Genomic DNA, 72,089 nt, shown 5'->3' on the forward strand with positions numbered 1-72,089 from the left:
CCTCATCTCTTTGGGCTGTGCAGATAAAGACACCTAGGGGACATTTTGCCACGTGTTGTATTTACAAACCTCTTTCCCAAGAGCATCTTCCTTTTTAAGCCTTTTTGTTATTTGGGTTACAATAAAGGGCAAACTGGGTGCACTGTGCATTAAACCTCTATTTTCCCCAGAAGCTTTGTCATGTTCCTGCAGCCAGACTGTTTTTGTTTTGGCACCAGAGGAGATCCCTTAATGCAAACAAGGAGCCTGTGTATCTTCTGAATCCCTGCTGACGGAAGGTACCGTGTGCTGGTGACATGTCATGGGCTGCTGAAGGTGCTACTTCTATTAAAGTCCATAAAATATTACAGGACTGGTGTTCAGAGGAACCAGCAGGATATTTCCTCAGAATATAGCCAGCAGTGCAAAGAAACTGGGCTGTTTCCTTGACCTGTTTTGTTGCCAGGGTTTTTATCTTCTGTGTAGTGTGACCTTCTGAAATAGCCTGAATTTTCTCTACTAAATAAAAGAGAGGCTATCATTGCAAATGTTACAGACAACAGATTCAGTGCTATATTCAACTAGTAAAACTCCTACATTAGATCTTGGTTTTACTACAGCAGAATGACTAAATAAAAAATGAACACAATGGCTTGTGTATAACTGATGACAGTGGGATTATATTTATTGTTATCTCCAAACATAATGAAGTCCAAGTCAATAAAGGATATTAATTGTGCTTTAAAGAAAAAAAAAATTAGCTAAAACAATGCTGGGAGAAATTCAACAGGGAGAAAGACTTTATTAACAGAAAAATGTGAATGATGATTGAGAATCATTGGATAATACTTAAGGAGATGCCCAAAAAAGCCCCACCCAGCAAAAGAATCTGCATTCATTAAATGGCCTGCTGCAGAAGGGAAGTAAAACTTATGCATATGTGCACTTGGATCCCAGGAGAAAATGCAAAACGCTCTCAATGTCAATACATGTAAATTAGCAAGTAGATTTTGAAGAAAATTGACATAAGGGGAAACAGGTAACAAGGAGAACCATGACAAGCAGCACTGAGGAAAATTGCTTGTTGAGGAGTATTTTCTTGTATTTTGGGGGTTTTATCTTATTATTTCCAGAATAAAGAACACAAAAAGTGACATGTGTCCATTACAAGATGAAAATAATAAAACTGCCACTAGGAAAATATGTTAAAAAGAGGCTTATTCTGTTGTATTTTTGTCTTCTGTCCAGGGAAAAAAACCCCAAACCCTAATAACTTATTCATGCCAGCCAACAGTAATCACATAGTTTTGTTCTAGTTGTAACTAAAGAGGAGGTTAAACAGCAGATAATAAAGCCAGGCAAGGATCCGAGTAACCTGTATCCAGCAGTCTAAAATAAAGAGCAAGCCAAAGAAAATAAATCTTAGCACACTGGGGAAGTTCCAGATGCCTGGGAGAAAGCTAGCATGATAAATGGCACGAACGAGACAATTTGTAGACCTGTCAGCCTTATGGGGATCCTGGAAAGTGGAGTTGGTACTGCAGAAGATTTTTATCAGGCAGGAAGGGTGATGCAGCATCAATGAGGAATGTGCCAGATGCACCAAAAATAGGTCAACCTCTGGTCTCAAAATACTCTTCTGCAGGGGTATGTTCATCATCTAAAGATGTTTCTGTATACATGTGCTTTTGTGAATCATGGGAGAGAGAATCGTGGCAGAAAGGAAGCAGGTGGGAGTTAGAGATCTCACACTGGTGTTGATGCTCTTCAGACTCTTCACAAACAAAGCACAGAAACATGCTGGACTGAAAACACGTACCTGGGAGAGGTCCAAAGGGACCATCAAACCAGAAGGTGGTCTGATTACAACCTAGAGCAACCTATATGTTAACAGACAACTCGAGAGACTTTCAGTCTGGCAGACAAAGATACAAAACAAGATCCAGTGGCTGGAGTGGGAAATACATTTTTAATTAAAAGTAATTTACTGTAAGAAAGTACTTCATCATCAGAACAAATCACAATGGATAAAAAAAATGTTTATACTGGAAGTTTTTCCAGAAAAATCTGTTTTATTCCAACCATTGTCTTTGGATCTGAAGCTTGAACTGATCTCAGTAAGTCCTGTGGTCCATGGAAAAAGAACATTGGCTTGAGGGTCCTTGGTGAGTCTTGTCCTTAAAGTCTATGACCTGCAGAGAAATAAAAGTAATTCTGCATGCTGAGTGATCTATTCTGAGTCAGGTGACTGACAGAGGAGGACCCACTCCTTGTGAAATAAATGATTTCTGAATCAAGGCCATGTTTCATTCAGAAGAGTGTAGTCATTTAGAGGGAATGTAACAGCTTGGCCATTCAAAAAACCACAGAGCAGTAATCTAATGATAAAACCAGCAAACAGTGCAGTGGGAGAAGGGTGGTTATTCACCCTCTTCAATGTCTTCTATAGCATATCACATTCAAATATTTCCTTGGACTGGAAGAGATACTCTTTATTACAGAGATTAGATTTGTCCTTTTGGGATAATGGGGTGGAGGAGGAAATCTTACAGTGTTTTTGCTTTGTTCCTTTTCAAGCCATTATATCTGTATGTGAAAATACCACTGAGCAAGTTGGCAGTATCACTAATTCCCAACAGCACAATTTTATCCATTTTTGCTCAAATATAAAATGAAAAAAAAAATTAAAGCTTTGAAAAGGAAGAAGAATTATGTAAGGTAAAAACCAGTTCAGAGAAAGGCCATCAGAGCTGCTGCTTCCAATGTGTCTTTGCTAAGGCAGTTCAAACTTGAAATTAAGCAGCAGTGGGGAACATCTGCAAACTATCAAAGATGGTGCAAAGGTTGGTGAAAATCTTTGTGGCCTCTGTGATTCATAGATACCAGCCAAATACAAACAAAAGCTTTTTTCTTTTGTGACAGACATAGTATTGTGGATTGAATCACACAGAGCCCTATTGTTGGGTTATTTTATCTTATTTCTTTTGCAGATTCAAGTGGAGAAACAGGCTTAAAGAGCTGTTGGGGCAGAGCCTGTCTTGCATGAAGGCAAGTGAGGTGGCTCTCTCATCTCAGGCTCTTCTCTCACAGCTTTCTGTCAGTGGCTCTTTCTTCCCTCTTATTATCTGTCATGCAGAGATGTGACTGAAGATGTGGCCAGACCTCGGTGGGCTGCAGGTTTTCAGGACATCATCAGTACAGATTTTAAGAACCTTTAAAGGTTCTTGGTGAGGCCTGTCCTTAAAACCTATGACCTGCAGAGAAATAAAAACAATACTGTATGCTGAGTGATGCTCTCTGTGTCAGATGTCTGACAGAGGAGGCCAGGAGGCTTGGGTAATTGTTTGGGTGTTTAAAGTACACTTAAGTCTAAGCTAAACCACCAAGATTAATAGACAGCTGATCTGGGATCTTAAACCTAGCTGTACAGTCCAGACACACCTTCTGTTTTTAGGGAAACCCAATCAGCCAAATGGCCTTTTTTAGAAGGACTTTATTCCATGTACTCCCAGCAAAACTGATTAATGGACATTAATTGAAATCAAGCCTTGCCTCTGCAAAGCAATCTATTGTAAGGCTGCCAAACCCAGCAGCCTGATGGAGGCAGGGTGGCCACAAGTTTGTGCCCCCAGGACTGTCCCACGGAGGGGCTGAGCACACAGCCACCACAGGAGCACAACCACACTCACACAAGATGCACATACACACACTGCTTGCAGAAATACACATACACAGGTGGCTCAAATGGGCCAACCCTGTCCCTGGCAGTTCTAGGAGTGGGAAATGTACACATACATATAATGTGGGTGCATCCATGCAGGGGGTTGGATTGTCAGCCTGCCTAGCAGCTGCCCCTGCATCCCAGTCTCTGCAAGCACTGGCACCTGGGCAGGCAAAGTCCTGTGGCTGTGGCCCCACTCCAGGTCCCTTAGGTACAATCCCTCTTGCTCAGCCTGGAGAAGAGAAGACTCCAGGGAAGCATTATTGCAGCCTTTCAGTACTTAAAGAGGGCTTATACAAAAGATGAAAAAAATTTAGCAATGCCTTTTGTGATAGGACAAAGGGCAATGGTTTTAAAGTAAAAGAAGGTAGATTTAGACTAGATGCAAGGAAGATTTTTTTTTTTTTTTTTACAGTGACATTGTTGAAACACTGGAATAGGTTGCACAGAGAGACAGTGGATGTAGACATTCAAAGCCAGGCTTGATGGGACTCTGAGCACCATCATCTAGTTGAAGATGCCCCTGTTCATTGCAGGTGGGTTGGATTAGATGACCTGTAAAGATCCCTTCAATTAAAAAAATTTATATGATTCTATCTATGACCAAGACTAAGCCATTTTGAAAATCAAAATTCCATCAAAAATGAAGTCATATCTGACAGAAACAGCAATAAAATCTCTGGCCATGCTAAGGTCAAAGGGGACTTTAAGGCCTTTTGTTTGGCTTGAGAAATTGATTTAGCATCCATCTCCCTGCAGAACATGTTGTGCATGAAGCCCTGTAAGGACTCTGCTACCTTGCTACTGTCCTCTGTAGTCCGTTGTTGCCACAACTGATGATGAAAGGTGATGCCAGGAGAACATTATCTGCACCAGTGGGCTTCCCTTCAGTACTGGCCCCTCTTACCTTGGGCTCCAGCACTTCTGTGAGTCTAGCTGAGACTGATCTAAGCACCCCCACTTTGATTTTTGATAAACTAGCAGAAATACTCCTGGCTTCAACACTAGGACTGTGCAGAAAGGTCAGAGACCTGGCTTTGACTCAGTCTGACATAGCAAGCATCCCAAAAATGTGTGTGTGTCCTTCGCTGAGATGGTCCCTGAGCCAGTCTTTGATACAGCCCATAAACCTCCACCATAAACATCCAGTGCTGAAAGAGATCACATGGAACCCTACTGATCTTACCTTTTTGGCACCCTCAACAGCTGCTTTCTCAAGCAAAACAGGGGGAATAAAAGAGAGCAAGAAAGGTTTCATGGGGTTGATTAATCAGAGGCATTTCCCTCCTCCACTTTTCCATATCAGTCATAGATACAGTATTTAGCAATTTCCTTGGGATTCAGATTCTCAGTGGCTAACAGTTCCCAAAAAGAAAAACGAATGGACATTCTTAGCTGAAGTAGAATTGTCCAACAAGTCAACCAAGCGATGTCTACAAGTCCAAATCAAAAGACAAACAACTATTGTTTTGTTTGAACTGCTAATATTTCAGGGATTAAATTCAGTGTTTGGAATTGGCTTCGTTTTCCTCATTTCTTAGCCCTTCTCTCTCCAGTTCTTTCCAACTTTGGTCACAGTAGGAATTGTTGAGATGGTCTTAGACACCAGCCATCACCCAGAAGAAATCCCAGTTTACTCTTTCTGGATGTTAGCAGCAGTTATTAATACCTACTTTCCTGTAGTGGTTTTGGAGGGCTGTCAGATGGGTTTGGAGTACTGTATTTACAGATCTTCCAAGGGTGGAGTACTTGTGCTTGTTTGGTAATGTTCTTGGCCCCTCGTGTGGCATCTTTAGTGCTCCTAATCTGCAGGTGAAACGGGATCCAAGAGCATAATTGTACAAGATAGTTCCACTATACTTTAGGAGCTGGACTTTGCTACAAGCCATTTAAGAACTACATTCTTATCATCTTTTTCACATATTTCCCCTTCTGATGAAGGCAATATGTTGGAATCCTTTGTAAAAACATGTCATTTATACTTATGTAAGTATTTGCTATTGTAGACAACTTGCTTAGAGTTACCTGGCACCAGCAAGAGCAGAGCATACAATGGTAAATGGAAACTCATTTCTTGAGTCAGCTTAGAGCTGAGGGACTTTGTGTTTGCTGTTTCCTAACTGTGAAAATTGCATGGAAAGTTCTGCAGGTATCAGCATTTTGCGATAATCATTTCCATATAGCCAAATAGAGAAATTCATAATTTTGGTTTCTACACTAGATTTTGCAGGCTTTTAGAGCAAACTGAGAGACCTCTGAACAATATCCTCCTACATTTACATCTCAAAGTGTAAAGCTCTTGAGGGTGATGACTCATAAAGCATTTCTTCCTTCCTCAGAGATCCAAGCTTGCAAATGGAAACAAGGTCTGCAACTCCAGTGAGGAGGCTGGCATGAGGGGTGGGAGGAGGTGTCAGGGCCCACACCACATTACATGATGATGGATTGATGGGACCACATCAATGGGCCCTGAGAGCTGTGTGGCTCTCTGGGTAAGAGGAGGTGGCAGGAACAGAGGAATGTCATTAGTTAACCCACCCAGGAGGCAAGAAAGGCCTCAAAGTCAATAAGCAACAGCCTGGAGGTGCCTGGAGGCTCACAGCTGAAGCCAGCAGGTGAACTTGGCTTCCTGATGGGAAATCTCCAGCCAGTGGAAAGTCACCAAAGCCCTCACCTGCTCCCCTGCTTAAATCAAAGTCACAAGGTGTCATGCCACAACACAAACAGAAATGAAGTCTGGCTCAACCTGCAAGCTATATATTTAGAAAACAAGGCTGGCCTTGCTAATACCATGTAGTTCCCTTTGCAGCTTCTGATATTTTAAGTCTGGAAAAAATTACCTGAATCTAGTTGTGATTATAAGCTGAAGCCAGAGCACCTGCTTCTGTCTCTTTTGTCACTAGCCCTGTGGTAACTCGAGTGGTAAAAATCAGTCAAAGGAGTAAGAGGGAACAGTTAGCATCTCCTCACAAATCCTAAAAGCAGCACCAAATGACGTGTATGAATCATCCCATCTACTCTTATACAAGCTAGGATAAAAATGTAGCAGTCACACAATCTGCAATAAACTGTCATGCTCTGGGACATAATGCATGCCTTAAAGTTAAGCAGAAGCCATTCCATGGGCAAGTCATTGCATAGTGGTACATTGTGTTTGCACCTTTCTTCAAAGCACCTGTGCTAACAGCAGTCAGGCAGAAAAAAAGATTGCAGAAGGCATTTGACTGATCTGAATGGCAGGTTATATTCTCTTCACCTTTCAGTTTTGGTTTTATTTTCATAATGCAGTCAGGGAGTACTTATGTCCTTGCTAAGAGAATGTGTCAAGAATATTGCTCAAAGTGAATATGGTTCCATCCACTGTTAGGTTTGCCAGGTAATTAAATTGCACATTTAAGGCTCACTTAATCAGAGTGACTTCTCTGCTGCTCTATGTGAAGAAATGATGATGTCTTACTTTCAGAGATTATACAAGTGCTTTTATGTTTGATATACTCAGTTTAGGAAGCTACTGCTCGTTTGGTTTTGCCTCCTGCAACAGTATTCAGAAGACTGTATTTTTAAACGTAGTATTTAACACACTGCAATGGTACAAACGTCACCTAATCCACAGGGTGACCAGATCTCAAAGGCAAAGCAAGTGACAATGACCGGAACAATGTCAGGGCATGTATCTGGGCACTGAGACTCAGCCATTTATACTGTTAATGTGTCACTGCTCTTCCTGGCAGATTTTCAGTGCTCCCCAAACACCATTATCTCAAACACTCCATATTTTGGGAGTTAGCATAGAACATTGAGCACTCCCCTCAAACTGTTTGGGTGTGGTCACCCTACTCTGAAGATCTGTGCAGTGTAAGTGAAGTGAAGCCCACCCTTTGTTCACTGTCCTCATTTTGATGATAGCAATGGACACAATTTATTAGTGTTGATAGCAGAATTTCTCCCATCTCATGCTCTTATTTTCATCCCCTGTATTCCTGCAATATCTATTCTCATCAGTCCTCTGTTCTGCTCTGTCACATTAACATAGCACATTGCCAACAAGTCGAGCAAGGAGACCCCATTATTATGTGCTTCCACAGGCAAGGATTTTAGGGCTGAAGTGCTGGCAGAAGGTCCTGGGTGCTGCATTTTTTTAATGTTTTGGGTCCTTTTCACTCAGACAGGCCCTACTTCTGCTGAGCAAAGAGTGGGATCTTCAATGGCCAGTAAGCTGACACGTACCAAAGACAGCCGATGGGGAAAGTCCTAGAGAAGAGCAGAGTGACCCTCCTTCACAGAGCCAGAGTTTTGTATCTACAGATGTTCCCTCCAGTGCAAGTAGATTATTCTGTGATGTTCTGGGATTACAGTCTTAAACCAGACCTTTTTTAGGAGGTACTAGGTGCAGAGGAGACTTTCCAGGCAGACTAGTAAATGCTTTCTGGGTTCAGACAGAACAGGGGGATTAGGAAACATATATGTGTTTACAGCCTTGCAATGGAAGTAGGTTGCCCTTGTCTGCCTGAATGATTTGTGGATGAAGCCACAAATTAGCCATGGCTGAGATTTACGTGGTTTCCTCTGGCTAAGCCTCATCCGCCCCATATGCCTCACCACAGCTCCCCTGAGCAAGTGCTCCATAGGGCCCCCAGGACAGAAGGCCAGACCAAGGTCAGGATACCTCCAAATTCATCAAAATGAGGCCTAAATGAACCCCACACAACATGGGGGCACTGTAGTGTCCCCACAGAGCTGTCCCTCTCTCCCAGAAGCTCCTGTGTGTTGTCTGGAGCTGGCTGAGGGGCAGTGCTGTCAGCACAGGCTTGCTCCATCTGTGCACACACCATCTGGGTGCCTTCCTCCCTTTACATGCAGCTGCAGGTTTCCTGCTGCATATGTTCAGCCTCCCACAGCTGGAAGCAGTAAGAGGTAGTTTGATCTACACGTTATACACAGGAAGGATTGAAGTTTGCAAATTTTTAGCACTCTGCATGCTAGCAGGCCCACAATAATCTTTATTGGCTGGTTTGCTCACTTTGTGGTTGCCATTTTCCTCCTCCTATAAGCAGATGCTGTGGCTCCTTTAGGAAGAAAATGCTCTTGTCACTTTATCACCTCACTGTCATGAACCTCTGTCCACCACTTGCTATTTTGTGGGAAGAAAAAACATCCCCAGCATTGCTTCTGTCCATCAAGAGAAAGGGCTGAGCTGGCACTTTGCCATACTTGGTGAGTGTAGGTTGGTACAAAGTGTCTGAGGTTTTTTATAGTGCCTATCACCAGGGTATCAAAGCACCGAAATACTGTTAGTCATGTTTGCCTCCCCACTGATCTTATCACCAAAGGCCAATCCTACTGGAGAGCATTGGTCTTCCATGTGGTATTGCTTAGAGGGTTTGTTTTGCTAGATGGACTGATCTGTAGCCAGCATTGGGATAGTCTCTAACTCTGGGGTCAGATTCCAGGCTTTAATTAATACTGATGATAAACACACTGCTCGTAAGGGCTTTTTGTAAGGTGACTTTATCGCAGCTTATAGATGTGTTTTCTGAAATTAATCTGTTTCATGTTGTGAAACTTCCAGTGCTTCAAGAGGTCTATGGACACTGTAAGTCTTGAAATCGAGGTTAAAAAATCCTGTGACAAGTGCCACTCATGTAGGAAACGTCACAAAAATAGATTTGTAAGAGGTCTGTGACATTTAGAAATAGCTGACTGTACTATTCCAAGTTGACTTGCAGTTTTTTCAAGGAGCTATATAATAATTACATTAGACCTTTTAAATTTCAATATATTTTCATGCTTTGGCACTCCCCAGACACATTGAAATAAATCTTGTGGGTTACTGCATGTTGCAACAACTGGGTGCATGTTACTGTGGTCAGTTTTAATAGGTATTAATACAGTGAGTAGCAAGCAAATTATAACTGTTTCACATTAGACATAATTTTACAGCAGACAATTTTATAAGGAGAATGGAATGAATCAAATTCGGTAATTTGTATTAAAATATCTTTTACATTCCCTGTGTTCCAGTGGAACTGATGACAAGCCTAGAGAAGCATGCTAGGACAAACAGACCAGAAAATTAAATTCTTCTAGTTTTCATATGCCACAGCAGGAATAATTTGCTTCTTTTTTTTTTTTTTTTCCTCAGCTTTTCATTTTTTCTTTTTGAGAGGATTACAATGTAATCTTACATTTCTAAATCCTATCACAAATATTTTTTTTAGCTTCATAGAACTGTGATCTGTTCCAGTATTTTTGGGGTAGACTCTGATGTGCTATGCATGATAGATTGCATTTACTAGGATGTGAAGAAAGCCAAAAGGTTAAAGTCAAGGTTGCAATCTCAGGACTCTGAATTTTGAGGAATGTTTATTCTCTCAATTAAGCACATACATATACTTGCCAGATGTCCAAGATCATATCACATTTTCGACATACAACCCATGTTTAAAGAGGTTGTGCTTAAGCTCTGGATGCTCCTGAAAACAGAGCACTTAAAGACATGGGCTGTCTTTGTGCAGAAGCTTTGAGCTCATTGTGCCCCATTGGTCAGGAGGTGCCTCCAAAGGCTCTGAAGGGCTCCATGGTTGCTGTCAACTGTGGGGAATCCAAGGTCAAAACTTGCTTAGTAAGAACAGAAACTCCTTCAGCTTGGTTTTAGCTGCTCTTCGGTTTAATGTCCTTTCTGAGTCACTCACCCAGTTATAATCAATGCAGAGAGAGATAACACCTGTAAGGCTGTCTCTTGTCCCAAGCTTAGGCATTCCAGTCCAGCAGGAAGGCTGCTGAGTGTCTGCTCATCGCCTACAAGGAGAACCCAAACAACAGCCTTGGCTAGATATCTAGCATTTAGATAGTTTCATTGTAGGCTGGAGCACCATCAGCCAGCTAATTGAGAAGCAAAGACTGATGGAAGGTTTGTCAGGTTTTATTTGTTTGTTTTTGTTTGTTTTGTTTTGTTTTGTTTTGTTTCAAAGCCCTTTCCTTACCTTGGAGCAGACACAGCCGCTTCACTTCTCTGAGCCAGTCATAAATCAGAATAATTACTGTATTCTCCACTGAATCTTTACCACTTGTAAAGTAAGGACTATGAAAATATTTGTGAGGGTTGTTACACAAGGCTGATGCCTGGTTGTTAGTGAATGCAAAGGGCTGTGTAATTCATGGATCAAAGGTGTGGACACTTGTCTCTTTGGTTTAGGGATTTCCATTGCACTCATCATGTGCTCTGAAACCCTGACCCCATAAACACTTCTGTATGTCCTTAATTTTTTTATGTGAGGAGTTTCCTTGATGAGATAATGGTATTACTCACTACAGAGCTACTTATTCCAACTCACTGTATTTACAAACCAGGACTGTTTCTCAGAAGTTCCAAAGGTCAAAGCCATGTATATGTTTACATGTAAAAACTCAGGTATTTTCCATTTGAAATGTCTTTATTTCTTGGCACTAGAAATAAAAAAAAAAAAATTTACTTTCAAAATATAGAAGATTTGTAAATATATAATAATAAAAATCCTTGGTTGAAACTAGGAGAGAACATAATAACCTGGTACTGACCACAAAACAACAGGCTCAGCTCTTTAACTACAGGCAAGGACCCCTAGGGATAACAACTGGGTGGAAAGGAAGCCAGAGGTTTTCGAAAGCTGGATGTAGCAAGGCTGTGTCCAGGTCTCAACCATGTTGAAGCACTCTTCCTGGGCAATACATTTCCTTCTCCACACTGCATTTGTTAATAAGGTGTAAAAACTTCTGCACGTCTGTCTTCCCCATGCAGAATAGTGGACTGTCATCTCTACATAGCATTATTAATATGTCAAGATCCATATGAATAAATGACAGGCAGCACTACTCCGGGACTTTTCTTGCAAGCCAGGTGAGTACAGTATGGCTTTGAGGCTTTTCCCTGTGTTGTTTTGTGAGACGCTCTGCTTTTCTAAAGTAGGAAAATTTGATTATTTCTTTTAACATTCTTCCCTTTCTGACAGTCACAGCTCAGTTTGGTCTGTTCATGCTCTGACTATAAGCCTGCAGCCAGGTCCTGACTGTCTCCTGTACTGAAAAAGTGCTGTGCATCACAAATATGCCATTTACAATACAGATTGTATTACTTGTACATATGCCATAACTAAGAGTTAGTAATAGCTGATAATTACATATAGATTTCACATGAGTGAAAAACAGATGCCCTGCAGGATTTGAGTGCTAAGAGTGCTCACCTCCATCAATTGTACAAAAAACAGGAAGAGCTATAGAAAAGTCAGTACTCTTCTACAAATGCCTTCCAGTGCCACCAGTGAGGGAGTTATCAGCCTTTCAAGGTCATCCCAGTCTACGACTAGCTGAAAGACCAAGCAGAAGCATCATAGAGGTTATGTAGAGTTGCCTCACCCACCTCTTGGCAGCATTCAGGAAAGAGGCAATTCACCTTCGGCAGGATTCTCCCCGCTTCTGACGCAGTAATCTTTCTGGATCTGCTTATTTTAAGTCTAGGCAGATGCTGAGGAGGAATCTGTGATGAATTCACACTCTTCATCTAGCTGAATATTCCGGGTATGTTCCCTTTGATGTTCATGCAGAGGGTGAGACTCTCATGGCTGGAAAAATACCACTACATTTTCTGTGTATATAGTGCATCTGTCAAAATGTGTGAAGATCCTCTATCTAGTCAAGACACTTCTTGTGTTTGCCATTCACCTGGCACAGTACTCAGGAAGATCATCACAGGTTTCCCTTTTACTGTAATAAGTGTTATTGACTAGCAGACGTTGAAATGCTGGTAGAGTACACTGACTAGAGTAGAAAAGCAACATAGACCTATCTGCATCTGTGAGAACTGCATATAAACAGACTCCAAGTCATTCCAGTCATTCTGGAAAACAAAACAAATGCACAATGTGTAACACTATTCAAAATCACAGCCGTAAAGCTCTGTGCCATAAAGATGATAGCAGTGAATATCATACATAAATTTAAAAAGTTGGAAAGAATAATCAACCCGTGCTTACATAACACTTACATGAAAACTTCCTTAAAAAATTGCCATCATGGCTATAGCCCTCCTTTGTCTAGAAAGGTAGCCATGTCCCAGCAGCCCAAATCAGTGAGGGGTGAAATGACCCTCATTCCCACCAAAGTAGCTGGTGAAATAACTGAACTGCATAACACCAACTGGCAGCCTGTAGAAAGCTGTCTGAATCTGATCCCAAGGTCTGCTGCTCCAAAACAAGGTCTTAGGAGTTTGTCTTTCAGAGTCCTGGTGTGCAGAGAAGACGAAAACAGTTACAGACAGAGCTGGCTTAATAGGTTAGAACTCCAAGCAGTTGTCCAAGACCCCAAGAAAGCAGGGCCCTGCTTGGTTCAGTTTAGCAAAGAGGCACCCAGCAAAGGGCCTGAGCCCTTTGCCCAGGCTCTCTACTGCTCTGACACCACCTGTACAGCAAAACTGCTGTGCTTCCTAACAAGCCCAGCAGCAGAAATGCCAGAAAAGATGAATCTAATATTTGCTGACCATCCCAGACACTGCACTGGACATGCTCATCATCAGGTCTCTCACGTGGATGTTTTTACGTCATGAATGTAGACATTGCACCATGGCATACCACCATGCAGATATCCTTACAACACCAGAGCTGTCCAAGCCAAGGTTCTGGGTGAAATCCGGAGCTCTCCAGATGGCCAGTGCTATCTGCTTGTGTGGCATCTTCACTTGAATCTTTTCACAAGTATTTTGGAGAACATGGAATGTGATGCGGCTATCTGGATTGTCAACACCCCTGCAGTTGTGGGCAGCACACCGCTCAGTTTAGTCAGAAACACCCAGGATGTTTTCCTTCTTATAACCCCTCAGAACATTCCTCATTCCCCAACTCACACCTGAGCCAAGTCCAAGAAAAGTAAGTCTGGAAATGTCACCTATCTCTTACAACTGATGCCAGCCCAGAAGAACCTGATGCTGCACATAGTCATGCAGAGCTCTGGACGGAGAAGATTGTGCAGCACCCAGTGTACAACGCTGCACTGGACAGTGCTGGGGTGGAGAAGAGGGGCTCACACCTGCCATCACAGCACTCCTAACTATTCCAGAATTAATTTGCATTTGCTCCTTTCTGGCTTGCTGAGATAATTTCTCAATACAAGCAACATGCTGCACTTTCATCTCTGCATTTTAAAGGCGCCCAATTGGTTGTATCTGGAAATAAAAGATTATAGTGTCTTTGGATACTTACTTCATGTTTCCTCCTTTACAATGGAGATTCTGCTGTTGGGGATCTTTTCTGAGTTCTGAATTCCTCCCTGTACATCTCCCCCTTGACATGGACCCATGCTCTCTTTTTTTCCCAAAACCCAAGCGCCACTGAAATCTCACACAGTATACCAACAAGACCTGACTGCAATCCTGGTAGTCCGGCTGCACAGAGGAATATTTTCTCCACATGCACTGATACTTCTTTGCAACTTTCTAAATGGTGTGAGAGTTGAAACAGAATGATGCTATACCGGACATGCTGACAGGCTCACATGTCCCATTTATTACTTTGCTAAGAGCTTCCCCTTTTCAGGATGTTAGAGAGCCCCCACCCTCAGCCTGTGAGTACCTTTGGTTCCCTGCATCTCCAAGGTGCTCTCTGGATTGCTGTGGGTTGCTGCAGCTGCTGTGGTAAGTGCTCACATAAAACCTCTGCTGGACTGAGTGCAAGTCAAAGCAGCCCTTGAGTAGGCTTCACTCATTCAGCAGCCTCCTGGGGAATATCTCTCAATGTTTCATTTTACAGCCTGTCTTTTCCTGCACTCAGCCTGTACAGTCTGTAATTTTCCCTCATTCCCTCCAGCTCCATGTGGACCATGATCTGAGTGACCATTGATCCACACAGATCTCCTGGAAATATCCTTAAATCCTATGTGCTTAGGGAGGAAGATGCCTAAAAGAAGCCATGTGTACTCAGTGCCAGACTCCTGGGCTTTGAGAGAACATACAGGGAAAAGGACTCCACCTCCAAAAAAGCCCATCCTTGTGCAGGAGCCTGCCCCATTGCCCCCATAGCCAGGGATGAAGGAGGAGACACCAGGTGGACACCCCTGCCCCTGGCTCTGCACATCTCCACATGTCCCTGCACACAGCCATGTGTGTCACCAGTGGCAGAGGATCCTCCAGCCTCTGTTATGCTTTGGAAATACATTTGTTAATTGTTTCTCAAGTTCAGTTTAGGCAAATGCCATTTTAGCATAATTTTATTTGCACAGGGGACAGATTAAACCAGTAATAATAATGACACATATTAGGTGCAGCTGTTCTATTTTTCCCCCCCAAGCAGGCCTGCAGCACTGTTTCCTAATTTAAGTCCTGGTGCTACAAATCTGAGAAAATTGTACACATGGGAATATTTCCTCTAGACTTGGTGGAGGCTGCTCAGATGTAAAAAGCTGGATTTTCTCACAAGTATTCTCAGGACTGAACCCATCATTTAAGTGGCCCAGTTCAACCTAATTTTTGCCTGTATTAAAAAAAAAATCACCAAACAGGGCCAAGGAATCCTCTGTTACTTTTCTGACCAAGTTTTGCTTAATTATTTAATCATAGTCATGCCAGTAAAACGTTTCACTTTGGAAACAGTCTTGCAAAAGTCTGATGATGATTGTCTGTATCTCATCTTAAAGACTTTATCTCTTAAAAAGTAAAAGGAATTAAGTTATGTAGGTGATGAGTTTTGTTTTTTTTTCTGTTTGGTTGGTTGATTGGTTTTTCTCCTCTAAACCAAGAGCAGAAGATGATTTCCCAAGATAATGAAACAAAAAAGAGATAAATTCACAGTCAACTTCCTTAATGTGTACCCAAAGATGGTTAATATATATGCTGTGGAGTGACAGATTCACAGATTCTGTGTAACTTTACATTTTTTAAAAATTTGTATCCATAACATATTAAAAAAAAGAACAGAAATTAAGAGAAATTGAGGACTAACTTGGGTAACTATAGAAAATATTTTATATCCTTTTTACTTAATTTATTTCCATTTATAATTATTGTATAACTTACAGTATAAAAATTATTTTAGAATAGCCTGAATTTCTGCACACCCAAATGCATTTTTCCATACAATAGGAATATTTTTTTTTCAGAGCAGCCACAACATTGGACTTTATAAATTGTGGAGTGATCCTCACACAGCAGGTATAATATAAAACATTCTGCCATGATTAATCTTTTCTTTAATAAGGACTGAAGACTAAATAGTTTAAGTTTCTAATAGCTCAGGAAATTTTCAGGATGTTCCATAGACGTTTCAGGACATGACCCTCAGTTGGGTAACAGAGTTGTAGCTCATTGAGTTTCTTGTCTAGTTGTTGATAATGACTTCTATTATTTTTTTTCCCATTTGTGTTTTTTTAAATTCAATTTTCCTATTTTCCTGTCATTGCCTTTTTTTTTTTTTTTTTAAGTTTCTGCCTTCTCTGACTATGATAGAAAAAAAGCATTGTGAGCAGTGGCAGATGGGGGCAGGGACAGGCAAATTAATTCTGCACAGGGCATTTGGCACTCTTTTAATTTTGCAGATTTGTCTTTTCTACTTAACAACATTCCCACTTAGCAACATAAAAACATATTTGCGTTTAATAAAGGGGAAACCAAATGAGAAAGTAAAGCAGATCTTGCTGTGACCTTAATAGATTATGAAAAAGAAAAGGAAAAAACCCCATATTTCAGTGCTTCTTGTAGCTAAAGGCCAAAGCCTCTGGCTGTTGTTACAAGAACACTGTTATCACTACTAATAATGGGAGATCAGAGAGGATGCAACTGGAAGGAACAGTTTATGGAAAAAATGACCATCCCTCTATTAGACTCAATCACATACAGGCACAGAATGGTTCGTGTCACAATTCTACAGTTGAACAGCAAGAAACGAGTTGTTGTTGGATCACTGTGAGTACATCAACAGCAAAACAAAAAAAAGTGGCTAAATAGCGCAAAATATACTGTGAAAACAGGAAGGAAGAACATGTAGGTGGGACCATATGGCGCAAGCTTCTTCAGTAACTATAGAACACTCCTCTTCAGAGAATGAAGAAATAAGAGCTTGATATAGAAATGTTTTCCCATGCAAAGTACTTGCTTATTATAGAACATGGAGGGAATCAAACTTGAGGTTCCTGCTGGATCTGTATCTTTGCTGGGGGTTTTTGGGCCACATGGATTGAGGAGCACTAGCAGACATGCAAAATCGATGATAAGCACAAGAATTATGTATGTCCCTGGCAAGAACAAATGCAAAGGGAATTCATCTTGTGGTTGGATGAAGTTTTATTCCTAAGGTTAGGAATACCTGCTTTTTGTCCTTATTGTTTTCCCTAAACATAGCATCACTTTTTAGAAGAGAAATTGTGTAAAAATTGATTTATTTTCTTCCTTCTTTATCAGAAAGATAGAAATTCCATGCCATTTTATTTGTGGAGAATTCCTGGAACATTCAGGCACAATAGAGAGGATGGAAGAACCATCTTAACAAGATGGTCCTTGTTAAGAAGTATGAGCCATATGAAACCTCTGAAGGTACAGTGTGAGGTTTGTTGGAGTATTGGGGTTGCAAAGCCCGAGATGTGGCCCTAAGAAAACATGGAGCAGGAATTGTTTTCTGCTGTTGTGAGGGGTTTCAGCATTTAGCGCCTGAATTAGAGTGTTAGTCAAAGACAAGCAAATTGAATTCCCATATGACTGTAAGAAAACACATGGGAACCTCACCTCGGGCAGGAGAGAGGGCTTTGGATTCATAGAGGACACATGGCAAGGAGGAGGGGGAGAGAACAGTTTAAAAAAGCAAGAACCTGGATAGTGCAAAAGGAAAAAAGGGAATTATAAGAAATATGATAACATCGTTATTCTCATTTGATTTTGAACTTCCATATTCTGGAAGGGACAGAGGAACTGATTGACACTGAATTACTTCAGTAGTGGGTAACGGGGACACCGGCCTCAGGCTTGAAATGCATTAAGAGACTGAACAGCTTTAGCTGAGAATGCCAACTTTGTTATAAGTGACATGTGGGCCAGAACGCGGACTGAAGTAGCAGAATACAAAAAGCTGCATAAATCTAGGCTTCAGTTATGGAAAAGGAAGCTAATTACACTTAATAATGCTGGTGTTGGAATAGAGAACTGCAGGAGAAGGGAAAGTCACCAGTCCAGGGAGAGACTATTCCAAGGACATGTTGAGAGCATCATCCTGCTTAAGTGATTCAGTCATTTGACTCAGGAAAGGGAAACTTTGCAGATGTATTATCTCCAGACACATCTTCTCCTAGCTCTTTCCTCAAGGATGTCTGGATAATGGTATCATGTGGTTAGCTGGACAACCTGTGCTGTGTTGTCTGGATGCAACCCCAGCTCTCAGTCTCTGATGGCAATCTTCCCAGCTAAAACATGGTCTTTTACATGTACCAGTGATGCAGACCCAGCAAATATATCAAAACATAAGTGGACTTTTTTGTTAGGTTTTTTGTTGTTGTTGTTTTGTGTGTGTGTGTGTGTGTGTGTGCGTGCACGTGTGTGTTAATCACCAGCCAGTGATTTTATTTTAAACAAACATGACAAAGCAAGGGGCCATGACAGCAGGAGCACATTGTAGGAGTCCTGGCACAAATCCATTTGAGCTGTACCAGACATTCACGTTCTTTGTAATGCTGGCTATTCCCGCACTAGCAATGAGAGGCTATCTAAAGGTAACCCCTGTATTTACTTTAGCAAGCCTTTCAGCTGGCTAGTTTTATGGAACTGCTGCCTTCAGCAAGACCAGAAAACTCTGGAAAAGCAAACATTTCTTATCTTCTAGTATTTCTTGGACCTGAATCTCTCCTACCTTTCCCTAAATTACTGTTTTCTTCTTGATAGATCAAGACCCAGAGTAGGATTTTCCATCCCTCTGCCTGGCCACAAGGACTGCTCACTGAGTTTGGAAAAAAAGATAGAGATGATTGGAACAAACTAAGCCTGTCTGCTTTTTTGATACTGTTGGCTCAAGGGAGGCTGTTTCTCTGAACAATTATAATATTGCTAAGCAAGTTCAAAAAGGGAAGAATTCCCTGACTGACTGCAAAGAAAAAAAAAAAATCCAACTCCCTACAAATAATTTTTTTTCATTCTAATGGTAGAAATAGTGCTGTTTCCAATAGATGGGAGCAATTTGTCCTCAGCGTACCATGATGAGGCTGTGGAGATATCCTTGTCCTCAGAGTACAAGGGAAATGCTGAGCTCAGAACACCAGGAGACAGGATGCTTCAGTGAGCACCTCATGGCACAGCACCATTAAAGACTGTGTAATGTCTAAGCAGATTTTTTTTGCCAGAGACATTGTTTTCGTTTTCCAATGAAGGCCAAGGGAGTTGTTCACTCATCCCCTCTGTTAAATCAAATTACTCCTAAGCAGTGCAGCTCCATGCAAGGCTGAACCCTGGGCAGAAAAGCAGACACAAGCCTAAAGACAGCTGTGGGCCAGCCTGGGAGTCAGGGGCTGCTTGCACCAGGGCTCATTTTGGGTCCCTGCCTGCAAAGTACAGCTCCGTGAATCACTGCAAGCAGGAGAAAGCAGAAGTGTGTGGGAGGTTTGTACCAGCAAAGAATGAAACTTCCTATTTTCAAAACCTGGTTGCCATAGAACAAAAAGCAGTTACTGCAAGTGTTTGGAAAGGGGAGTTTCTTCCTAGTAAACACTTAGGGCAGTGTTTGTTCCTTGCTTAATAAAGCCACTGTAAGAGAGCAGAATTAATTGTAATAGTAGTCTTTTGAAATTACATATTTTCCTGCTCCAAGATTCTTAACATCTATTGAGACTGTCAGAGAATTAGAACATCACTAAATACAGCTGAAATTTTCAGTTTAGTGGAAACTGAAAATGTCTAATGATTTGAAAAAGTTAATTTCAGAGGTTTTTTTCAAAATTTATTTTCCTTTATTTAATGTAATGTGGTTTTAACTTTTATTCTACTTTTTCACAGTATTATATAATGTGTAATTAATGACAGCATGCAACTACTTCTCTAAAGTACTCTTATTTAAATTACCTTTAAAAATCACAGAAGCAAGAGAGGCAAGTGTAATTTAGCAAGTTTAAATTTTTATCTTCTTTTTTATTTCAAAGTGTCTTCTGCTTTAATTTTGACACTGTCATAAATGCCAGAACATTGCATAAAAAGAAAAAAAATTTAAACTTAAACATTAAGTCCCTTCCAAACTGAATAAAGAAGTTCTAGAAGCTCTAAAAATATTATTTTTGTTGTAAAAGTGATAAACTGGTAACTTATATCAGATATTATGAAAATCTAGGTTTTTACAACTAAGTTTAGATTTTTATGAAAATCATACCTTCAGACAGTACAAAAAGCAAGAGTGAGAATAAATTCACACTGGTCTATTACAGACTACTCTTCTGCAGAGTAGTTTTCATGCAAGTTTTGTGAAAACATATAGAGCTTTGATCTAGAGCTCTTCCTTCAGAGACATACTCATAGTTCCCACTAAACCTAAGGGACTTGTGCATATCATTGCATGCATAAATCTGCAGAAAGAACTGGGCCTAAAGTTTGAACAAAACAAAATGATCAGATGGCCAGGTAAATTATGGTGATGGAGGATATGACTAGGCAGGGATGGCTAAATTAATTCAATTGCTTCATTTTTGCCATAGGCAAACAGATACCACAGGTTAGCTCTGAAACTTGCTGCAATGCTAGTTTTTTATGTGTTATAGTTCTTCTTAGCTGTGTCTACTGAGAGGAAAACTGTTTTAGAGAGAAAATATCCATTTTTATATTTTTTAATGAAAATAAATATGGAATTGATTGCAGATTTGTATGTAGCAGACAATGAACCCATGTAAAACACATCAGTATTTATACAAAATAATATTCTAGAAAAATTTGTCATTTGTTAATCTGGAGGGCAGCAGCTGGCTGTGCAGGAAAGTTAAGAGAAGCTGGATTTTCACGTGTATGTCACCCTGATGAACAGGAAGAGACTTCTAATGGGTCTAAATGAGCCTTGCACAGGCAGTCATCAAATGGTGGGCACGATGTGGGAGAGGCAATCTCCTGCTCCTTTCAGACATGGCCTCCTGGCTTTAGTGAATACCACAAAAAGATACAGGTGGGAGAGAGGAGAGTACCAAGGCCCAGGAACTACCTGGGACTCCCAGTGTCACCGTATGCAAAATCAGCTTTATGACTCCCGGGGGTTGTGATTCCATGGGAAATGCATTAGATCCCACTGCAGCTCTGGCATTCAGACCTGGAAAACCCTCTCCCCAGACAAGATAACATCTGCTGCTGCTGCTGCAATTTCAAGGTGATGTGATATTAGTCAAGAAGTTTAAGTGGTAGCAGGCTGTGCAGGAGTAGAGAAAGTTCAAGTTTAAAGGCAGCTGTCAATGCACAACTGAGCGGGGAGGGGGTGGAAGAGAATTGTTACAGCTGCACATAATGGCATTTATTTCTAAGAGGAGAGGGTTGAGGTTTGCTGGTTTGGGACTTTTTAAAATGTAAATAGAACCTTAGAAATGAATTGCTGCCCTCAGTTAGGGAGCCAGTCAAGGAGCCTTTCCTGTATGGAGTACCCAGCGAGAACTCCCGCAGACTGATGATGGCCAGGAAACTTGCAAGTGTGTCAAAGCTGCCTCTTCCTCTGCATCACATTTCATGTTTGCAATCTTATGGTGAAGAGAATGGAGAAGTGCTCTGACAGCACGAAATGACCCCAATGTCTCACACACACACACACTCTGCCCCTACAAAGTAGAGGCCAACTCCAACTCCACCATCCTGTCCCTGTTCCATATGGGAGATAATTTGTATTCACCCAGAGGCTAGGGAAGTTGTAATTCCAAGAAGTCTAGAGCATGGATTAAATAAGTTCTGGATTGTCTGTATGATCCTGAGGGCAGGAGAAATGCAACCCCCTGGGTGCTGCCATGAACACCTGGCCCCTGTAAAACACAGAAATCAAAGCAGAACCTTAAGGCAAATCCTTCAAGACGCAGGTATCTCAGGGACTGAGCATCCCTCCCATCCTGGCAATTCACACCACACATATCAGCAAGGTGTTGCATCAATGAATCCTGTATTTCAACAAGATGATTTTTTAATATTACACCAGCACCCAGAGTCAGACATTTGAGCACCTTGAAAACACCTCCTGTTCAAACCTGGGCCTCATGGCGAGTCTGCCTCATCTCTCCCTTCAACTCTTTGGCTGGTATCCAGTTTTTGTGGGGTTTGGGGGTTTTCTCAGTGTCGGTTTAGGGGTTTTTTGAAAGTCTAGGACAACAGAACAGGTCCGTGAAAAATATAGCAATGGCTAATTTCTAATGAAAGGAATGTGCAGACTTAAGGAATACATGGAAAGAGCAAGCTCTGGACTCTTTGTACAAAAAGGGGTATTTTTTCCTTGACTTCTCATGGTGTCCTGAGGAGATGGGGAGGATAAAACAATCTTTGTATTTTTTATTGCCACCTTCCCTATCTCTGGAAATTATGAAACACACAGACACTGATCCTTCTCTCACCAGAGTAAACCCGCAATAAATCCGATGGTTTTGAGCAAACTGGTTACACCTCCCCAGCTGCCCCCTCCCCACAGCACCCTGGTGTCCCCGCCGTGCCCCAGGGAGCTCTGAAAAGCATTTGGCCAAGGGTGGGAGGAGGGGAAAGCTGAGAGGGCTCAGTGTTGCTGTGTTACGAAGTGACAGATAGAGCCAGCCAGGCAGTGCCCCGGCCCCGAGCACGATGATATTCATTTCACACAGCCCTTGCCTGTTCCAGCTGGAATGATAGGAGATGCAAACTTTGACTTCTGCGTTTGAAAGAGATATTGTTTGATGGAAGTGTGTGGGTAGTGGGTAAAACAAGCAGCTAAGTGTCAGCACAAGAAGCAAACATTCTCCTTCCCTCCCTCCCCAATGTAGTTTTTGACGTAATGAGCATTGCTCCCAATTTTCCTTCCAAATAGGCATTGCACCCGTCCCCATGGCAACTGTCATGCTCAAAAGATGTCCTGTCAGGAGCCATGAAAGGCCCAGAGACATTTGTATTAGATGGTCACAACCGTGCTAGCTAAGGCTTAACAAATACACCACGAGGCTGCATTCGTCAAAATGAAGAGCACAAACATTTGTGTTCCATTAAACAGAAATTAATAAGATTCAAATAGGAAGAAACCAAACTGGACTGGCTTTTTTGTGTATACAGCTGTGTTATGAAGTAATACAAGGAACCTTAGTATGAATAATGATTGCACATGTGCATTCAATTTATTTCTTCTACTTCTTGTATGGTCTCCTTTAACCCTTTTTCTCTATAGGTTTTTCAGAAATCAAACACAGGTTTAACAGCTGGGCAAGACAGGGATTTCAACTGCTCCTTTCACACTGCCGAGGCCCCAATAGCACTTCTTTATTTAAAGGCACTCTGGGTCATTGGGAAGTTGTGCTTTTGAAAAATGTTCACATACTTCATGATTGAGCACATGAAAATGGTGGTCTCAATTTTACCAGGGAAAATAAGCAGGCCAGTCTCTAAACAAGGAGGGTTGTATCCGGAACCACTGTGCATCTTCCTGCCTCCCTTGGCCACAGAGAAGCGGAGCTGATTTATCCCAGCTGAGGATCTCGCCTCGGGTCCAGGCACTGAAAGAAAATAACAAAATAGAATCGTGTTTCCAGCTCAGCTGAAAATCAAAAGTGAAAGTTCGGGAAGACAGCAGAGCCTCCTCCCACGACAGCCCTTCTCCTGGCTCCTCATCACCAAACATAACTTTGAGCAGTTCCTTTCACTGCTCTGCTGCAAGTAAACAACAAAAGTGGACTGTGTTACACAGCCTGACAATGACAGTCTGTACTTGGCTTTACTGGCCACAAAAGGCTGTGGTAGCTTTGCTTTCTCTGGTCAGCTTAACCTCATACTTTTTCTTGTAAAAAGGGAAAAAAAAGGAAAGTTGGCCAGGGTTCTGGTTCTGCCACAGGCCCAGGGCTGCTACCCAGTGTGTGTGGGTGTACCAGTGCCTGGACAGCCTCCATATCTGCTGCTTAGAATTATCCTTTCCCTGTTTTGACCTCCTAGCTTCCCAGGCAGCAGAAATAATCATACCAGAACCTGCATTTCCATCGCACAAGGTTTATATTCTCACAAGGTCTGGTTTTGCAACAGTTTGAATGCATATATATTTGTGCCAGGATTTTACCTCCTCCTTCTCCTCCCCTTTCCCCTTTTCTCCTCATACTCCTGTGTCTTTCTTTTTGTCCCTGAAACTCCTGTTATGCCCCAATCCTTCATCTTCCTGGCTGAACTGAATAACAGCCTTATCCAACATTGGGCAAGTGGGAGGAGAGGCAGCAAACGGAAAACATTTCTCTTTCTGGCTGTAATTGCAAAACAGGAATTTGCTATTCCATCAGCATGCACATGTCCAGACCTGGACTTTTGTAGAAAAGCCAACTTTCACTTAATCCTTTGGATAGACAGCTATTTTTCTGGAGAAGTTTCACCAGTCCCCCATATTCCCATCCTTAGTTTCCCCAAGACTTCTGTCCTGGTTTAGGGCAAGTTTGGGAGGAAACTTCCAAAGGGGTCCCTCTAGAAAGCAGAGCGGCCCCTCCCCCAACTGGTTTGGGAAAAAGATTTCCTTGGAGAAAAGTGAAAAAAACCTGTTTATTTAAGAAGCAAAGTATTCACAAGCTGAGAAAATGGATAATATTAAACAACAAAACTTCTCACTGTTCTGAAAAGATGGCAAATTCAGGAAGTCTTCTTCATGGAGTCGTAGCTCGGCTCTCTCAGTCTCTCATCAATCTCTCCTGGGCTGGAAAATACTGCGTCCTTCAGGACAGGACAACAACCTAAAGAGACCAACAGTATTCCCCAAACCAAACTGCTGCAATAAGCAACAAGCTCTGCTCAGTTCTGGGTGACTATAAAACAGCCCTGGCATAGGCTGTTGCATCTCCTGCTGTTTGCTGTCTAGTCGCCTGAGATGATGGGCCCTCTGCCCCTTTTATGAAGCACTTTCCACCTTCTTGAACATCTCCAGATTCTGAAGGCACCCAGCCTTGGAGTAAGACAGGAAACTTAGTCCACAGCACATGTTTTAAATTGGAAAATTACTACTTGTTGAAACAAGAAAATCTTTACTACAATTAGACCTTTCCTGAAAAACTCCTGTTCAGAAGCTCAGACCAAGCTTCCCTCCAAAGAGAAAGAGAACTCCTTTAGAAGCACATCTTGGTGTAGCTGCTTAGCTGGGGGTTCAGACACCTGGCTCAAGCTCTGCCCCCAAACCTTGAGAAAAGAGATTTAAGCAGTGTCTACACCCTCCAAGGTTTGTGCTTCAGGAAATCATCAACTATTTTAGTGTGTGTTAAGCACACCGTCTCTCCTCTGAATATTTCTGAAAAATAATTAACTTGGAATCCACTAAAACAAAGATTTATTTTTTTAAAACAAAATAAGTGGAAAAAAAATTCTCAATTTATCCTCTTTATATCCTTTCCTTATCCAGCATCTTCAAGGAGAACAACCCAATATTCAGTATTCCCATGTGGAATTTCCTTCTTCAAAGAAGAAAAACAAAAATTTCAATTTTCCTGCTAAATAGCTTACATGCCTAACAATATGTGTTATGATCAATTCTTGCCATATTCATGAGCAAAAGTCACAATAATGGGTGTGACTTTTAATGCCAAACCTTTCAGGAATATTTCATCTTTCCCAGCCCATATCCCTCTAAAAGATCACAAGGTTTCATGATCTTGTGTTTGACATATCACACATGCGTTATTTCAGCTCAGGCCATTGTTTTAGTGAAGTCTTGGAGCCTTTGCAGTCTCTAAGCCTGCATACAGAGACATCTTTGAATGATGTTTCTGGCTTTGTTTTCTTATATTTTTGTCATTCCTCACCTGGACAACATTGTACATGACAGGAGCCATCAACACTCAGGAAATGTGGTCCATGTGCCTCTTCAGCAATGTGAGTTACCATAAGTTTGTCAGGCTTATTCTTCCCTCTCTGGAATGTTTTCTGCTATCTTTTTTAAAAAGATAGCATTTTAAACTTCAGTTAAAGAAGTAGAGGCAGAGAGAGATGACCTAGGAGGACCACAGTGATACTGCCCAAGCACACAGTACCAGGATTGAGAAAGCCAGAGCCTACCTGAAAGGTGATCAGGAAAAGCTTCACAGCAGCAAAAGCAAAAAGGAAGATCAGGGAAAATGCGGGCCCCCTGCAGAATAGGACAGAAGACCTGGTGACAAAGGACATGGAAAAAGACCACGGTAATAAAAGCTCTCCTCCTTGTCTTTACTGATAAGATAGACCTTCAAGAATCCTAGGTTCCTGAAACTGGTGGAAAAGGTGGGAACAAAGCAGAACTTCCCTTGGTGGAGAAGGACCAGGTTAGGGAGTATTTAAACAAAGCAAATGTACCCATGCCCATGGACCTGCTAACCTACACCATGAGGGGGAGCTGACATTGCCATTGTGAGGCCAATCCTGATGGTCTTGAAAGAGTCATGGGTATCTCAAGAGACTCCTTAGGACTGGAGAAAAGCAAATTTCACTCTTATTTTCAAGAATGACATGAAGGAGGATCCAGGGAACTATAAGCCACTCAGTCTCAACCCAGTCATTAGGAAAGTGATAGAACAAAACAATTTCCAAACATATTAAGGACAAGTCAGTGACTGGGAAAAGTCAACATGGATTTATAAAGGGGAAAATATGTCTGAGCAACAGAGAGTCTTCTGCAGGAGCTAGGCAGCCGAACTGGGGCTTAGGCAGGATACAGATACCAAACACAAAATTGCCTTTTTACCATTTCTTTCTTGAGACTGCTCCATAAGAGGGATGGCATAATCTCTTGCTGGCCTCTGGCGTCCCTCATTTCTGAGTCAACTTCTTTAAATGAGCAGATTGTTGAGTACAAAATATCTGTAGTCAAAGCTGAACAACATGAACTGATAAAAGTCAAACTTCACGAAAGATATTGCCTTGTGTGTATTAGCAAAAAATTCTACCCTTGCTTGCTTGAAATCTGTGTTTTATTTAGTTAGTCTACATGAATATGTGGTTATGGCTGCAGCATGAAAATTCTGGTAATAGTCTTTATAACAATGAATGCCCTGGCCCAAATATTTTCCTTTATGTCAGTGAAATTTCTGATAATTAATTTTGACACCTTGTATTAAAATAAAAATAAAGAGCCCTTACTGAGGTTCTTTAGCCAAAAATGTAGCATAACACTCAGAGAAGCTTGAATATTTTCCAGAAGACAGGTTTTTTTTTGTCAAAAAAGGTTTCCCTGATTTTACAAAATGGAAATGTTTCACAAGAATCTCATTGAAAGTTTGGCACTTAAATGTAAATATAACATTTAATTTTAGCTTTATTGAACTGTCCAAAAATTATTCTGTTCTGATCTACACCACGACGACCTCAGGGTTTTGAATTAAAATGCTGAATGACAGAGGTGGGAAGGTGAATAAAACCCTCTCACTTTCACACAGGACAAGAACATCTAGCAGATGTCAGGCTGAGAGCAAGGAAAAGGAGCTCTTGCATGTGTGTTTGTGCTGAGGATGTCCTTCAAACAGGATGACAGTAAAGGTTCAGGGGACAAATCCTAAGTGTGCTACTACATACAAAGACACCAACCCCAGCACAGAAAGTGTCTGAGCCATGATTACTAGACAGTATTCTAATGAAGAAGTGCTGTTTTTTTGCTCTTTGATGTTTGGTACAGGATGCCTGGGTCAGAGCAAAAAGAACCTTTAATCTTCTGTTTCCAGGGAAGTAGAAGTGAGCTTTCTGACTGGTAGCAAAATTTTGTTTCCATCGGAGTATTTTCTGCACATTCTATTTTTATGTTTTTCAGGACAAAAAAAACCGCAAAACAAATACCACACACAACTGCTCACACACACCCCAACATTCAGAGGCTTTTATAACAAAAGATTGACTTTTTTAGAGGAAAAACCCAACCTTTATCAAATTTCAAGTTTATTATGTACTTAAAAAACATAAAGGAGAAAATAATGAAACACAGAAGAAAAATTTTAAGCTCCTTTAAACCAGATAACACAATCAAACACTCTTTTTCTTTTAGACTGCACTGCTCATAATTCACTTCATTACTTCAACAGTTATTTCTGCAAAGTGTACCATGTCGTATGTAAGAAAACAAACAAATTCAATAACTTAGCCAACCTTAGTTTCTGCTCCCTAAATTTGTAGTCTGAAAGAATTTAGGTCAGGTGTACCATCAGCTTTTAGGAGAATGGTCTTGTCCATTTTGCTCAGGGGACCAAGAGATTCCAGAAGCATGAAAATTACTTAGCTAGGGTCAAAATCCAGATTGGAGATGTCATCTTTAATTTTTAATGCCCTTGGCTTTTCCTATTGGCACAAGAATCACGATGTCTTACTATTTTGGAAAGTCTACTTCTTATTACAATAATGTGAACTTTAGGAAAAGCAACATGGTTAATCATTCAGTGACTAAGTATGAAAATCATTAGAAGAAATCTTTACAGTTTATTGAAACATTTGCTAACTACCATGCAAAGATTTACTAGCCCTTTAAAACTATGATTATTTTTCCAGGACATTGGAAGCTCTTTTAAGATCTGTTACAATCCAATATGCAATTCTTTTTCAGCAAGATTTCACAAAGTATTGAGCTATTTTTCTTTATGCTATGCCTGGCACATATATGTAGCAAGTCTGCAAGTTTGGCTGTCATGAATATTTCTTGAGAAACAGCCTTGGACGGAAGTAATTTTTCTAAATTAAATAAATATGTTGTTTCTGATTTTCCAAAATACCCAAAGGAACTAGCTTACATTCTAGATCAATGGCCTGCAAAATTTCACCTTGAAATATGAAGACTTTTTTTTACTTAGTGAAGCACAAAATGTCTCTGGGAACAAAGAAACTCTGCAGAGGATTGGGGCGTACAAACTTTACTTTCTCAGAAAGCAAGTTTTCTGATGGATTTTAATGGTGTTAATTTTCTGAATTTTCATGTTAGCTGACACTCAGAAGCACTTTGCACAGGTGTCTGTACAGTCAGTATTATTTTGCAATTAGCTTTCTGGGATATTTGGACTTCTAAAAAGAAATTCGGTTTGTTTGCTTTCTTAGGAAAAGGAAAATTCCGGTCCTCTAACAGATAAGGATTTAAGAGACTAAAATTCCAAATCATTTTAGACATGATCCCCAAATCCTTTTTTGCATTGTCAGTTTGTATAAGAGGAGTTGAAGGCTCCAAATTAAGAAGGATAGGGGTAGGAAATAAAACCTTTTGAGGGCTCAGGTCTCTCTGAAGACAGTAACTCAAGTTGGGCTGGAAGCTCTGGGTACAGCAAACCACTGTGGATGAATTTCAAACACACTGACCAAAACCTTTAGGAATCAATGGAGAGATACAGGTTTAAATGAGACTTTAATGGCTTTGTTATAGAAGGGGGACAAGTGTGTCACAGAACTGTCCTCAATACCATGAAGCATTAGAAATGAGAGATGTGCATATGGAGGACAACAGCAGCCCTGGATTCACCGATCATTCAACACCATGCAAGAGCAGCGAGGAACCAAAGGCAGAATGGGCTTCAGAGTGTTCATGACTTCGGTGTTTGCTTGAAGATATCCATCACTTCAGCTTAAATCTCTCTGCAAGCAGGGCTCTGTCTTGTCTAAGATACTCTTCTTGTTAGCTTTGGCAATAGCTGCACAACTATCTCTCCTCTCAGCGGTCTGCCAAACAAAGGTAACTTGGATGTTCAGCAAGACTTGGGTCTGCTCCATAAAGTGTTATCCATAGAAACAGTCAGCAAGTCACACAGATGTGCCCAGAAAGGCTATTAGATCATCAGGATTGATTTCCCAGGATAAAATAGGCCATGTTTTTGTTCAGATTTTTTTGGGTTTGGGATTATTTTTTTTGTATTTGTTTGTTTGTTTTAAATTAAATTTGTTCCATATCATGTTTTCTACCTTGAGTTTCTCTGAATCACAGTCTTCCATATATACATCTAGCCTTGAAGTGAAGACTTTTGGGACAATAAACTGCTTTGGCTTTCCAAAACATTTTATTTAGTTGTACTTTTCTTCACTTTAGTCCCAGAATATCTTGTGATGAAAGAATGTGTGGCACATTCAAATTAGTTATTCCCCTTTTTGAACAGATTCTGAGGTCCTGCCCTGTGCAGAATTTTTTTCCTGCACTGAAATATTTTTCCTGGCTCATTTTTTTATATCGTCTTCAGTTTTTCAACATATTTTTATAAATATGGGATGACCAGAGCTGTACATAACATTCCAACATCTGTGTTCCTGCAGTTATGTACAAATGTTAAATTATATTTGTATTTCCAACCATATTGATTGGCAATATTTTCTCATCTATAATTCCCTTGTTACATTTGAGTGAAAAGTTTCTTTAAAGTTCCTTTTACCCATTGAAAAATGCAAATTGAAACAGACCAATACATTTTCTGAAATAATGTTACATCTCTGAAATTATTACAGCTGAAAACACATGTTTTCATATATGTAGGGGTACAAGGAGAACCTAAAGAACAGCTGAAAAGTATTGGGTTGGCATTTTAAAAACTAAGTATTTTAATGTTTTAGTCTGAAATGTTTAATTTCAAAATTTGCTTCAGCTTTATTACAAGAACATTTTATACTTGAATACCAAATAAAATATTTCTATGGGGTCAAATAAAGTAATTTTTCAAACTATTGTGGGTTTTTTAAGTCATCAATCAAGACCAATTGAAAGAACAGAATAGCAAACTAACTAGGAAAGATTTCTGCCTTCTTTATTGATCATTTTCACTTCATTTACTCTATTTTTTTCTTAAAATTTCTGTCTGATGAGAGAACCTCTCATTACTATTGTTTAGAGTTACCTATTTGCCTTCATGAATCCTGGCACAAAGTCAACATCTCAGCTATCTGAAATTATCTTGATACACTAAAATCTATTAAGCATCTCCTAAATATCTGACCCTAAGCCAAAGGTCACCTCAGATATATCTTCCTCTGGAAGAGGTGATTTTTAGCAGCCTCTGTAGGTATACTGCTCTGTAATACTCATGTGAGCAGCACCTAGCTCCTTCTGCTGCTTGTGAAGTGTCTTGTGGAATGATTTATTGCAAATGTCACTGGCTACATGTTTAAAAGAATTTTTGCCATCTCTAAACTATGAAATTCCTATAAGAATTCCTCATTGTCCTCTTCTCCTTTCATGATCCACTTACAGTTCTACAATTGAAAGACAGGTATTTAATGGACCCATTTATTTCCCTGCGCCTTTACTTTCTGTATTATTTTTCCAATTATTGCCATATTCATGTCTTCATCACCTTTTTTCTGCCACATCTTATATATTATCACTGTAGTTCCTTTATACCTAGTTATCTTTCTCCTTCTGTCTCTTGTTTGTGGAATTGAAATGCTCTGGTCCATGCAGTAATTGTCTTCCAAAAAGCATTATTCCTCACTATGCTTTTTCCTGGCTTTTTTTTTAAATCCCTAAAATTTGCAAGAGCCCGTCTCCAGTTATTATTAAAACTGTCCTAGTATTTATTCTCTGTGAGTCCTATTAAGCACTCTTTAACTAAACATGCTAAACCAAAGCTTTGAATCTTATGCTACCAGCATAATTGCCCACAAAGCACATGGTTCACAAATGTGAAATGCTTGAGACAAAAAGGCAAGGATGTACTAGTTTCAAAGTTGGTTCTTTTCATCGTGTCAGTTTGCCATGGCAATGATTTGAGGTTTTGCCTGAGCGTGTGTTATTTAAGGAGTTCATCACAGTCTTCTAGGATGCCATCACCATTCCATGCTCAGTCCTTGCACTCTTGTGCTGCCTGGTGGAGCTCAGAGCCACAGTCATGGCTGCACAACCCACAGTCAACATCCACATCCACTCGTGGGTTTGGATTTTGCTTAACATGCCACTGGCATGGGTGGATGCAGCCAGACTGAGACCATGCTATAAAAATAGGATTGTTGCCATTCATGTGTGATTGAATTGCAGAGGAAGACCACTTGAACAAAAGCTAACTTTATTGACACTGGTGGGGAAAGCCCTATTCTGGGGAGCTGAATGTTTAAATGGTGGTTAAAGTAACCTCTAACAAGAAGGATCTTAGTACTTAAATAATGGGATCATGGGGTCATATGAAATCCTCTCTAAGACGGCAGACTCTTTATATAAATAATGAGAGCATAATCTCTCCAAAAAGCACAAATAACAAAGAGGGCTCAGTACATAGATGGTAGGTCCACAGGTCACTCAAGTTTAAGTCCTTTCTAAAAAAGGGGAATTCAGTACCTAAATACTGAGAGAACAGTGTCATTGTGTACCATCATTACAATAAGGAAATTATTTTTAAGATGGAAGAAGCAACCCCTTTTGCTTCTCTGTAGAAGTCTGTCACTAATGCTGTGACACGCATTTCTAGACATACATACAGCAAGGATTACTGTGCCTATCCGAGAAGCTTCCTGAGACACTGCAAATTCATTGACTTCATTTCTGTGTGCAGATGTGTCCCTTCTACCCCAGACTTACACCAAGCACGTGGTGTCCCCACTGTCTCACTGCCCCCTCCCTTGTCACATTATCCCTCCCTGCTCATATTCACCCTTGTCCTGATGCACTGCGCTCACAGCTTTTTGCAAATGGTCCTGACTCCATCATGTGGCAGCTTTTATGTGGTCTGAAATACTGCCAGCTGCCCTGGTTCAAGGCAGAGTGACTCTCAGAGCCCTCACAGGACTGTCTGGAATAACACGTTGCTTCTCAGCACAATGCACAAAGACTGGCACTTCAGCAGAAAGCAGCAGCTGAATAGGACTTGGAGGGAGGTGTGGCCTTCCCGAAGTGTTTATTCAAAATTAATAATTGCTTCCCTGGAAAGCACATCAGATTGGTGTGGAGGTGCCATTTATACAGGAGGACCTCATTATACATAACTCCTATCCATAAGGGGCCAAGATGCAATGTGGCTTTAAGATGGTTCTTCCAGGGAGCTGTGGACTGCTGGGACTTTGGTCCTGGGTCTTTCCCAGTCAATGCTACCAAGGTCCTATGGAGTGCTATCCAGACCAGTGAGCCCCTGGTCTAAACCCATTCAGTGCATTTCTTTTGAGAGCTCTGGCCTGTTTTTAGAGTGTGTTTGCAAGAGCAAGGGGCTCTTGGATTATCCCATGCGATATCATTCTATGCAGGTTATCACTTCAAAGAGAGAGAGCGTTATATCATATTTGAAACATGTTATAATGTAAGAATCAGATTATGCAAAAATATTCTCTCATAAAACTACGTGTTAGTGTTCTAATGAACGCTTGCAAGCAAAGCATTTTATTTATTACATTTTTATATGTAATGCAGTTGTGTCTGTACGCATATGTTGCACTTAGGGGAAGAAGAAAAGCTCCCATAATGAATGTAAATGCATCTTCAACTCAAACAGGCCCACTTACAGAGTTATAAATCCCACTGAGGAGCACAAGTCTGACAGGTCTTTTATGTCTTTTGCTCAGAAGAAGTACATCTTCCTGGTATAAGATCAGAGGATGTCTTTCATCTGGAGCAGCAGTTACATCAGTATAACTGAAAGGAAAATATCTGTCTGTGTTTAACAGGGATTGCAATGTCATTTGGATTACATGTCTAGGTTATTTCTGATAAAAGTGTTGTCTTTGTTTAATTCAACAAAGACAACTGCAGTGAAAAGCAAAGATTTCCATCATTAAAGTAATATTGGCTTGTAATTACAAGATCAGGTAACAGGTTTGCACAATTCTGGTAATAAAGTAATATTATTATATATATATATATATATGCATGCATGGGGTGTGTGTATGCATGTGCATATATAAATGGTATTTACATTCTCTTCAAATATATGCTTCTACAGAGAGACTGACCTGGTAGTCCAAGATGCTGAGAAACTCTGAAAGCCCAGGTCACACACACACTTACTAGATTTCTGCTGCTTGGTAAGATCTAATCCTGAATACACTGAAATCAAGAGCAAAATTTTCAGTCACTTTCCAAGTACAGAATCAGGCCTGCTAGCCAACCACAGCTGAAATATTTGAGAAAGCTTTGCTAGACCAGAAAAAAATAAGTGTGGCAGATAATTTTCTGGTTACCTCCATGGACACAGGAAAAAGAGCTGTTCCCCTACCGGAAAGGGAAAATGTACAGTGTGCAAGTGTGTGTGTAGCATCTTAGGGTGTCAGTCCACATGGTGGGTTGATGCATGTTTATAAGTTTCTCTTTTGGATGGGGACTAATTACTGCTGGTTTAAATTATATTAAATGTCTGTGGGTGCAAGGGCTTATCAGTGATTAAAGAGACAATAAGGGGCACTAGCAGCTTGCTTTTACATCAACATTATTTTTCACTATATCCCATGTTTTCTATGCTTGTGAATATTCCTAGTAAGGAATGTTTTCGGGAAAAAAAAGAACTTTTTGGGAAAAAAAACCCTTTCCATGGGTGGAAATCAGTGTGGCTATGGGCCTTTCAACTCCTCCAAGGCAGTATAATCCAGACAAAGGTGCAGATTTGCCAGGATCAGGATTATGTTTTGGTAGAAACTTGTCTTTTTCCCTTTTAAAAGAAACTTAAAGCAAAATTTTGCAGCTGCATTTGATTTTATGTCAGAAAAGTGAACTGACCCTGCTCATGTTGCCCCTGTTTCTGCCCTGGAACAGGCCATCTTGTCATGATGTGAGAAGTTCTGGTCCACCAGTGATTTTAGGGTGATGAGATGCAAATACTGAGATGATGCAGAGCTGAGCCTGGTCCAAACAGCTGCAGGAATTACTTCTGTAGCATTAAGTTTAAAACATTTTTGTTGCCCATGTCTCTAATATCTGACTTAGGTTATGAGCTCGGATTTTTTTGGGGTTCTTTGTCCAACACAGGCTGAGTTTCCATTCTCAAGCTAAGAGTGTATTGAATGCACCTCCCAGCAATCCACAGCCATGAATCCAACATTCCCCTACACTCCAAGGTTTTACATCAAATTTCTTCAGAAGTTTTAAAATGTTGTTTGGGGTCTTTTATTCTTCTGTTTTCAATAGCTGCATTTTTTTGGCATGTTGCACCTACATTGTTTCAAACTTAGTTCTTATAAAGACCCACTTGTGATGTACTTAAAGGGTGCTATATAAATTCACGTCAATCGTAAATCATTTCAACAAACATTCGCTCTTCAAGACCAAATCAAACTCGGGAGAGGCTGATAGTAAAAGGAACACACAGGAGGATGAGAGGAGAACCAAGTTCACCTGCAGCAGACCATTGCTGGTCATCACCAACAACCTAAGAGATGGCAAAGCCCACCAGCCCTTTCTTGTGAGCAGAGGAGCCACAGCCTCCAGCTTTGGGCTCCTGTGTAACTTCTTGGCTGTGCTCACAGGCTGCGGGGCAAGGGGGATTGAAGGTACAAGAAAGAGCCCAGCCTTGACAGCATTGGGATGGAGGGAGCATGTTGGCACACGTCCTCCTGCCTCTCCCAGCTTGATGTGTGATATTCAGGCATAAAGCTATTGTTTTGCTTGCTGGGCCTTCTACGGTGGCTGGGCCAAACTTCCTGCTAGGAGCCAGGATCTGCAACCTTATGAAAGTTGCAGGGCCCGGCAAGCTGCCGGTATTTTCAGCTGGATTGAGCCCAGAACAATTTTATTTTCATCAGAAATGTTCCCTGGCCCTACCACATGTGCAAGCATATATGAAACCACCAAGAAGGCTCCCTCCCCCAGCTATCTTATTTAGCTAAAATTCAGCTGCCCAGCAGAACTGTTTCTTATCCAAGCCCTTAGAGACGGGAGAGGAGTGGAGAGATTTAATTATAATCTTTCTCTCCCTGCACCTCCCACAGTACACTAATGCTTTTCATTAGCCGAAGCCAAAACCTTGCTTTATAAGCTGTGAGAGCTGTCTTTTAAAAAACACATCCAGCATTAAAAGAGTTCTAAATGGCAGTAACAGCAGTGTAACCCTCATCCACAGGTGTGGGAGATTCGCTGGAGGATTGCTGGTGGAGAGGCGAGTTTTATTTGAAAGACATCTGATTCTTATTTCTGTGCACTGGCTGATTATGCCTCACATTACAACACTTCTGTGCCCACTGACAACTTCAGTCCCAATGAATGAGAGAAAAGACTCGACATCCAGGAGCTCTGGATGATTTTTATAAGTATCCAGATGTTTAGACTTTTATCTGAAGTTTATACAAAAAATATGAGGCCACTCCCAGGGGCAGCTTGACAAATATCCTCAGTCATTTACTCAGTGTCTAGAGCAGACATTCATATGGATGTATCACTGGAGTAGGTAGATCTGTTGACCTCAGTGGTATGGAAATGCAGGAAAATTAAGAATTACATTTTTTGACCCGCAACTACATACATTGCAACCCAATATGCAATGTTATTTGAGTGACACAATTAAAGAGTACCTTCTATTGATGGAAAGGTTCTGAGAAAATATTACTGAATTAATTGTCATTGCCTTACAGAATACATTGAGCTGATTTTCATCTTTGAAACATTAGTTTTTTTCTGGTATCTCCCCAGAAGGTGACTACCCATAGGTCTGAGAACACTATGGATGGAGCTTGGTTCCCTACAACAGGTGATTCTCTATTATTTTTCTTTTTTTTTTAAAGGAAAATGTCATTTTTCTTCTAATTCCTTTGCCCTCTGCCAGCTTCAATGGTATAAATAGGCAAATAAACCTCAGCAAATCACTAGGGTGGCTTCAGGGGTATTTGTTTGTTTTATCTAGTAGCCCTTGGAAGCTTCAGGCTGGTTGTGCCAGCTCTGTACAAACACTGGGTGCGGTGGGAAATCTTTATGTGTGAAGAGCTGACAGCCTGTGTGGAGGGAAGAGCACAAGCAGCAGCTTAACAAATACCTGTCTGGTCAATAAAGGACAAGTGAAAAAGCCATGGGATTACATGGATTACAGTACTTGGTTACACAGATTAACCAGGCAATTAAAGGCAGCAGGAACAATAAATATCCTTCCAAGGGGAGCCGCTATTGGGCTGTAGGCTGAATGTGGCCTTCCAGCTCTAAACTGGTTTTGCCATAAACACAAAATCACAAAAGCTGAAGGAGAGGGACAAGGCCCTGGAAACAGACCCACAAATGAGACATGCTTTCCTTGAATCCTCAAGAAATTTTATACCGTTGACTGGGGTCTTTTTCATTTATATTTTGATGGTTTCTTATCTTACGTTTTAAAAGGAAATCTGCTGAATGTCTAAAATGCCTTTTGGCAGTCAGGCCTTTTGTTGCTGATCTCCGACTTAAAAACAGTTTAACTTATCAAGAAGCTTTGGTGTAGATCTGGTGTAGTGGGTTGGTTCATTTGGTTTTTAAATGCTTTCTTTTGGATCACTTTTAATCATCACTTACATTGCACATGGCCATTTATGCATTGACAGGTTGATGGGGACTTTAATGTACATAAAACTTTCTCTGTCAGGACTTATGCCTCTCTGTCAGATTTTATCCTGCAGTAGAGAGGGTTCATGTACAGTTGCTGACAGATAAAATAAGCTCCTCCAGCAGCTGCAGCTCTGCCTCCCACAGGTTTTTGGTTTTTTTTCTGCTCTGGTTCTGTGTCCCCAGCTAAGTGTTGAGGAAGCACAGGGCTGTGTCGGGACAGACAAGCAGGAGCAAAGCAAGAGGGACAATGACTTCACCACAGGCCTGTAGTGCAACTCTAAATGTTTGACATCTTTCTTTAGCCCCAGGTGCAGGAGACAGGTAAGTAAATCATTCTATTCTACAGAAAAGTGCATTTCCAGCCTGGATTTCTGCAGAGAAAACCTAAAAGGCAAGAAGCTGACTTTGAAAAAAGATTCAAAGTCATGAATCAGATCAAAACAGAAAAAGCTCATCAATTTTAAGCCTGTCCCATGATTTTAAGGACCTGAATCCTGAATTTGAAACTCATGGGTTTCAATATGAGAAGCTGTGTTCTGTTGCGTGGTTCAGAAGGCAAAGCACTAAGGTTTCCTTCAAGCCTGGTACAATCACCTAACACTTGGTATTCAGATATTGTAGCTGATATGAAAAGATGCCCAGCATCTGTGATTCACACAGAAGCCAATGGAAACTGAAAACACCCAGCTCTGAAGGATCAGGCCTTTAATCATTAATATGTTTCCAGATCTATAAAAAATTGTTTCCTAAGACACTTTATTTCTGCAAGAAATTCCCTATTGGCAAGAGACTTTTCATAGCTCCTTAAAGACCTATAAGAAACTGTGGAAGAAATAAAGAGGGGTTTTGCTTATGGAAATGAGACCTACTAGAGAGCAACTGGAAATGTTTTTATGAGTCTTTATAATGGAACTACAGTAGCAGTTCCATGTTCATTTTTATTGGAAGACTCAATATTTTTTTCTTCTTCTTTTGTAAGCCTAATTTTTTCCCACCTGAAGCTTCACGTGTGGTCTCTTGGCAAAGGAGAATATTTTTGTAATGGCTGATGTGATATGGCTTTGTTTTAAGTAAGGAGATATTTCAGAGTAGTCTTCAAAAATTTCTTCAAATCTTTCCTTGTTCATTTAGAAGTTGAAAACAGCTAACACTAAAAAATATCCACTTTGATTTTATATTTGGTCTTAAAGAGATAGAGCTTATATATATATATTTGAAAATTTCAGTGGTACCAAAATTTGGGGCTTTAATAAAGGTAATTTTGAAGACTATAATAAAAATAACATAAAATATGAGAAACTATATGGATAGAAGATTTAAATATGAGATATAGGTCCATCAACCAACATGAGGATATAAACCAGAAGAGATAACAAAATATATGCCAGAAGCTTTGAAATAATTAAGGTGTTCATTGCATTAGAATTCTTCAGCCTTCTTTTTGTATTGATGATAAACATTTTTGCAAATAACTTGTTCCGATTAAATTTAACCCAAACTGGAAAGGAGCATGTACCTATTTCATTAGCCAAATTTTAAAATGCCTTCAGCAAAATTTTAGCAAACAACTCACCAGGTTTTGTCAGTGGACTCACTTTAGCTTGTGACACATGGCCTGATCACAGAGGTCACTGCATCTGAGCTCCGTTCAGGACTGCTTGTTCCAGGCTTTCCTCCATGGCTGTGGCTGGCAAAGTGCCACCCCCCAGGCTTGCCTCCCTTTCCAGCATTCTGGGGTGCTGAGTCTTCCTCCTCCTTCTCACTAATAGACACTTGAGTTGCAGCCCACAGAGATTTCCCCTCAATTTTCATTAAGCCTGCTTCTGGGAAGTCTGTTGGTCTTGCTCTTTGTTTTTCCTAAGACAAAAAATTGCAGGAGAAAAAGTGATTCCTTAAATCTCTGGAAAAAGAATCTTTCTCCTAGTAGACAAGTCCCACATCTTCTTTCTGTGTGCTCCCCTCTACTTTGCTCCTGTTATCTCCTTTTCCTCCCCTTACGCTGATAAACCCATTCCTGCTTGTTTGCCTTACTATCTTCAGCACAGAATCTTTTTTCTTTATTTATTTATCCCCTACTGATATTTTTATTGCCTTTGGTTATATTTTTATAGGAATTTATTTCCAGAAAGGAGGAGAAACATGGGGCCCCTTTTCCAATTATACCATTGTGCCTATCATACATACAGTACAGTGTATATCCTGGTATCCTGTTTTTCTTCAGCTACAGCAGAAAATGAATCCACCTAATTCTTTACCACATGAAAATATACTATGTTCAGTAGGGAAGGGACTGCTTGCTTGTCCTCTGTAAGCTTTTGTTGAGGTTTGATGAAGAGCAAGTGTGCAGAGGACTCCACCAGCCAGCTGCTTGATCACCATCGTGTTCCTCTGCTCTGTCCCTGTAATGTGCTCAAGTGACCCGGGGCTGTTACTGCTCAAATTTGGCTCATTATAAACTCAGGTCAAAAACTCATTTAAATCACAAAGCAACTGTTGTAGGGTGAGATATTATACCCAGGGTAACAATAACTTCTATACTTCTGTTTCAATGAAAGACTCACCACCAAGAATAAGAGCAATGTCAGGCAGGCAGACTACAAGGTAGGTAGGTTGTTTCTGGTACAAGGGTTAACTTGCAGTCCTGACCTCAGTCAAATAAATTCAAAGTTTCACAGAAGTTGCACAACAGCTTGTTTTCCTTCTTCTTCTTCTTCTTCTTTAGCAGCTTCACATTTCTCATGGTAATGAGAACCTGTAGCAGAAGATCTAATGAAAAACACCTTTTTTTTTTTATAGTCTTTCTCATGTTATTAGAGATGAAAATAGTGAGCAGTCTCATCAGAGTATACTTTCATGCTTTTCATAAAATTCTCAGCAGTATTCAATGCTTTTAGTGACTACTTGATTCAGACTTCTGGAGATTCACCCTTCTTTGCTAATCACTGCTTCTGGGCTTTGATCTGTATACCTTGCCACAGACCCATTATACCATGCTGCTTGTGATGAGGCAGAGCCATGCAATATATTCCATCCTTTAACAGTGTCTCCTTTAACAGGGACCTGGGTATCAGGTCTTTGACAAAGGTTTGGAAGGCAGCACTGAATTTACAGCTAGATATGAGCTTAAGCAGCAATCACTCAGTATTTTCTATATAGATTCCGGGGTGTGATGGTATGTAGTAACAGGAGATAGAATGTCTCTGTGGATTGTCTTTCTGTACTGAAGTAATTCCTTATGGCTCCTTCAGAAACATGACATGACTGTCTCAAGTAGTACACCTGTTGAGAAACAGTCCTTCTTAGACCATTGGGTTGTCCACAGCAGAACTCCTCTCAAAATGGGGTGGTGGTAGTGGTGTTAGAGAGCTTGGCTGCATCACCAGTTTTCTCAGATATTTGATGTGTATGTTGAGTTGCTAAGCTTGTCTCAAGGTTTTATATGTGCACATATTATTATTAAGAAATTCTTTACTGTGAGGGTGCTGAAACACTGGAATAGGCTGACCAGAGAAGCTGTGGATGCTGCATCCCTGGAAGAGTTCAAGGCCAGGCTGGATGGAACTCTGAGCAAACCAGTCTGGTGGAAGCTGTCCCTGTCCATGGCAGGGAATTTGGAACTAGATGATCCTTAAAGTCCCTTCCAACCCAAATCATTCTAGGATTCTATCCTTCGATGGCTGCTACTTTCAAGAAAAGAAGAGGTTCTGATAATAACACCATTGTATGTATTTCATGTAAGATTCATATGACCAACTTTAGCCATCAAAGTGTTTGATTTTCACCATTCCAAAACAGAATTCATAAAATAATGGGATCATCTCTTTGCTTGTATGTGCCTCTCTGACTGACTCCAGAGGAAATCCAGAAAAGCAGCTGAAACTGGAAGTGGAAAGCAGATACTGTCATGTCCTTCTGGACACGGACATGATAAATTGTCCATTTATTGTGATTTAACAATTTATTATTCATCTACCAACCCATAGTAATTTATTGTGCACATGACCCCACTCACCCAAGCTAAGTGCTCACCTTAATCATTCTCTAAAGACACACCTTAAGTTGTGGTAACTTAATTGCTTATCCATGTCTATTCAGACCTTATTTTCTCAAAGTGCACGGTCATATTCACCCACTTTGTTCCAGAAAGCCAACTAAATATTGGCTAACACTATACACATAAATTGAGACACACAAAATTAGGAAAAAGAGAGAAGTATTAGGTCTACAGATGTATTTATTTCAAGCAAACCTTCCAAGAAAGAAACAATGCAAATGTATAAAAGCAATAACATCTAGATGTCCTCTTAGTGTAAAGTTGGAAGAAAGGCATACAGCTATCAAAAAAATTTATAAATATTAGGAGTCACATTATATTTTTATTTGCTTTCAAACAGGAGCTGTGTGGCTCAGGGAAGGGAAACATTGACCTTTCACTTCTGTTCTCTCCAGCTTCAGTGCTGCTGCAGGCCCTAAGTGAAAATGAGTCTATTGGTCTCATCCAAACCTCAGCCCATGTTAGCCCACATTACAAAACACCGGAGAATTTGGCATGATCAGCAGTTTCTGCTCAAGAGAGGCCCAGGACTGCAATAGCAGAGGTGTTAGAGATCAGAATTTGGGAGCACTGGTTGAGTTACATGGGAAAGCAAAATACTTCGTCTCTTGCTTTCATTGGGACTGTATTCACTTGCACAAAATAAACACAGTATGAACAATACAAAAAATATTTATATCACAGCAAATAATACTTATAAATAAGGCAAACAGCTCATTACCACCATTCACCCAAAGGTCACAGAGTGCTTTTAAAGCAGAAATTTAGCTGCACTGGTGAAGCAGTGAAACATCATTCTTATTTTACAGATGGAAAAACTGAGGCACACAGACACCTTCCTATCCAAGACCGCACAGGAAATCTGTGGCAAGGCCAGCACAGGCTCCTGATCACAGGAGTCTGCATGTGTAGGGGTTTGGGGAGGACAGCTGAGCTCCCTTGCACTCAGATGCCTGTGGCAAGAGCTGAAGTGCACACCAGCAAAAGGTCAGTGTATCCATTCTCCAAGCCACAAAGTTCCAGTCTGAAAAGACATAAAAATGCAATGAGTTTTTTCTGAGGTTTTTATTTTTCAAATATTAATTGTTTCTTGGCACCAGGAGTCATTTTTACATCAAAAATAGTTATGTATTACATACTGTTATTTATAAAAGTCTGCACTGTCTCTAATTTGGAAAGTTTAATACGAATATAAAGAAAACCTGTAGACCACTAGATATTAGCCTGATGCTGTCCTCTTAGCACCATGTGATGGTAAACTGTTCTAGCTGAAATGGGTGAATGTTCTCTTATGTCTCTGTTTCCAGGTTACTGTTTTGTTTTTTTCCTGAACTGATATCCACATTACTTGCTCCTTATATTCTCTGAGCTGTAAACTAAATTAAACATTATTCTGGATCTCGGGCTTTTGGCAATAAATGCAGCTGCTTGGAGTAAAATCAACCACCCAGAAGAATCAAACCTAGGAGAAGCAATGCTTGGGTACTGTGACAGAAGTGATTTTTATGGGAATGAATCCAGAGGAAAATCAGTTGCTCTATAGCTGGGGATCTCCCTGATCCTTTTGCAAGCCTCACAATATCATCACCATATGTGCACAGACTGTCACTCCTACAAACTGTTCTCACTCTTCATTCCCAGGTGCTTGATCAAATGCTTTGGACTGCTTTTGGTGACTCCAGTTCTTTCCTCCACACCTTTCAGTTTTGAAGTCTCTCCCCGAATTTGCTGTTTGCTCTCCAAAAACATGCTATATTGTGAGTCATTAGATCCCAAGTGAACTTCTTTACTCTGGGAATCGATTAGATTCCTAAATTAAAAATAATTACTTGTGCTGTCCAGATCCCCTGCATTACCATGAGCCCCATTAAATGGGATTACTGGCTGAGGACACTGCCACGCTCACTAAGCACCAGCCTAGTGCTGGAAGCATCACAGAACTGCAGGATTTCTCAGGGCTCACACGTACCTGGACAGTCCTTGGCAAGAGTACCATCCACTGCAGGGAAGAAAGGTGGGCTCTTTGTTAAAAAGTGCACCAGACACCATATTTAACTGGTGTCCCTCATGTGAGCTTTCAGCCCGCGAGGAACAAGCCAGGAAGCAAAAGGAAGTCACAGGGGACTTGGTGCAGCCCACCTTAGGATGCATGTGCCCCACAGCACATCCAGCTGACTGCACCTCTGGCTTGCAGTGTGAAGCACCAGCAGAAAGTATTGTGGAGAGGCCTTCAGGAAAAAAGCAAACAAGAGAGGAGTCGTGCTCTGATGGCTTCTTCAGGCTGAGACATCTTGCTAGCTTTTAAAGCCAAAACACAGTAGTAGTGTTAACACTGCTTAGGTTAAATATCTCACCTTCTTCAGACAACCCTGGGGGAGTGAAACTCAGTCTGAAATGAGAAAAGTTTCCTGAAGGTGAGTTCACAGATCACAAAATGCTGAGATGGAAAGAATCTATTCAATCATCTATCCCATCTCTCTGCCAGTTCAGAATTACTCCCCATGATGTTTTTAACATAACTGCTTTTCTCATTTGAAAAAAAAAAAAAAAAAGGGGGAAAAAAATGGGGGAGAAATACCTAAAAATGGTCTATGAGCTTTTCTATGAAAAACTGTTTGATTCCTTGACTTAATTCTAATGTCTCCTTTTGCTTTGTGCAGATGAGTTCAGCATGTGCCAGGATGAAGAGCAAACCAATATTTTCTGGAAGGACTCTTCCACCATCTGCAGCATCCAGCAACTGGAAAAATCCTCCCAATAACTGGGTTGCATCTGCATTTTCTTAACTGTGTTAAATTTCTCCTCCCTTTGCATGGGAGAAAGTTGTTCTTTCATGATTGTATTCTGTGTGGTTATGGACTAGCTAACCTGGAAAGTGCTACCAAGTCTCCCCTATTTCAAATATTACATGCAGAATGAAACACACCTTTGCTAAAATAATGGAAATAAGCCATGAGTCTAAAAAGTGGTTTGGATAGTGCAGTTATGAAACAAACCATCCTATTTCATTGTGGTGAAGAGAATAACAAAGAGTGTTTTTCACCTCTAACTGAGGATTGCACAAGTCTAATATTATTTTTTTCCTCAGTTTAATTTATGTCCATGTGTTACATAGTCTGTATCTCTTTTAAATGTCTGGTTGGACACTGCAGCCTGTTTCATCCCCAGTGCAAGTTTCCTATTTTCCTCTCAGAGCTGAGATGTGCTGAGGCCCTTGCAGGGCTCCTTGACTACACATATATTTGGGACAACCCTGTCCATGCAAGCAAAGTTCAGAAAACTGAAGACAACGTGTATTACTCAGACTATCCTATTAACACAGGCAAATGGCTACGGGTAGGGGCAGCAAGACTTCTCCCTGCTCCCTCTGACACTGCTGCTGCAGTGGGAGTGGTGCCAGCAAGACTCTGGGTTTGTAGGGGTCCACTCTGGGGCTCCTCAGCCCATCCTACAGACACTATGGCCACTTTCAGACTGCTGAGGTGTGAAACACTGATATCAGTGTAACATCAGAGCCAAAAAAAGCTTATTTTGTCAATTTAGAGTAACAAAAGTGAAGAACTTCTCGCTCCACTCATCTCTTGCATTCATCACCATGAAATGGAAGAACAAGTACGGAGTCGTGCAACAAGCTGTCACATCAGCTTCAAAAGCAATGGCCCACACAAGCAAATTTCTCTACTGTACAGTCTTGTTATTTAAGATTATTTAATCAAAGGTGGCAGAAAGCAAGAGGTGGTTGTTGTTTGTTAGTTTTTTTCCCCCAAGAAAGCAATTCAGCCACTTCCAGAACCAGTCTGAGTGTTGACAGCAGCATCTACCCACAGATACAAGGTATAAATTGCTTAATTATGTGTGAAGATTATGGGAGCTATGTCAAGCCTGAGTCACCAGCAGTTGTTTGAAAAGGTAAAACAAAAATGATTAGCAAATTCCTCTGGAAAGTGGTAATTGTAATTTTTCTTCCTGTGCATGTGGGTGTTGCTGTGTCTCCTGGCAGTACTGTGGCCACCTTCACATGTGTTCAGTGGCAGGGGCCAAACAAAACTCAGGGCTCAGACATTGCAATATTAACGGGCTTCCAAGGGACAATGCAAGGGAACAGAAGAAAAGCTGGAAAATATGATTTCCTAAAAAACAAAACAAAACAAAACACCCAAAAAACCAACCAAACAAAAAAAAACCCAAAAAACAAGCAAGTAAAGTCTTTGGGTTAGACTATTATTGTAGCACTAAGGACCTTTCCCTCGCCTGGTTTTATGCAGAAAGCTTTCAGCATTTCCAGAACTACCATTAAAATGAGGAATGCCCAGTGATACTCCATTTTGTGTAGTCTCATGCTGCTGGCAAGTGTTGGGCCCATGAGTGTGACTCTGAACACAGAACGTACCTGGTGCATGTCACAGCACAGTGCAAGCAGCACAGTCCTACTGGCACGTCTAGTTAGGGCTCCTCTTCTCCAGTGTAATTTTTGACCCCTCAGGAGAGGTAGGTGCCATACTGGTGCATGTTACCACTAGCGAAGGCAGAGTTGCACTTGAGGTATCATCAAAGTAACCGTGTGATTAAAAAAAAAAAAGAACCCTGTCTCTTGTCATAGCTGCAGATTTCCAGCGCTTTGGGGAGTGCAGCAAACATTGTATTGGAAAACAGCTTTCCCATGGCGTTTGAGTTCCCACACTTTCAATCTCTGCAGATAGTGTGGAAGTGGGTGGAAATTTAATAGGATTTTTAAAAAAAAGATAGTTAATTTAACTGCTTTGACCTTCGGAGGGGAAAACGCACAGAGAAGTTTCGTCCTTTTGTTTATTTATTTATTTATTTTCCTTCCTTTCCCTCCTTTCCTTTTCACCTCTCTCCCTCCCCCTCCTCTCCTCCGCCACCCCACCCCACCCCATCCCATCCCATCCCATCCCATCCCATCCCATCCCATCCCATCCCATCCCATCCCATCCCATCCCATCCCATCCCATCCCATCCCATCCCATCCCATCCCATCCCATCCCATCCCATCCCATGCCCCCGCGGCCCAGCCCCGCCTCCCACCACTCGCGCATCCCTCCGCAGCCCCCACGGCAGCATCACTTTTTCCGCTTTTCATTCCTCCCACCTTCGCGTCCCTCCCTCCCCGCGCCCGCTCCGCGCCCAGTTTCTCACCTTCTCCGCAGCCTCCCGCCACCCACGACGGGGCCGCCGCGCCAGACCCGGCTCCCGGCGCGCTCCCGGCGCGCTCTCGGCTCCGCTCCCGGCGCGCTCCCGGCGCGCTCCCGGCGCGCTCCCGGCTCCGCTCCCGGCGCGTTCCCGATGCGCTCCCGGCGCGTTCCCGGCGCGCTCCCGATGCTCTCCCGGCGCGCTCCCGCGCAGCCCCCGCCGCGCCCCGTGGGCGACTCGCCAGCGCCACCCGCTGGGCGGCCGCGGTGAGGGCGGCCCCGCGCAGCCCCCGCGCCCTCCGGGGCCGCTCCGGAGCGGGGCCCGCATGAGGATGACCGACGGACATCGATGGAGCCCTAGTCTGTCACCCCGGGAGCCGCGCCCGCCTACGCCTCCCGGCGCCAGAGGCACCCTGGAGGGCGCTGGGCCGGATGCCTCACCAGTTCCTGCTGGTTTTCTTCTGGGCAGACGAGGTTACACCAGGCGTTGAAGTTACGCACCACCATGTGCAGAGCTGGGAAGCAACCTGCAAAGCTGGTTAAAGCCCGAGCAATCCTGTCTCAACCTTTCTTGGGCTGTCCATTCCCATCCGGAGGCTGAGCCCAGGCCTGGTCTTGCTCTTCCCGTGGGAGGGGTGACAGGGGCTGTGGCAGCTGCGGTGGCTGTGCCCAGCGAGGGCAGCATCTCTCGGCTGCCATCTCTGTGTGCCACCGCTCCTGCTCCGCAGAGCGGCCGTGCGGCAGGCACGCACTGCGGGTCACAGGGATGCTCCTTCGGGAAACGCTGTCTGCCCTGAGTGTGCTCTCTGTCCGGGGTGCACACTCAGCAGGAGCCTCCAGACAAAGGGTCTGGAATTAAAAACTTTCACATTATGCCTGTCCAAAAGGGAGGTATTGATGGACTGGCAAAAAACTAAACTTCGACAGCTCTTTCTTTCCTTTGCCTGTTTGATGGCATCACCTTAACAGGGCTCGTTGCACACTGACCTTCTCTAATGACCACAAACACGGCTAAAGAATAAACCAGAACATTCTGTGGTGTGATGAAATTATAAAATCAGTTTTTCTAGGGAAGTTTTCCTAGGGAAGTTTTAGATTCTTTATGTGACATTTTCTTAGCATGCGCAAGTTTGCACATAACACAAATTTAGCAACCTCTGAACTGTCTGGAGAGGTTCAAAGTGACAGTCACCTTTAAGCCATGCAATATTCAGCTTAAAATTGTTAAAAACCCCTCAATTTCTAGCTGTGGGGGCCTGTCAAATATTTCACATTTCGTCTGACACTGAGTATTTGAAGTTGACGGTGAAGGAAATACACTTTAATGTTTGACAAACAAGGAGTTCTGTTTCTCTGAATCTGGTCAGGAATTTGGAAGGCTAAAGCAATCTCAGAGCAGGGATTCATGAGCTCAGGTGTGCTGCTCAAAGCTGAACAACAGATGAAATGTGCTACAGAGATATGGAAAGGTTACCTAAATGGTAGGACTGGCCAGACCAAAAACCAACACCTTTTGGAAAAAAAGTGTTCCGGTGTTGTTTTCTGATATAAATCTCAAACTCTTCCAAGCAGCTAAAAAAAAAAAAAATAAGAATGCAAGGCAATTAGCATGAGATTTAAGAAAAAATATCCATATGAAAAATCATTAATTTTTTTTTCTCTTTTTTTTTTTTTTTTCCATTTTCAGAATTAATCCTAGATTTTGGAAACAAAATCCAAGTAGTTCTACATATGCCATGAAAAGGGTGCGTATGTACATTTTTGTTGCTTTACTATGTAAGTTTTATATTTTCCTGGACTACTTTGCCTCATTTGTTAACCTGAGCCTCATGTGTGGAGTACAATAGGAGGATACTTTTATCAGATGGAATTGTTGATACATTCATGCTCAGGGTTTCCTTGCTGGTTCAATTTCTTATTCACTAGTTCCCTGCTGTAGCAAGGGTATCTTGTGTTTGAAACCTTGCATGCTGGTGGGAAACATCCTGATCCTTTAGAAGCTACTGTAGGAAGCTCCAGCTGAAACAACAGAGTGTGTGCTCAAGCAAGAACTGCTCACGTGAGCAAGGATTTGAGTCATCCAAGCCCAAAGGGACTGGTAAGGAGGAGGAAGCTGTTTCATCAAAAGCTTGGTAGCAGGAGATGTAAATACATAACCCGGGCAAAGAGGCTGAGTTTGTGGATCATATGCCAGCAGGGGTTGTGCTGAACTGGGTGGTGTTATTTGGAAAGCACGACAGAAAAGGTGCATACAGAGAGCTCTGAATCAAAGATGCCTCAGTGTAGGATGTTGGGGTGGGTATATGGAATAACAGAGGTGCAAGCAGTGTTTGTTCTCCTTCTGAACCCAAAGTGGAATATCCTAGCATTAAAATCTGAGCTTTTGTAGGTGTGGCAGCACTTGAGCCGGTGACAGCAGGTCCCTTTGAACGTGTCAAGGGCAGGGAGGCAGAATGTAGGCTCTTCTCTCTGGTGCTCTAAATTTCACCAGCTGCATAGCAAACACAAGGCACTGCAGAGAGCAGCTTGCACCCTGGCTCGAGGGCTGCTCACCCTGGAGGGGACTGCCATCCTGCCGAGGCCACGAGGCCAGGAGAGCTGTGAATCCCCACCCCAGGGGCATGTCGGATGCTCGTATCTTCTAGCGCACTTCATCTCAATTAAGGCCTGATGAAAAGGGACCTTGAGCAGCAAACATGCCAAGGGGTAACTTGAGATAAATGTGCAGCTGCACAGATCTCCTGAAAGGGGGTGAGTTGCACATTTTGCAATTAGGGTAAGCTAATTGTATGTGCACAGGCAGTTGCCACAGCTCAGCTGATGGGTGGTAACTTATTAAACCACAGTAATGTGAGCACTTTGAGTCATGAAACCATACCCAAAGTGTTTGCAGACTCAGGGCCTCAGAACCCATTGCCCTCCCTTTCCATTGCACCGTCATCTCGAGGACAGGGAGAGGAATTGAAAACCTGTGCTGTATATTCTGATGCAAGATGAATTCCCCAAGGGATTCTTGGATTTCTAGCCAGAATTTCAAAGAATTTAACAATGTTTTCTTTTTAAATGACCATGAATCCAAATATTCATTTTAAGTGGAAATGTTTGGGAAAGAAAGAGTTCTGGAAATTTTCAGCATAAACACTAGTTCTTGTAAAAAGACATGAAGAGTGATATTCAGAAGGCCTAAATTTCCCCCAAGTCTCTGGGACTTGTGTTTCTTCAGTTAGAAATCTCTACAAGCCTTGAGCCATCCAGAAGGGAACCTGGCCAATTTGGTGGACCTGTGGCTGGACTTGCTAGTTTCTAGGAGGCTTGAGGAGAAATTATCTGCCAAATACTTTCACTCCTCTGCTACTTCCTCGTGAGTTTTCTATACACATGCATGTAACCTAACAGAGTTCAAATCAGCTAGGGGTCGGTTTGTTTGTTTATTTTCAGAATCTTCCTGATGCCAACCCTGTTAGCAACACTGATGAAGTGAGCTTTAACCTGGACAGCATAGCTCAGATTCTGGCCCTGGCGATGTCAATGGGATCTTCCTATTGATCTTCAGACCAGGATTCCAACACACTGAGCTGCCTACAAGTGAGGGGTATTGAGATTCTTCAGAGAAGCTTTTCTTTTAAATTTCTTTTTAATTAAACTGGACATAAAACCATTTGTGCTTGAGGCTAATGCATTGCTGAAGAAACTGGAACTCAGGCCCCGTAATAGGGTATTTTTGTGTGTGAGAGCAGAGGGAGTGAACTAACAGAAACAACTGTACAAAGCCTAAATGGTGGGAAATACCAAAACAGCCCCTTGCAGCTGGGGCAGCAGGGGTCTGGCTCCAGCGGGTGGCTGTCACACCAAAGTGTGTGGGGGTGGTGGCACCACTTCGTGCTCTGCAAATGGGGCAATCTCAGAGCTGCAGCTGCATCTGTCTCCTCACAGGTTTCCTCCCTTGGCCTCTCTGCTGCCTACCTGTCTCCCCTTCGAGAGGATACCATTAGAAAAATAGCCAGAAGTCTCATTTCGTAGGAGTTCTTCAGCTTTCTGTCCTTCCCTATGATGGGTGGTGCCACTGGCAGTAATGTGAGAAACCAGTGTAGGAATGTGTATAACACCTTTGTGTACATTCCCTCTGTTTATCTGCTGCCTGCTGTGATGCTCAGCGTTGCCCTGGAGATCACAACATTTCAGCAAACACCACCTTGTTGTGCTCCCAGCAGAGCCCTTTTCCCTCTTCCCCTGACGGACAGAGTCACACTTGAAAAAAGAAAGCAGGTATCTAGTGCTGGCTGGACTTTCATGGCAGTTTTTTATTATTTCTAAATAACTCCTAAGCTAAGACATCCCATGCAAAATTTCAACCCAGGGCAGCTGTCTGCATTCACACCAAGAACCAATGAGTAAGTTTTTTGAGGCAGCCTTAATTGCAGTTGTGAGAATGAAACCAGTGTAACATTTAAAGTGTGAACATAAAATATGGCAAATCAATCAGAGTATGGAACCACATTTGGAAAGTATTCAGCTGATGATGTTCCTGATCAGACATTAACAAATTTTAAAAAATAATTTAACAAAAATTAAAAGTCACATGTGGAAATTTACTCCTCCAGCCAATGGAAAGAGATACTTTTCTATCTCATAGTCAACAAAATTCCCTCATCTACTACCCAAATCACAGTTAAAAGTAGCTTAATTTATCCCTTAAAAAAATTTTTTTACAAGCCCTTATTCCTGCTCAGCAATCACACAGACATTAAATCTTATTGCAGAAAGGGGAAGGGGGGGAATGTCTCTTCTCAGCATTACAGCTGCAGCTGTTTGACAGAAGTAAGTGACTTCATAAACCATCCTGATTTGGCAGTAGAAGAGCAGAGTTTTATGCTGTCTGCTGCACAGTCACGGGGCTGAGAAAGCTCTGCAAAGCAATCTTCACAAATGTTTCACCTCAGTTTATAAATACCTTCACTTCACCGTGTTAATGCCTCTTCTGCTTTGCTTTCCATTCACCACCACTGGATCATCTACCAAAACCCTTTATTGCTTTAAAGTGATTGATCCCACTGGACACACATATTTTTCTTCTTATTATTCTTTGTCTTTTTTTTTTCTTTTCTCAACAGAAGGTATTGCACTTACACCTCTCTACTGGTTAGTTGGTTTGTTATGGTAAAATTCAGTAAAGATCTAGCAGACTGTCTTTATTTGCAACATAATCAGGTTGTGTATCTTCTCATGAAAGAGTCCATACTTAAGCACTCTGTTTTCTCTGTCTCTCTCAAGTGTTCACTCCATAAAGAATTACTTGAAAACACATTTTCTTGAGCTGTGATGAAAACAGAGAGATTTCTGATGGTTGTCTTCTCAGCCTCCACATTTCTGTATTCATTTCAAGACCTTGTTATTTAAGAATGAATTCTTTCGCCTCCAGAGCAACTTCTGGAGACATTCCCAGCTCCTAATAACATGATTTTGGTATGAGTTTGATATGAGAAGGCTATTTACTACTTTGCAGGAACACCATTTCCTCTGGGAAATCTTCACTGCTGTAAAGTCAGCAGGAGCTCTTGCTACAGTGAAATATCCAGGATTCACCTTTCAAGATATCTGTGATTTTTATAGGAGCGTTACAGCTCATAAGCTTTGCTCTTTCCTTGGGCAAGCAGCCTGCTCCTTCACATTGCCAGGGGATTTTGCAGGATTTGTCTCAGAGCAGATCGGACCGGAATATAAGGATCTGAGGGAAAAACTGGCAATGAACAAATGACTTTCTCAATGATGGCCTTCAAACACTGGTGAGCTTCAAGTAAGTCTTTCTCAAATTGTTGTCCCTCTCTTTGTAAAGCCATATGACTACAGATGTTAACTCAATGCTATCCTCAAAGAACTAGCAAAAAGAAATGACGGAAAAATACCGCTCCACAAGCATTCTAGTAATGATTTTCCAAGCAGAAATTTCCTAATGATGAATGTTTTCTGATTTAGTGTGAAAGATATTCAGGTTTGAGATAAACGTGTGTAACCATTAAATACCACTACAAGATGTCTTGGCAAGAAACCCTAGATAGCAATTGCACCTGCTCAGTATTAATGGGCACCTACTTCTCCAGGCCTCAACAATTACTTTTTTAAAAAAATTTGTTTCTGCCAGACAGACCTTTTGCATCTGTCCTCAAGCAATTTAATTCCCTCTACCCTGTCAGGCAGGGGTAGGACCTCAGGGAAGTGTTATATCCAGAGGTCTCTGGAGAGCTCTCAATGGCTCTGGAGCCATTGAGAGCTCTCCAGAGACCTCTGGATGTAAAGTCATAAGTCATAAAGTCAGCAGACCTTGCTGAAGCATCACTTCCATGCAGCGTTCCTCATCTGTGATGTGAATGGGATCACCAGTGAGGCAGGTGAACTCAACAGCTCTGCCCACGGCACACCATAACTAATTCTGAAGGTTTTCCAGTCCCCCAGAGTGGCATGGTCTGCAGCATGGAAAGCGCTGCCCTAATAGCTGCCTGTGATGGGGACATGCTCTGCATGGGATAAATGCATTTTTTAATGCAGTCAAACTAACGTTGTATATTTAAGCTCATGGAACCCCTTGACTTCTGTGTTCAGAAATAAAGGCCAAGTGGAGCCAGTTTTTCCCTAAGGATGTGTAGTGCTGCTGGGTGTAGGACCTTGCCCATGGCAGGGGCAGCCTTCTCCCTGCCAGTGACCTTGGCCAGCATAGATTTGTGAGTACTGTAAGACAGTGCACATTTATAAAATGATTAAAGGAAAACATTCCTTTTTGCCTCTTTCTCCTCCCATCCCTCCCTAAAAGAGCTCTGTTTGACCTAGACTATCCCAGGTTCATAAAAGCAAAAAGGATTTTGCAGTTAAGGATTGAAAGGCAGGTTAACATCAAAACCAGTGCTGAGTGACTGCCCCAGCCAGCATATAGAAGGCATTTGTTGTGGAAACTCTGGAACTGGCCATCCAAAACCTTTCTTGGGTCCTTTGGTATTGTATGGTAGCACTTGTAGACCTGCTGTAGGCAAGGTGAACTCACTGCTCTGGTATGTCCCTATGCCAAAAATCCAGGGAGTCCTGAGTCAGGAGCTTAGCTGAAAAGCAGCCTTTTTCACATATATTTCCAAAGTTTCCTTTTTCAGAAAGATTTTGATGTTTCCTTTGAAGGTCACCTTTCAAATCTGTTCTGTAAAGTTGCCTTAGATATAAAATCCTTACTCAAATATATTAAAAGGTCAAATAAATTGCGCTAAGTAAACAAGCTGGCTTTGCTAGCTTTTGCAGGTGTCCAGCACATGGGAGTGTTAGGATATATGACAGAGAACAAAAACTTAACTTTTTTATCTCCTTTCGGTAAAAGTGGGCAGTAACTAACTGAAGAAAAAGTTTCAGACTAAAAAATTCTTTCCATTTTAGCTTCAGGAAATAGGCCCCTTGTGAGCTGAACTGATAGAGAGCAACAGCTCCTGTGGTACTTTGCCATTTAAGAGAGGGTAACAGGAATATTTGCAGTAATTTAATTTTAAGTGTTTTCAATTGCAGGACAGGAGCAGATCCTCCCTGCAGCTTTCATTTGTCAAGATCCATATGTTTAGACAGATGAGTTAATAAAGAACCTCCCCCAGAATAAAAACAACATGGCCTACTAGTTTCAAGGCTAATTTACAGCTTAAAATTTTCCACTGCTCTGGATCTGTTTCATGCAGTTGTCATTCAGTGGTAGGCTTTCAGGATGTTTCTGATGGCCCAGCTTTTATTTTTGAACCTTAACATAAAATTGGTATTATCCAACAACTTTCTCTATGTTTATGAAGAAGCCACTTTCATAAAGGTTTCCTTGGAGAAGATACAAACGGCTTTCTTCCATCTTTTGTTTTATTCAGGGATGCCAACCTGACCCATCAAACAGATTCCTACAGCTGGCTGTTACAGAGAGCTGCCTTTTTCTTCAGCACACTCAGATTTTAGACCCAGGCCTGCTGCCAACCCTCAACATTTTTTCTTAATCTCCATGTGTCCTGGTAGACAAAATTTCCACTGAAGGCAGAGTGGCAGTGGTGGTGCCCTGGTCCAGGTGCTGGATGCACTCCATGATTGGCGGGCCAACATCTGGGAGTCACGGCTGGAGTGCCAGAGCTCCTAATGTCCATTTCTGGTAATTCAGGACTACCACCCCCACTGACCTATTTTATATTTTTCCAGTATAAACTCTCAGCACAACTCAACTTCTGAAGGAATAAAGTGGCCATTTTAGAAAATGATTCCTGTGACATTCCTTGGGTACATGGAAGTCTAAGCTGAAGCTTTTTCCCAGAGGCTCTGCATGGGGTCAGTGGGGAGCAATAGGAATGGTTTATCTGACCCAGCCTAGATGGCTGCTGTAGGATGAACTGAGTCTGAAGTGCTTCTTTCTCTGTGATGATCCTAAAAGGAAACATGGTTTGAGCAGCTCAGTGCTCAGGAAACATCCTGAGACAGATAAGCCCCACTTCAAGTCTGTATTCTTCTCTCGGCATCTGTTTTCTAAAAAGGTTGCATTTGGAAGATATCTCCTAAGACACATACCACTGAGAATGGTAGAGTTTTTAATAATTTCTTGTAAAGTTGCTCTTCCTGTGGAAAAAAGAAGTTCCCCAAGCCCCTCATGTAGTTTGTTCTGCAGTTTGTAACTGCAAAGCCTTTTTCTAACACAGCAGGTGCAGATTCATGCAGAGTGCAGCACTATTATATTAATAAAATGCAATCACCTAAGCTTATTTCCTCTGAGCTTCCAGAAAGATCTTGGAAGCATATCCTCACCTGAAAAAGTTCAAATTGTTCATTTGTCAGTATTCAAAACCAAAAAAATATATAGCCACACAAATGAGTATTGATGCCTACAGATTGCAAATAACTTTATGGAGGGTGAAGTAATTTTTTACAGCATCACTCTTCATATTAATTACTTTAAAAAAATGAACATTCAAAGCTATTTGGTCCAGGAACAACTTCCTATTATCAGTGACTGCAAAATGAAAAACGTGCATGTTGGCACATTTGTTCAATCTGTGGTGGCAAGCAGGGACTCTGCTTCTGTTTTATGTGAATTTTAATGAAAGCAATTTATCTCGTTTCTGCCAACCAGAAGCCATTATTTATGAATCAGTCATCAGATCTCTGGCATAAGGAAGAACAAGTTAGTTTGGTACTGATAACCAATCTCTGATTTGTGGCAGGAAATCAGCAACCAGAAAACAAGCTTATTAACTACCATTAGAAATGTCATCTAGCAACTGCCACCATTTCCATATTCGTCACCCAAAATGGGCAGATCCCCAGGGTGAAAAGCCCTGGGCTTATGCCATGCTGAGCAGCTGGCACAGCTGCCTGGCTGCACCAGCCCTCGCTGGTCTCCTGAGGACATCTCCAGATCTTCAGGTCACCTGTGGCCAAGGGCAGCAATGCCTGATGATGTGCTGCTGTCTGGCCTTCAGTGAACTTGCGGGTTCTGGTTTGTTCCCTAGGGATGGGTCTCTCTCTAGGAGGAAAACAAAGCCTGTGTCTGGCACGGCTGTGGCAGACTGAGCAGAGGCAGTGCACTGCCCCCCTGCCTGCAAGGAGCCTGGCAGAGCTGCCTCTGCCATCACTTGGGTCTGGATGACATGACTCACTCTCAGTACAAACTAAGTGCTACTGGGCTGATTTCACAGCAACCACACTGTTTCACCCCAATGGAAGATCAGTGCAAGGGAACTACAGGTGGATGTGTAGGTCTGGCAATGCTGCTCCTTTTGTTTTGGAGTGCTGAGCCTTCTGCCCTGACCTTTCTCTGTGCCAGGTAGAGCAGAAGCACCATAGCATAGGGGCAGGAGAAACTTGCACTGTCAGAGGTTTTTTATTATCCCTCTCTGCCAATCTGGCACCTTTTAAGGACACTATTTTCTTTTCCCCCTTAAAGAAAACACCATGACTGTTTTGCAATTGGGATGGCTATTTTAACTTGGCGTGATTTATGTTCCATTCCCTTCTGGCTGCCATTGGGATTGGCCCAGTCCTATCCACTACACATTTCTGATTTAGAACTGCCCTCACAACCCCTTGGTAATTTCAGTGCAAGAGACAGGATGTTATCAAAAAGCTGGAGTAATTCATAGCTGCACCTGAGCACAGCCAGGGCAAGCCACGCACTGCTATTTTGGGAAGCTTTTATACCTTGTATTTTTCCTTTTCAAAAGCACTCATATTGCTGCTTAAAATACAGAATCTATTTTTAAAAGAGGCTGTTCTGTTCACCTTAGCAGTGTGTAATTACAGGAGAGAGACAGCATGGGCATTAATACAGGGTGCCTTTGTGGGGGCAGGAGGCACGAGGAGCTCTCTTGTGGGTGCAATGCCAGCAATCAGCTGGGTAGGCAGAGAGAGGGGTGAAGGGGTCACCTGGGTCCCAGGATGGGGGAAAGGGGCCCCTTGCCCTTCCCCATCTCCATCTCCCCTTTGGCTAAGCCATCTCTACAGCTGCACTGCAAACTCAGTAACAACACGCTTGCTGTCAATAGCAAAGGGTTTGCTCAAATTGTTGTGAGGGTGTCACTTTTCATCAGAAATTAACACCTGCCTTTTAATCGCTGAGGACTAGCACTGCCTAATGTGCATCGAAGTGCAGCACAAAGTGTTGTTGTCAGTACCTACAGAGGATGAGCTATTTCAGTGTGTTCTTCCCATTCCTTGGTTCTATATTTTCTTCAAGGCTGTATCTGTGTTTTGGGACTATTTTATGGAGTGATTTTTTTGAACCGGTTCAGCTGGTAAACCAACTAATTAGGGGAAAACAAGGAACGACCTCAAAACAAAGGGATAACAGGAAAATCAGGTTTCCCAAGAAGTAACTGAAAGAGATGTAACTGTAGCAATAAATAAGAAGTATCAAATACTGACTCCTAGCATGAGTGAGTGTCTCTGAGCCATAAACCTGGAGCTTTCCTTAAAAAACAATGAGTGGAGGAGTATGTTATCAAGGGCTGTCAATTTGAAGGGACTTTGGCCAATTCATCATCTCAGAGCTTACATTTAAGGGCTTGTTCATTGGAATTTACAAACAGGTTTTAATATAAAGGGATCCCTTGCATCCAATTTACCTCAAATTCAATCTGCAGCAGTGAAATTACTTGCAATTAAAGGCATAGTTACCTGTGACACAGTGTTTGAGGAAACCTATTGTAAAATGTATGTACCCTCACTGAAGAAGGATTGGGGTGGAAAGTCCCAGGGCTCAATGGTTCATGACAATGGAAAATAGGACTTAACTTAGCTTCAAGAAGAATACAAAAAATCAGAACCCAAAGTAAACCATAGTCTCAGTGGTATCTAAACTTATGCTTCCATGCAAGTAGATATTAAAGCTGTTCTGGGAAAGAAGAGGAAGAAAATAAAACCTTAATTGAGATGGCTGTGTTTCATCAAGCTAGCAAAATCCAAATGTCATTAGCCTTGTTTATTTTAAGTTATGAGCAACAAAGAACTTACTGGAAAATTTGCAGAACTCCAATCTGTCAGTATTGTCTCATTTTTAAGAGTTATGTCTGACTATTTAATTTGATTTTTTAACACACTCTTTTTAGTTTCCAGTATCATCCTTTCCACCTCAGCATGTATTTATTTCTAGTGGACTCTCAGGTGGCTCCTCCTGGAGACTGAAAATATTTGGATCCAAATGTTTAAAGGTGCTACTGATTCTTGATAACTGAGCTTTTGAGTGAGTTGTATCTTGATTTGAGATAGCTTGGATTTAATTTTTAATGAATTATGAACAATAACAAAACTGGACACAGTACACATGAAAACGGCACAGCATCCTGCAGTATGTCAAGGTCATCACCCAGATACGGAGAAAAAAAAGACACAGCAATACTTCATTCACAAATATTCATCCACCAGATGAAACTTTAAAGTGGTCATGTCTTTGCTGCTTCAGTATGCCCCAGTTTCCCACCTGGTACTGGTCTTTACTAGGAAAGCTGGCATAGAAGCAAAAGCAAATTCTAATTTTAGCTCACCGGGCCCAGCACTTTGTGTCTACTGATGGTGTTTCTGTGGCATGCACCTTCAGTACTAAAAATTGGACAAGAACTGCCATCTTGTTCCACATGGTATACCCAAGATATAATAAGGTAAAAACCTTTTGGGCAATGACAACCTAAACTGACTGGGGACAAGACATTGGAGAGATAATGGACTCGGACAACTAAGCCCATGAATTGCAAGCCCATACCTAGGCTTTTTCTTAGATTTCTTCCTGGGATAAGATGCATAACAATTTTATTTGCTGGAAAATTGAGGATTTTTCCAAGTATGTGTTCATTTTGCCTCTTATGCTGGATATATTGTGTGTTAGTTTTGAACAATTCTGAGTTCTGTAGGTCAGCCATATTCCACTTGCAGGTCACAACTCTGCATCTTGTGTTGCTTTTTGGCTCCTTGAGGACTGGAGAATAGCTTCACAGTTTAAGACTTCATGTGCATTTCTAGAAATTTAGACATATGAAACTGGCTTCTGAAAAAGCTCTAAATAATCTTTCCAGGCTACTGAGCATGTCAGTAAGCCTTCATTCTGCCAAAAAAGCTTTTTTATCCCCTGAACTCCTGTGATGCAACTGCACTTAACTGTCAAGTAGCTTTCTGTTTTACGGGTTTTAGACTTAAATTACTTAACTGAAAATTACTGTAATTTAAACTCTTGCAGTTCACATGGCAAGACCCAGCATGTGCAATTATGTGTGCAGTCCACTGCCATTCTGTCAGAAACCCAAGATCACTGTACTTCTTGTCTCTCTCTTACTTAGGCTTGGGTGGGGAGGAAGAGGATTCTGCTGTAGGAGAAGTAACAGGAGATGTTCTACCTGTAGAAGATGGGAAGATGCTTCTCTTAATAGGGACATCTTGGTGTGCAGAGCCATCTTGAAGTGTTTCACATCTCTCCAGCCTTGGCTGGGCCAGCCCGCCTGGCCGGGGCTCACCAGGGCTGAGAGGTAGGTCCCCACTCTCTTCTCCTTCCTTAGGGCTCTTCCCCAGAGCTTTTCTCTCTCCTTCCATCCCCTGAGCCCCACCATGCTCGGACACCTCCCCCTCCTCTCCTGGTCTGTGCGAGCTGGACCTGGAGGTTTGGATGTGGGAAGGCTGTGGGGGCTGTGGGGAATTTGGGGGCTGCAGAGCCCAGAGGAGGAGCAGAGGCCCTGCCTGGTGCCTGAGGGATGCAGGCAGAGCACCAGAACCAGCCATTAGGATTCCCACCTTTCTTCCTGCTGCAGACCTGGGTGAGGTTTTTTAACCCAGTTTGGTCCTTTCTCTCCTCCTTCCCTCTTATCTCTGGCTCTGTGGTGGGTAGCCACACCCCCTGGCAGGTTGAAAGCTGCTTGTCCCTGGGAGGAACAGGCAGGTGAATCCAGAGCTTGGGATTGGCAAACCTCTTGCACAAGGTGGTGTAAATCTCCCGTGGTCCCTGTGGGAGTGGGCTTGCCCTGGCTGGCCCAGTCAAGGGGCTGAGGGGCATGTGGAGTCAGCCTCCGAAGGCTGCATCATAAACCTTGGTGCCGAAGGATTCTACAGGGTGTTTCAATGTGTAATTTAGAATGAGAGCAAGGGCCTTCATTCCACACCCCTCCTAGTTTTGGGGATGGATCTGGTCGATAGTCCTGCATCCCATGCCAGGTACCTCTCAGTGACACCCACGGGGAGAGGCAGAGAAACCTGGAAATGCCCAGATGGGTCTGGCCATCAGGGTTTCCATCAGAAAGGCTGATGATGAGCCAAAACTTCTCAGACTACCTCCACTTTTGTTATTATTATTATTATTATTATTATTATTATTATTATTATTATTCACAACCCCAAATGAATCAAATGCATCCAAACCTGTCAAGCTGAGAGTATCACGTTTGGAGCATGTTAAAAAAAAAGTCTCAAGTAGGAAAACAGTGGGTTGGAAACAGGAAGGTTGAATGAGCCCCACCTGAAATAACTCAAAAAAAAAAGTATTTTTGGCTTTAGCAAGTCAGCCAGAAGGATCCTATATGTTTTTCTATATAGTTCCCAGAGGACTTAGAACTGTAAGATTTGATGCTAAACCTATTTCTGTGCTGTGAAACCAAGGACAGCTGTACAAATATTTGCTGTTTTTAATTAAACCTAACATTGCTACTTCCTTCATTTAAGTTAGGTCAAAGGACTGGCAATTTTATGCTTTGATAGATGAAGAAAAACAGTTGTGGGTGTTGTGTTTTAGAAATATGTTATAAAATAAGAAGTCTGAGGGAAAAGGCCTCTGAGGCTATAATAGCTCTACCCTTGTGCTTTCTTCTCAGAGATGTTTTTCTTGTCAAATGTTTTGCCTTATCCATACAGCAACTATTTCTGGTGTAATCCTGCTCATTATTTTTCCTTGAAAGACTTTTATTTAAACTTTCCTTACGCTCACTAGTTAAACTTTAGATACCATTCTCTCAGAGTTGTGTTTTTCATAAATGTAGATAAATCTGCTTTGTTAGGGGGAAATTAAGAGGGGCGTGCCAGGTCCCAATCCCTTTAGATGTGCCCCCCGCCAAAGTATATTGCTTCAATCACTCAGCAGAATTTTTCACAATAATTCCCACTGGAGAAGTGCTGCTCTGTAGAGATGGGATTTATTGTCACTGTTTCTTCCAAAATCAGGGCTAGATTATAAACTATCTGTTCAGAGACCATTTTTTGGTTACAAAGCTAAGACCAAAGAGAACTGAGCTGCAACCAGCAGAGAAAAGTTCAAGTTTCAGCTCCATGTTGCTTGTCCTAGGGTGAGTCCCTCAGTCTTTCACTGTGGCAAATGAGGACAATGATGCTGACTCCCATGGTGACCTGTTTTAGGACCTGTACAGTGAAAATGTCAGGTATTACAATTCAGCAGGCTTTTAGAGCAGGACAATGATGACTCAGTATTAAGTAGCTCTCTTTTTGTCAAAAATTCTGCATTAATAAACATGTACTGTCTGTTGAAGAACAACCATTTTTATAATTTTTTGTTTAAAAAATGCTTAGAAAGAATAACGCCTTTAAACACCCAAACATATATTGTAAAAAATTTTTGGACTGCTTTTAAGGCAAGGCACAAAAGGCACCAAGGAGGAGTAAGTGTTTTTCTTGTGTTAATCCATCTTTCTTGTTTTGTATTGCTTTAGATTTCTATTTACAAAAAAAAAAAAAAAATTCATTTGAGTGAAAAACCTCAGATTTTTGTGAGGGAGGAAAAAACACCATTTCTTCCCCTCTGCTATATACAATGAGGAGAAATAGGAGATTGTCCTTTCTGTCTAGATTTTTGTTTCTGCTTTAAAATCACACCTGATTGTGCTAAGTGAAATCAGTATTATAGGATTTAAGAGTCTTCAGTAAAGATTGTTGTTATTATTATCTATGTTACCATTATATTACTACTGCTAGCAGTTTTACTGTTGCTGTTGTTGTGGTGCTGAGCATTAGTGTTGATGTTAGAAGAAAATATTTGTTTTCCTAAAGAAGTAAACCTCATCTATCAGTTGATAAACATCTGTCAGCAGATGGATATCTGTTCCTTCCTCTTGAGGACTATCGGACTGGCATGCATGCAGGACCCATGTCAGGCACTCAGACCAAAGTAAAAATGTGCTAGATAGTGAATAACGGGTACAGGAGTAGGGAGAAAAAACATGCAGATTTGCAGTTGATCAGCTTGATCTCTTCCTAAGTAATAGAAGTATGATCTTCCTAGGTAGTCTAAAGTCTTGGGCAGGATTAACATTTTTATAATACCTTTTTTAATACAGAAACCTAAAAATCTTCAAACCATCTAACAAACTTGTATCAGAAATTTTTGTAAGAAATACTATACAAGGCCAATTGTGAAAATGAGAAGTGGAAGTGTATCTTCATTTCCAACATCTGCCTCTCTATCTGTTTGGGTTTTTAATCTGTGTACCATGTGGAGTCCTGCAGATACTGAGCCATTGGTGATGTAGAGAGTAAGCCAAGAGGAGATATATCCTGACTTCATGCTAAAGAAATCATATGCTGTGACATCCCTTTGTTACCACTAGCACCTCTCACCTCACAACTAAAACCTTGGCAGAATGGCTCAACTAACTGGTTTTAGCAGGGTTCCAGTGTGTGTCCATAAGCCCAGATGTTCTCTTCCTGGCACTGCTGTTGTCCCGTCTTCATTGCCGTGCATGCCTGAAGGGGCAGAAGTGGTCATAGGAGTGTTTGCTCCCCACTCCAAGACATAAAGGGAACATCCAAGTTTTTACCCTCTCTACTTGTGCTACAACAGAAAGTATTTCTGTATTCAATGAGTTTTTCTCAATGACTTAACCATCGTTTCAGAAAAATAAGATGAATAGCTGCTTATTTTAATCTGGCAGCACTTTGAGCAAATACAGCATTTTTTCTGTCTCATGTAGCTCAAGGCTGAAAACCCAAACAGCAAGAAAGCTCCTCTTCTCCCCCGCCACCCTTCCAAAATGAAAGTCAAGATTTTGTGGGATTCAGCACAATCCATGGGATTTATGTTGCACCTGTTAAATTCTCATAAGAAATATCAATTAAAATACTGTGACTTTGGAAGGAACATAGGAAATCTGTGGGGAGACTCAAACTCCGTGGCTTTCCTGCACCTGCACCAGTGTGCCGTCCCTGCTCTGTGCCTCTTGGACAAGGAGGGGCTGCTGGGCTGGTGCCACGTGCCACTCCTTTTCCATTGGCACATGGGGAGGAGCCCATTTCCCCCACCTGCGTCGTGCTCGCTGCTTCTTGTTTGGGTTGGCACACACTGAAGGTATCGGGACTATGAGGCCTCACAGACATAGTGCTGGGCGTTTGGTGGCGTGGATTTGGGATGCTCTCCCTGCCCTTCAGTGTCTGGACTGCGAGGGAGGGAGGGGAGGCTGAGATTTTGTAGCAGTTGGCTCCAAAGCCAAGTCCAACCTGATACTAATTTTAAACAAGCTTGAGTGGCCGTGAGTCAGTAAGCCTTTGTTCCCCAGCTGGTGATAGTAGCATTTAGCAGGAGTTATTTGGTTCTGCCCTGCTGTTTGTTGTTGCTGCTGCTGCTCTTTGCACGTTACAGTGCTGGTGGCATGGCCCCGGGGGTGCAGGACCTTAGGGAGTACTTATGCTCAGGAGAGACCATGTTTCCAGGAAATGTGCTACATGTTCTCCCAGAATTCTGCAGTTCTAATTTGGACTTGATTAGGTTGTCCTAATTTTTTCCCTTCCCTTCCCTTCCCTTCCCTTCCCTTCCCTTCCCTTCCCTTCCCTTCCCTTCCCTTCCCTTCCCTTCCCTTCCCTTCCCTTCCCTTCCCTTCCCTTCCCTTCCCTTCCCTTCCCTTCCCTTCCCTTCCCTTCCCTTCCCTTCCCTTCCCTTCCCTTCCCTTCCCTTCCCTTCCCTTCCCTTCCCTTCCCTTCCCTTCCCTTCCCTTCCCTTCCCTTCCCTTCCCTTCCCTTCCCTTCCCTTCCCTTCCCTTCCCTTCCCTTCCCTTCCCTTCCCTTCCCTTCCCTTCCCTTCCCTTCCCTACCATTACACAAAGAGAGTTGGAAACTACTGCTGCCCAGTGTGGGGATTGTTTTGCTGCAGTGCAACTGCCCTTGGAGACAAGTCTGCAGGTATTCATGCAGAGAAGTACCTGCCCAGTGTATATTAACGGAGCTTAGGCATAAGCCAGGTGCTGAACAATTACAGATGCTTCAGAGAATTTCAGAGACCCAGTAAAATTCTTATGGAAAAACAAGCAGAGGCTTTCAGGAACATGGTTTTGAGCACAGACATAATTTCTGCCATCTATATGTCCATTGCTTTGGCTGGATGTTGACTTACTTGTTGAGTTACTCTGTTAGATCAGAGTAACTGGAGCCCACATTTTGACTCCCAGAGTCACAGGGAGTGTTTTCCCTCAGTCTTTTCCCTGGATCAGACTCATGCTAGCATTTTGGTTGCACTCATCTTACAGGTAGGTGTCCCCAAAACAGGCAACTCATCTCCCTGAATTGTGGCAATGGGGGACCACATTTGTGATCTCCCCCAGGGAAAAAGAAAAAGAGTGTCCTCATTGTGATGCTTGTTGATGAATGAGAAGAGGCAAGTAAGCTGCAAAGTGTTTCCACAGTCTCTGACCTTTCTCAGCTAGAGGCATTTTCTTGTGCCTGTGACAGTTTCTCCTGTTCAGTAACCCATAGTAGATCCCTTTCTGAGTGCCCAGCCCCTGTCTCTTTAAACCTGTGCAGACACAATGTCTTTTGGCAACAAAGTCATGCCCACTGGTTACTTGAAGAATAACTTTAAGTTTGTCTTTAGCCTGCTCCCTTGTAGCACATCTGTCTTGTACTGAAAGGGACCAGTCAATAGCCAATCCTTCTTGGCAGACAGCATTTTGCCGATCTCTTTTTCCTAATGCTCCTTTCCAACTTCTTCCCATTCTCCTGCTACAGGTTAGTGTCCCCACAGAAGGCCAGCTGGGATGGTCCCTTCTCCTGAAAGCATGGAGTCAGCCCAGTTCACTCACAAACCCACGAACAACTGGATTAGCATGGGTGGCTGAGCAGCGGTGTGCTGCAGACAGCCCACGTGGCTGGCTCTGCTGGCTCAGCTCTGGGGTCTGGACTCTGTGGCCACAGGTCAGGCACAGCAGCCTCTTCCACCACTGTGGCTCTTCCTGTGGGGAGCACTTGACCAGACTTAGGTGTGTGTTTCTAGGATACAAACACAAAAATATTTTCAGTCTCATATGTGTCATTCTGGGGAGACATTTTGCCCTCAGAACCGGCCTTTTTATATAACACCAACTAAATACACATTGCACCTAAGTGGAGATACTCTGTTAGAAATAAATGTGCTTATAAGCATTTGGAAGTGTAAAGGTGATATTTATAAAGTGACCAGAACACCCACTATGTGCTGCATGAGCCAGTGAAAATAACAGCTGCTGAGTTTTATCAGCTTTAGAGCACCACAGGAGCAGCGCACTGAGTGGTTCATCTGTGATGTGTCAGTGCTGAGCACAGCTGACTAATGCACTGCTGTGGCTAAAGACACTGTAATCATATAGAGACTATAAGTACATGATAAAATGAGTAGCAGTTTTATGGCTTTTCAGATGCTTTCTCTTAATATCCACATCTGTACTGTATTTGTGAGGGTAAAAGTAATGAAAATTCCTGCAAGTGAAAATAACTTTATTCTTAAGAGTATATCCAGGGGTGTTGTCTTCTCTCCAGCCCAGTGGTAAACATGTTGATGTTGGAGTAAAGAAAGGGTTCTTATTTGTCCTGGATGAGTGAAGTACAGCTTTATCATTCTGCATTAACTGTTTCATATGCTGCTTACATTTTTTTTAAAATGACTAACTGATGGTTCATAAGTCACAGAAACCTTTTCTTTTTTAAATTCTGAAACCATTAAGAGCTCCACATAAAATCTAGGGTGTAAAGTCTAACAGAAATTGAAGAAAATGCAATTACCTGAAGTGACTGTTTTGTTCTTAGAACAGTTTCCACCATAGAAGGTTATGATTTTTTAAAATGTTCTGTCTCTGAAAGAGATATTGTTTTCCTTAGGTGCAACATCAGGTCAACTAATAGAAGCTGCAATTGAATGGACACTGAAAGTCAGTACAGAGGGGCATTGATGCAAAAGACACAGCCCTACCTTCTCCCAATCTGGCCTCACATTCCTGCTTGTGCATCACCTCCTCCGTCAAGTTGTGCAGAGAACTGGAGTGAGAAGCTGATCTACATTTAAACTTACCCATCAAAAACACTTCAGATGGATTTCCCCCCCAGAAAAGCTAATTTTGCAGATATGGAGGCTGCTGTGCCAGCATAGGGAGGAATGCTGTGAGGCATGAACCAGTGTTGTAATATCAGAGATTTCTTTCCTTAGCAATACTTTTGCCAATTTACAGTGTTCATCAGGCTCTCACCACACTAATCTAAGAGTAGAACTATTAATATTAGCCAGTACTAAGCAGGACTAGGTATTTATTTCTTAAAAACCACAAATAAATACAGTTCTGTGTCTTTGGAAGAGGGGCCATGAGAATGGTTTACATTTTTCTGGAAGTTGAAATGCATGTTATTTGGCATGGAAGGGAGTTGCTACGGGCTCAGTCTCACCTGTGCTAGCCATAGTTCATTTTGCAGATGTGCTGAAGGATGTTCAGCGTGTTAGCAGCAAGTGACTATAATTGGACCTTCTGGGAAACATTATGGGTCACCTAAATTCAGCAAAGAGTCCAGAGGGAGGAAACTGAGCTTAAAAGACCTGAGAGACTTGAGCTTGTGCTGAACACAGGATATCAGGTGGTGGAGGAGGAACTGACTCTGACCAGAGGGGCCTGGAAAGGAGCTGGCTTGGTAGGGACAGACCTGTAAGGCTATAAGTGAGGATATGAACTGGCTAAAAAAGATGGGAGGGAGTTCTCTGAAAAGTTTTGAATTTGCATTAATGAGGCTGGTTTCAAAGGGGAAAAGTTCTTGGGAAAACAGGAAGAGAAAGAGATTGAAGCAGAGCCAAAAATTAGGCTGGGTGAACAGCAGAAATCATAAATCTGTGCACAGGTTTTACCTGCTCTCAAAAAATCCCAGTCATGAAAGAAAACCAAATTTTTATGCTTGAGATCAGCACAGCAACACATGAGCAGTTTCTATGGGTGAATGCTCAGCTGAGCAGCTGCACGAGAGGCTGGCTGTTGGTTAAGAGTTAGTGATTGCAAACAGAGAGCTGTTTATGTTCACAGGAGAAGAATGGCATACAAATATCCTACTGTTAAAGAAACAAGGTCGGGTCAGGTGAATAAAAAGGATAAGACATTGTTTGTATAACAAAAGGGGCTGAGTAAGGACTTCAGAGTGGGGTGTGGATGAAGTTACATAAACAGAACCATTAATAAATCTGCTGTCAGTACTGTGCACTTGCCACTTATGCATGTGGGCTGGGCAAGGGGCCAAGTGAGTACACATTCATCTCTAGATTCCTAATTTTAGCTGGATAAAACTTGAGTGTACCATTCTAAATGGAGTCCTGTATACTTTCCCTTTTGTCAATGGAAAAAGAGGCAATCTCACATGGGGACATATTCCATTGTCAAACTCTCAAAGAACTCCCTCATATATATATAAAGAATATATATATGTGGGTGGCTCAGAATAGGTGCCTCTTTTCTAGATAGCTGATTTAGGTAGATGAATCCCAGCCACAGAAAGTACTTTTCTTCAGAGTCATTGTGGAGTTTTCAAAATGTAAAACTAATGCTTGAGAAGCTGAATGTAGCTTACAGTCACTAATATTGATCTGTAAGTACATTTCCATCTCCCCAAAATTATTTATTTCTGCATCTACCCATCTTCCATATTTATGATGGCAGCTCCCACTAGATTTGACCAAAGAGGTATTGTTTTGCTATTGATGCTCCCATGGAACGTGAGTTCATCCGAGTCTCCTGTTTGAAACAAGCATGCAAGGGGCCAATTCTTTGAGCACAATTTATTCCAGATCTTTGCAGAAATATACAATGCTCTTGAGCCTGTACAGATGTGTAGCCAATAGGGAGCTGTTTGGCTACACAAGTTTTTTATATATATATTTCAACTAAATCAGAAATCCAAATGCAAAAGTCAGCACTCAGATGTCTATATGGATTTGTGACTCTCCTGCCTGAGTTGTAAGGTAACAAACCAACTCAGGGATTAAATTCACATGTACATTTTTTTTCTTTATCTGACAGACCTAAGATGAATAATATTGCTCAGAATTAGAGAACATTTAAATGGGAAAGGTTTCTTTAAGCCACTGAGGTAAAACCATGGATCTTTCGAAAGGGTTTTGAGAACCCTCAGTGTCACCATTTTTCACAGGAAGACATCTCTTCTGCTAACTCTGATGATTTCTCATGTGTATGTTTCAGAGCCTTGCCCACTCCAGCTTAAAAATACTCAGAAATGTGACATATGCTGGCAATCCTGAGACATGTACTAACACAAACCAAAGTTATTTAATAAAACAGTAATACTGTTCATTTTATCCAGTCCTTTCAGAAAGCCATATGTGAAAGAAAAGGAAGACAGTAGAAAAGTGGTGCCACTGGCAGTGATCACACAAACACTCAGGTTGCTTCAACCCACAGAAATAGGTTCAAGGATTATTATAGCTCAGGATGTGCACATCAAGTTCCTGAGTCCTGCCACACCCATCCCTCTGACCTTAGTGCTGTCCTCATCATAAACCTCCCAACAGCTAGTCAGGTGCCCGGCCAAGAACATGAGAGCTGTGTCACACTTGTTGCCAAGCCCTCATGCCAGAAAGGGTGGTCTGGACTCACCACAGGCAGTCCAGGGCATAAAACCTGACCTCACAGTCTTGCTTTAAAAACACCACTTGCAGGCTTCCTCTGTGCATTTTTTGAAAGGTTCCGCTGAAAATGTTACACAGGATAATGCTGACACCTGAGGGCAAGATGTGTTAAATGAGGCCTGCAGCCTCATTTAAAAAATCCTGAGCCAAGGTGGCATGGATGCAGTTTGCTTGGGAGAAGGCTTGTCCCATGCGGTGTAGACTAAAGCCAGTTGGTGCCTGCTAAGTGAACACTTATAATCCAGTTAGACCCTTTTCAGGGTCCAGATTAACAGAAACAAGAGATTATATTTGTTCCAACTTTCAGATGATGTCCTGACTTCCCTTTAGCTTAGAATGCTTTTGAAATGAGCCTCAGTTTCTCTTGGAATAGTGGTTGATGTCACTGCCAGGAACATATCACAGACCCTACAGCTGGGGCCATGCTGGTACCTACATTTAGGGTATGGAGGTCAGCAGCCCATGCTGGTGAAGCTTCAGAAAAGACAGTCCCTAAACCCCCAGGCCTCATCATTGATTAATCAGAGAAGGAAGACTGTACCTTTTACTAAAGTTTGGAAGAATCCATGATGAAGTGGCAAGGCAAAAATAGGGTCAGTCTGGAAGAAAAATCTTATATGTGCAGTTAGCTTTTCAGTATAGGAAGAAGTGATGACAGCCTGTTCGCTTCTATCCAAATCCCTCTATCATCTAGTCTTGGAGAGGACCAGGGTCTCTACATGGGACACACTATATTTTTAATCCAATTATATTATGGCTCAGTCCCTTTTCTGCAGCTCAAGCTAAAGCACTAATACAATTAGACAGCAACTGAGTTTAACAGCCATAGCCATAAACTTGATGGTTTGCATAATTTAGTTGGGAGTTTCCTTAGAGATTTGCTGAAAATACTGAACTTTGGGGTTTGTTTTTGTTTTTCTTCCAAATGTAGAAATGGAGACTATTACAAAGGCTATAAATACAAACCTGATTTCTCTAGAAGGAGAGGCTTATGCAGTGTGTGCTCTTATTTTGCAAACATGGTCATGAACTGCTATTAAATTCAGTGTGGCTTTGCATCTTAGGGAAGAGCCTGCAGGATTGGGCTTAGATCCATGGAAGTGCATGCCAGCCCTTCCACAAATACAGCATTAGCAGTTTTCACATTGTATTTTTCAATCAGAGGTGTGGCAATCAAATGTGAAATTTCTGTGAACAAATGGAAGAATGTGAATAGAAAAGAAAAAAGAAAAGGGAAAAACAAACCCCAAAAACACAACTGTCAAACTCATGGCACAAGTCAGGGATGGGTTTACAAGGAAAGGTGAAAATTATATGGCTGTCCTGTTAACATTATCACCAGCCAGAGGAGCAGCATGACATGGGAGCACTTGAGTATCTCCATTGCAGGCCCCCTCCTAGATCAGTGCTATATCTGGCTCTGAAAATACCTCACAATATAGTCCTTGCAATAGGAAAAAACCCACCTCAATTAACAACAACTTCTGGTGTTTGCTGTAGGTGATTTACTTTTTAATGTCATTATAAATTAACATCCCATTATTATAATACGAAAATTAACCCAGATTTAATTTTTTTTTTTCTTTTTTTTTTTTTTTTTTTGCTGCTCTGTTAATTTAGTGTAATATGGTTTGGACAGGTAAGCATTTAAACATCATAATTCAATTAAATTACCACTGCTAGGGTATGTCCCTGACCAAAGAGCACTGAATTCCTTAGAGTGGAAATTTAGGCAAAACACAATGTCTTCTTCTTATTCTATGGTTCTATTAAGGCAATGTGCCTAAAAGGAATCAGATTCTATTAGATGTGTTAACAGGATTGTAAACCACATATGCACGTTTTGGTCCTGTTCATATAAGGCAAGATGCTGTCATTTTCTTGAATAGTTGGAGGAGGTGGTTAATTTCCTTGTGCAGATCTTCATTCATGCATGTTTGAAATTGTAATGGGCTATTGGACATTTTACAATGAATCCTCTGTATCTTCACTCACCTGAATGCCCCGCGGTCATACTGAAAGTTAATTGGAAGATGTGAAAAGTCCAGGGGTATAATTTTCTTTTTTCCATTACATGCCAACAAAAGGGAGGGGGGGGGAAAAAGAAAAAGAAGGAAACTTTTGGTTCTGGAAGAATTAATTTGAACCATTTCTAATTTTACTTACCTATAGATTCATACCATGTGGTGGGTTATTTAGAGTTTATATTATGGATGGTTATAGTTACTCAATGTAAGAACATTTGTAAAAAAGATGTGCACTGGATACAATACATACTCTATCTCTTCCCAAGTAGAAAAAACTTGCAGAAATCTTCTCCCTCACCCCTCCCAAAGATCTGGGACTCTCTCCAGGTATCTGTCTGCTTTTGCTCTGAATTTTCCACCCAGGGTTGGTGAAATATATGTAAAGCTAATCCTGTAGGTCATGCTCATGGCAGAGCTAGAACCAGTTAAACAGGGCTCCCAAACCAGACCTAGCAATGTGCTCAGCAGGTGAGTGGGGAACCAGACAGAAGGGCCAGATGGATGTCAGATTTCTGTGACTTCATCATTGGCCTCTGCAGAACATGCACTGATGAATGAGTTCCAGTTTTGGGCCTGAAAAAAGGTGGCAGGGAAGAAATGGTCTGGGTCAGCTGCAGCCTCTAAGGAGGGTATGGTGCTGTAAAGGATCCAAAGACATCCCCAAAGGGCTGACAGATGAGACACAGGGCTGTAGCAGACCAGCACCTGTCTAAGGCAGCAGCTGGAAAGCAGGAGAGGTACAGCAACACATCACAGTCACCATTGTATGGTTTATGTTTAAGCAACAATGTGCATTCTTTAAGTTTTCTTACAGTGCCTTGCACTCTGATTTTTCAAGTGACTTTAAATAACTTTTAACTGGCTAAATAGATAACCTCAAATGAAATATTTTATTAGACTTTTCCAAACAAAAAGTTTTGTTGTTGTTGTTTTGGTTTTTGTTCTTTGGTTGTTTTGGGGTTTTTTTTTCTTCAGCAAAAGCAGTGTTTTCCAGTGCAGGTTTTTGCAGAGGGTACTGTTTCTTGTCTGGAAGGTCAGCCCAAGCAAAAAATTTCCGACAAGCTCTTGTTGTTGAAAAAGTAGTGGAGTTTTTTCAACCTCTGAGACCCTGAAAAGTACAGTTAGGGCTGCTGTGGCTTTTCACAGTGCTTCATACTGCCTTATTTGTCTCACTGTTTATGTAGACAGGGGGCTGCTAAGAAGTCTTTTCTGGACCTTCCCATCTCACATGTCTGGGACACTTTTTACTCCTT

General features: G+C 41.8%; 1 protein-coding gene across 42 annotated transcripts; it reads right to left on the bottom strand.

The window, feature by feature from the left end:
• Positions 1 to 9,960: 9,960 nt before the first annotated feature.
• On the bottom strand, positions 9,961 to 47,114 carry LOC135294061 (myristoylated alanine-rich C-kinase substrate-like). Of its 42 annotated transcripts, none has more exons than XR_010356227.1 (8): positions 43,251 to 44,275; positions 39,789 to 40,506; positions 38,801 to 39,084; positions 33,684 to 33,777; positions 25,890 to 25,959; positions 24,456 to 24,540; positions 21,544 to 23,368; positions 9,961 to 13,476 (listed from the first exon to the last, which is right to left on the bottom strand). XR_010356227.1 is itself a non-coding variant. In XM_064408838.1 (3 exons), the coding sequence occupies exons 1-2, from the start codon at positions 46,776 to 46,778 to the stop codon at positions 45,721 to 45,723; spliced, it is 417 nt and encodes a 138-aa protein (XP_064264908.1). In that variant the 5' UTR covers positions 46,779 to 47,114; the 3' UTR covers positions 39,873 to 39,979; positions 45,672 to 45,720. The 42 variants fall into 42 exon arrangements, 8 of the variants coding, with proteins under 8 accessions (XP_064264906.1, XP_064264908.1, XP_064264909.1 ...); XR_010356231.1 differs by having other exon boundaries at positions 24,456 to 24,577; XR_010356222.1 differs by having other exon boundaries at positions 24,456 to 24,786.
• Between the last annotated feature and the right edge of the window lie 24,975 nt (positions 47,115 to 72,089).

The sequence above is a fragment of the Passer domesticus genome, chromosome 2 (genome assembly GCF_036417665.1).
Source record: "Passer domesticus isolate bPasDom1 chromosome 2, bPasDom1.hap1, whole genome shotgun sequence".
NCBI lineage: Eukaryota > Metazoa > Chordata > Aves > Passeriformes > Passeridae > Passer > Passer domesticus.

What these genes read in the sequence shown, in the direction of transcription:
- LOC135294061 (XM_064408836.1), bottom strand. Translation starts at nt 46,778, where the DNA reads ATGTCCGTCGGTCATCCTCATGCGGGCCCCGCTCCGGAGCGGCCCCGG. An exon ending in GGCGGGAGGCTGCGGAGAAG is followed by an intron (nt 39,980 to 46,438) that starts GTGAGAAACTGG and finishes CTTCTGCTACAG; the next exon opens with GTTCTCATTACCATGAGAAA.